General features: G+C 42.0%; 3 protein-coding genes across 14 annotated transcripts in view; 1 reads left to right on the top strand and 2 right to left on the bottom strand.

Moving 5' to 3' along the window:
- Positions 1-41,252, bottom strand: part of LOC125016161 (DNA-binding protein SATB1) — a 99,752-nt gene extending 58,500 nt beyond the window's left edge. For 6 of the 10 annotated variants that reach the window (XM_047598400.1, XM_047598405.1, XM_047598408.1 and 3 more), the window contains exon 1: positions 3,086-3,515. The gene's annotated coding sequence lies outside the window, so the exon portion shown is untranslated. The other 4 variants (XM_047598401.1, XM_047598410.1, XM_047598406.1 and 1 more) reach the window with 4 other exon arrangements.
- Positions 41,253-47,365: 6,113 nt separating this feature from the next.
- Positions 47,366-52,458, bottom strand: efhb (EF-hand domain family, member B). The gene is made up of 13 exons (XM_047599250.1): positions 52,271-52,458; positions 52,045-52,104; positions 51,811-51,954; positions 51,487-51,658; positions 51,227-51,337; positions 50,972-51,101; positions 50,775-50,855; positions 50,618-50,685; positions 50,373-50,527; positions 49,793-50,000; positions 49,475-49,684; positions 48,858-49,039; positions 47,366-48,097 (listed from the first exon to the last, which is right to left on the bottom strand). Exons 1-13 carry the CDS (start codon positions 52,412-52,414, stop codon positions 47,951-47,953), a joined length of 1,812 nt encoding a protein of 603 aa, XP_047455206.1. The 5' UTR covers positions 52,415-52,458; the 3' UTR covers positions 47,366-47,950.
- A 392-nt stretch (positions 52,459-52,850) lies between these two features.
- Positions 52,851-61,601, top strand: rab5ab (RAB5A, member RAS oncogene family, b). 3 transcript variants are annotated; one of them, XM_047599253.1, is made up of 7 exons: positions 52,851-53,019; positions 54,084-54,086; positions 55,234-55,462; positions 56,522-56,673; positions 57,640-57,762; positions 58,044-58,137; positions 59,903-61,601. In XM_047599253.1, exons 3-7 carry the CDS (start codon positions 55,297-55,299, stop codon positions 60,016-60,018), a joined length of 651 nt encoding a protein of 216 aa, XP_047455209.1. In that variant the 5' UTR covers positions 52,851-53,019; positions 54,084-54,086; positions 55,234-55,296; the 3' UTR covers positions 60,019-61,601. The 3 variants fall into 3 exon arrangements, with proteins under 3 accessions (XP_047455209.1, XP_047455207.1, XP_047455208.1); XM_047599251.1 differs by lacking the exon at positions 54,084-54,086; XM_047599252.1 differs by lacking the exon at positions 54,084-54,086 and having other exon boundaries at positions 52,851-53,023.
- The last annotated feature ends 10,488 nt before the right edge of the window (positions 61,602-72,089 follow it).

Genomic DNA, 72,089 nt, shown 5'->3' with positions numbered 1-72,089 from the left:
ATGGTTTTAGCCGAGATATCAGCCTCAGCAGAGTGAAGCAAAGCACAGCCCGGGCTCTAGACTCCCAGCTAAAACACTCAGCAGCGGGGAGTTTCTTTCTTTTTTTTTTTAGGTTTTCGAAGCTGCAGCGAACACGTGCAGGTTTTTATTTTCCGGCGACAACTTCTTTCCCATTTTCTTTTTTTTTTTTATTTCACCGACGATTTCATAATTCAATTTCGTGGGGCAAGTGATGAGGCGTCCTATGATATCGTTTCAGACAAGGCACAAGAGCACAAGGCGAAAACAACAACCCACAAATAAATAAATGAATAAAGAAATAAAAAAAAGAGAAATCCCCCAACCTGTGCTCCCTCCCCACGTGAAGGCTAATTGGTCTCCCGGGGTCGAAGGGCAAACTTCGCCGTCTGACAACCTGCCCTCCGGAGCCCGTTAGAGGCGACGCCAACGTGCAGCCGGCGAATTACGCCGGAGCAGCGCGGCCTACGCCTGAGGAGACGCGAAAGGTTCGAGCCGCGGTAGGCGCAGAACTTAGAAAGAAGCAGAGTTAGCGTCGATGGCACATACCTCACGGCCTGGAGTGTCAACTGAAAGGAGCTGCTGCGCCGGAGTGGGATTTAAAAGTAGAAGACAGCGAGGGAGCCCACGCCGTTAGGGAGCATTACGAGACGATTTCCTGCTATTACACTACTACAGTACAGTAAATGCAGCATGCACTAGTTTCGATTAGTTGTAATGAAAACAAAACTAAGCTGTACAAAGGAGGGGGGGGTGCAGGGAGGGGGGGGACGTATAACAAGGTTAAAACCTGCAAGTTAAAAGAAGCAAGGTAGAAACACACGTAGGTGATTTCCCAGATCACTTCCTAATTGTAAATCACAGAAGGGTTATTGTAAGAAGACAACGCGACACATTCAGAGGATTTCATTACGTGCCAATAAGCTGCGACAGATGTTGAGGCTTTTTACTGCTGGATCCGTGTGACCTGGCAGTCGGATGAATTTGGAGCGCCGCTCTCTTGATTTTTTTTTTTTTTTTTTTTTTTTTTTTTAAACCATTCCTGCCAAACAAGTTTACGCGGAGGGATTTTGCCAAACATATCGGCACGCCGCTCTGGATTTCGTGTGCCACTTTTATCGCCCGCAAAACCCGTCGAGACGCGGGTTCTAGTGAAGGGCTCGCAGCCGAGGAGTAATACCGAGAAGTCTCATTTCAACGATCGCAAACTGCCGCGCTGACTCTCAGGACTTTTACAAGAAGTGACACATGGCAGCCTGAGACAGGAAAGCGGCTGTGACTGAGTGTGTGTCACTGCTGTCAAAGGCACTGACCAGATAAGCCACAGCACCTTGAGCTGCCACAGATCTGCAGAGATAAAAGGAGAACAATCGCCAGTGTTCTGCCGTAACCTGTTTAGTTGTTTGTTTTTTTTTGTTGTGTTTTTTTTTTTTTTTTTTCCCATGGTGCAGTGGTGCCACGCTTGACCTCGTAAGGGTATGCGACTGAGCAAAAGCACACAACACAAGCGAGACAATAAACCTGCAACACCGGGAGGCTATTTCACAATAAGTGGCCTCTAATTATCACGTCTCTGAAACTTCCTCTGCAGATTCTATCGAGATTTTTCTCTGCACTGGAGGATTTTTACTGTTTTTTTTTTTTGGTTGTTTTTTTTCATTTTTTTGACACCCGGCCTCGGGGCTAAATTAGCAAAAGAGCGAACTAGCCTCTGTGCCTCTTTCTCCGAGTGTATTTGTGCTGATATCTATCTAAAAATAATCTTCAGAGTGAAAGCCACTGGCCTCGCTTCTCTGTGAAGTGTCAGCTATTTTCTAAAGGAGCAGAGAGTGAAACCTTTAAAAACCTGTAAACCACAGAACATCAGTGCCTACGCACTTTTAAGATGGCAATACATCTTCTCATAACTGCTCTCTATTCTCTCACACACCGCACACACACAGGCAGACACGCACACAAACAGGTCTGCTTGTTGCTGAAATTACTTTATCAGCACTGTGACAAAAGCCATAAGGCAAACCCAGCAGCGTTACTCCACCACCACCACCACCTCTGTATCATCACATCTACCTGACTGCCTCACACCAAGTCAGGCAGAAAGAAAGTGATAAATTCATTAACTGTTTGTTTCCCTCCGAGTCCATCACACCTTCTTCTTTTTTTTATTTTATTTCGTTGGACTGCGTGCATCTTTAAGATCTCTCAGAGTTACATTACCTGCTACAGCAATAAAATAAAAAAAAGAGTGTTGCAGCAAGTTGACACCTAATTAAATAGTAATATGGGGAGAATAAATGAAGTGGCTCTAATGGCCTAATAAAAAGTAGTAAAAGTGGATGGACACTTGTGCTGCAGCCTTTCCTAACAGACATGTCAGCTGTTTGGGAACAAGTGGGACTCCTCACTAGAGGGAGGAATGAAGTAAAAGGCCTCTTGCAAGCAAAGTGAAACATTTAGAAGGAGGAAATAGAAAATAATAATAAAAAAATTATAGGAATAATAATAATAAAAGAAGGAAAGCTAAGGTCAGGAGCAGCCAGGATGAGGATGATGGCTGCATCACTTCTTCTCCTCCTCCTCCTACTCCTTCCTCCTGCTCCTGCTGCTGCTCCTACGCGCTGAATAAGTTGTTAAATGAATTAAAGGAGAGGGATGCACTTAACCCCGCGAATATCACGAGTGCTTCGCTTATTTGTGCAGAGATGACACGGGCCCATTTCAGATAAAACTCCGCTCCCGATGCGTTCACATTCGGCTCTTTACGCGAAGCATTCACGTCCCCCTGTTTTATTTATTTTATCCCACCCTCCCTCGCGCCCCTATATGAAATATTAAATCCCCCGCAGCCACTTTTTGGTACCGTGCGGGTTTTAAGTGGAGATAAAGGTCCGTGAATTGCTTTTAATTCATTTAAAACGCCAGTTGTTCGTCCCCACAATTCCACGGAAGGCGCGCCACCTTTTTACGAGACGTGTAAGAAGAAATGTTGCCACACATGCATGGACACTGAAAACAGAGACATGTGACAGAGTGACAGCAGAGACAGATGGATGAGGGTAGACCGTACCTTTAAAGTCAGCAGTCGCCCGACCTCTTGTTTTCCATCAAAAGTTGAACAACCTCTTGTCAGTGCTCCACGGAGAGAGATCCAAAAATAGGCAACTGCTCTGTGGGAGGGAGGAAAAAACTGTTGTTTTTTTTAACAAAAACAAAAGTCCTGCAGATGAGGAGGAGGGTGTCGTCTCGGAGAAACCGCACCGGCGGAGGCTGAAGTGAAGTTTTGAGGAGCGCACACGGCGGATGGAGCGCAGAGACGCGAGCAACCGTGCGCTGCGGGCAGCGGGGGTGAAGTAGAGGAGAGGAGAGTGGCGGCATGTGAGGAGGGCTGCTTTGAGAGGGTGGCAGGTAAATGAACCGCCCCTCCCCGTTTCTGATGCTCAAATCGATGATTTGCCAGCTGTGGCGCAGCTTGTCTCATTGCCCCACTTTGGTTTTTACAGCCGCTCCTCTCCGACGCGCTGCTCTCCGGGGACAGAGAGAGAGAGAGTGTGTGAGAGAGAGAGAGAGAGAGAGAGAAGGGGGAGGGGGGGAGGAAGAGAGAGAGAAGTCACAGCCAGGAGAGCTCTCGCACTCATTCATTTTCATATTTACACGCCACATGTTTGCATGTCAAGAAGAAGGAAAAAAAAGGGGAGAAAAGTCTGGGAAATAGTCGCCTGCGCGCAGTTGCGTGAGTTCTGCTCCGAATAGCGTCAAAGCGCGTTGTTTTAAAGAGCGGAGGGCAACCTGCCAGCTCTCCTCCGCGCCGCACACCTGAGCGGAATATGAAAGCACAACAGCCCGGTATAGTCTGCCATACATCACATGCTCTCAGCGACGTAGAAAGGGCTCTTTATTAGAGCAGATGGGTCGATTGGTTTGGAAGCAGAGGCGCGCAAAAAAGAAAGAAAGAAAGAAAAAACAAACAAACAAAAAAATCCAGAGGAAAAAAGTTTTCGAGATTAATCAAGTTTGAAGGAGGCTCGTTTCTGCACGTCTGTTCTTGTGCTGTGTTTGCCGGAAGCTATCCTTTTTCCCCTCCCCAATTAATTTCGCCAATTTAAACAAAACCTTTTAGTGGAAAAATAATTATTATTCGGACAATTTTCTTTTTTAACGCTGCACCAGGCTCACTTTTATTTTATCAGCGCAAGCTGTTGCTTTTCTGTTCTATTAACTTTCACACACATGCTTCATCTTCACATTTAAGAATCCAACACGGGCCTTTGCAATAATAAGAAATTAAATACAAAAAAAAGAAAAAGAAAATGCGTTACAGGAATGCAAATTTGTAGAAACAATAATAATAATTACTCGCAGAGAAGAATAATTTGTTTTGAGTTTTTTTTTATTTTGTGTTTCTTTTCTTGGACATTAGTTTTTAAGAGCACAGCCTCAAGCTGAATCAGACGAGGCACAGAGGACAGTGGCAGATAAGGGAGGAGGAAAAGCTTTTAAAATATATTTGGATTTTAATTGATTTTCAGCTGTGTGGTTTATAAATAAAACAAAAAGAACAGAATATATATATGTATATATATATATGTGTGTATGTGTGTGTGAGGCTTTATTTTAACCACCAAAGTCTGAAATTAGACAAGAAAAAATCTCAAGGTAAAGAGTAAATTTAATTAAATAGTCTTAATGAAGAACTAATTTGGTTATTCTTGCTTTTATATTAATGTTTCCTAAAAATAGATTTTCAAATCAGAAAAAAAATAGATTCCTGCATTAATGAATTTCTTATGGTTGACTTCATCCTTCTGTGCCCATCATGTGTGAGCTGCTTACATCCATGTGTACAGTGTGTGTGTGTGTGTGCATCAGATTGTGGTTTTGCATGCACATTTTTATTTGTGTCATGTGTTTGAACTCTTTGTGCACCTCCACACACATTTTGTGGTGTGCACACGCTCGGCTCTGTGCGTGGAAGTGATTGACAGTTTGCATCTGCACACAGGCTAACTGCTCTGCACTGGCAGGTGTGCAGGAGCCCACAGGTAATGCAGCTGTTTGCTTACGACTCCAATGTGTTTCTTTCTTTCTTTCTCTTTTTTTTTTTTTTTTTTTTTTTTTGCCGGGTTTAGCAGAACGCAACACACTGATCCATTTACATTTACACTTAATTTACACATCCCATTGAAAATAGAATTAAAAAAAAAGAGCCAAAAGACATTTGCAACAGAAGGCGGTGAGAGCCGGAGAAAAGGTTTTGGTGTGTAAAATGAAAAAAAAAAAAAGGGAAAGAATTATTCGGCTTGTCCACATAGAGAGTGTTTTTATTTTCTTTTTATCAGACACAGAAGGAACGGAGCTCTTATTGTAAGCTGATATGGACAAATACTTCTCAGAAAAGTTCATTTGTTGTGGTTTTGGGACTCCACAAAAGTTTCATTATGAAGTATCTGAAATCTGCATTTGAAAAAGAAGTAAAGGGGGGGGGGTGAGACAGAAAAAAAAAAAATCACACACACTCACAATCTCTGCAGATGATTCACGGCGTGCTCTCTCCCGGGAGACTGAATGGGAATTGAAAAGTTCCAGTAAAAGAGATTCAAATTTGCTTTCTGCATAATTATAAATTCATGCTAAGTTGGGGATGTTTTCATCATTACGGACACAACAGCTGGTGATTTCAAATGCAGCCTCTGTTCTATCCAGCTCCCTCCCAGATCCCACAGAACCACATGTGCTGCGATGGCTGCTTCCGCCACAAGGGGGACCAGTGAGTCTCAACTTAAAGTGGGAAGAGAGAGGAGAGGAGAGGAAGAGGAGGAGGAGGAGGAGGAAGAGGGCAGCTCATGATGACCCCTCTCTCTGTAAAAGACTCCCTTTATTCACCGATCAGCCACAACATTAAAACCACTAAGAGGAGAAGTAAAAAAACATCGACCATCTTGCAGCAATTCAGTGTTCGGCTGGGAAACTTTTGGACCTGGAATTCATTGGTGTGGATGTTACTCAGACATGTAGAACCCACCTAGACCAAACATCCTGTTCCAGACACCACAGGACCCCCTCAGAAGACCCACGTCCATTTTATCTGATGAGTCACAGCTGTTTTGGAGGCAACGAGGGAGACCTACAACAATATTAGGAAGGTGGTCATAATGTTGTGCCTGATCGGTGTACACGGTGCCGCGTTGACAGCCATGCCATGTTAATATTTCTGTTTCGAAAAGCAGCAAACCTTGACCTCTTCACTCGAGCGCAGAGAACGTTATTAGTGCGGCGGTGGCGTGTGAGAGCTGTGGATTCGATCCAAACCCTTAATGCAGGTTGTTAATGTGCAGCTACGTCGCCGGAGCGTTTGAGAGGCCACGTAAGAAGAGGACCAAACGTCTGTGAAGTGTAAACAAATCAAAGCAAGACCTTGAGCCGAGACATTTCAAATCGTCTGCACTCTTCTTTTTCTCTCGCTCTCTCTCTGAAAACAATAAACAGCACTTGGAAAATTACAAGGGTTATACACCCCAGAATTAATCTTTCCAACCCATAACTAAATAGAGAGACACTGTTGCCTCTCCATCAAGTGGGTATATTTTAATTACAGGCTATTGACTACTGAAAGTAATTTGTCTCAGAAAGATGCCCAAGAGCTAAAAGACAGACGTCTCGTCTAAATCTGGAATGCTCAGCCTCTTTTCTTCTCTTTTCTTTTTTTTCTCTTGCTCTGGTTTTGTGGTTAGCCTTGCAACTTTCTTCTGTAGCTTTTTTATAATTGCTCACCTTTTAAAGATTAACAAGGATTCCTGCAGTCTAACGCTTCTGGCTTTACCCAGGTTAACCGCTGGATTTCCAGATTTATTATTTATTTATTTTTTTTCTCTCTGCCGCTTCCTTCTGCTCCGCAAGTACTTCACAGTTCTCACCACTCTCGGATGAGACGCTATTAATCGTCATTTGCGTGCCGCCAAGGAGGACAGCGGAGAGATGAGAGCCAATCAGAACAATAAAAGCCGACCCCACGGCGGCGCCTCTAAAGCGCGCACACCCCCAGCTGTTAATGGGATGTCAGTCAGCTGGGCGAAAGGAAACAGCCCCGAAGAGTAATTACTGTCTGGTGTGAACTCTCCCATCAGCTGTGGCGGCTTAATGTCACTTAGTACATTACTGCATGCGGAGAGAGTCAGCTGAACATGGGTGGCAGGTGCCCAGATGTTACAGGACTCGGAAAAGTTTCTGCAGATATGCTGATTTGTTTCCGCATCACCCTCCGGAATCACCTGTCAGTCATACACTGAACCAAACCACATCAAACCTGGATTACCTCCAGATTCTTAATAATGCCCTAGGGTTAGGGTTAGGTTAGGGGTTAGGGAAACATACCTGCAACATTCGGTTTATTCGGTTCATTTGGATTATTGTTTTCTTTCCTATTCAATCTGGTCAAAAACAATTAAGCTCGTATCATCACCGTCCATAAACCACATCACCAAGTCCTTTAGCAGATCCAATAAAATCCCGTACAACAAGTACAAGGAGAGTTCCTTAAGCAGGACTCGGAAAGTTTCTCCAGATATACTAATTTGTTTTTGCTTCGCCTTCCGGATCACCTGTCAGTCATACAGTGAATCAAACTGAACACCACTGGTATTCCTGGCCATTCTTGACCATGGCCTTGTGACATCACGCATACTAGACTACTGTTCTTTTTCCTATTCAATCTGGTCCAAAACGCTGCAGCTCGTATCATCCAAATCTGTCATCTGTCATCCGTCCAAATCACCCCAAACCTTCAGCAGGTCTACCAGTATCCTTATAAAATCCAGTATTGAGTTTGAGATCCTGCCATCATGTAACGTCAACGCTCTTTACAAGCAAGCTGCCCAGATGTTACAGGACTCGGAAAGTTTCTCCAGATGTACTGATTTCAGTCATACAGTGAATCAAACCTGGATTACCTCTAGATCCTTAATAATACTGTCAGAAAGATGTCTGCAACATTCGGTTAATGTACCTCCCTAGCACACAGCACCACCAATATTCTTGTCTATGTCCTCGTCAAATCACGCATAGACTACTGTCCTTTTTCCAACCCTCCAAATGTCTCCTTGAAATTACACCCAGTCCAAAATACTGCAGCTCGTATCATCACCGTCCATAAACCACATCACCCCGAGTCCTTCAGATCCTGCTAAGTAACTTCAACGGAAAGTTTCTCCAGATAAACTGATTTGTTTCTGCATCGTCCTATTTTTTGTCCACGTCCTCGTCACATCAGGCAAGCTCCATCAGATCTGCCTGAACTTCTCCGGTTGCTCCCAACTTATTGCACCACCTGCCCGACTGTCCACCACTGGTGTCAAAGCGTTCAGTAGCCCAGCTTCCAGCCCCTGACATCCGAAACTCAGACTCTCTAGCAACCTTCAAATCCACAGTCAAATGACATTTGTTCAAAACCGCGTACTCCATTTAATTTGCGTTCCTGTTATAGATAGCATTGCTGTTTTTCATAAGGTGCTTTGAACTGCATCCACAAATACAAATGTATTATTATTACCACTTTTTACTCCACCTGAGAAACTATCAACTCAATCAGTCAAGCGTCATGAATACAATTCGTTTGATCATCTAAAACCAAGAACCACATTGGAGACAAACTTACTAGGAACCATCTGATCTTTCTTGGTTGGTTTATGATTTTTCTCTTAATCTTAAACCAACAAGTCCTTTGAATTAAATGATAAAATACACTTTAAACATCAGGTAATGGTTAAAAGAAACATATCGACCATTTGCAGGGAACAGGAAGTCTGATGTTTTGTGGACCCATCCATTCACCCCAACAGCAGCAGACCACATAAAATAAATGGCCAAAGAAAGTGAAGCCACCACGAAAGTGCTTTAAACAGTTTCTAATGGCTATGAGAGACTCTCTGTTCTTCTTCTCTTGATTTATTGCCTCTGTGTATGTTTTCAGGCTCCAGTTTCAAGTCTGATTCACTGTACGCAATTCTACAGTTTGTTACGCATGTGGTCGCACGCGTTATAAACTTCACAGGGCTACTTTCGGATTCACAAATGCTACAAGGGCGGGCTGTGGGTTTGCCAGTTCTCAGTCAGATCCACCCTCACTCCATCTTGTTGCCCAAATGTGGTCATATCTGACGCCCCCAAAAAAGACGGTGACCGGTTAAATGTAAAACTTGCTGCTTCAAAACTGCAAAATTGGGCCTAGTGACTGAGTAATAGTGTCGCCCGACTTCCTAGCATGTCTGTGTCATAATTACCACAAGGTTCGTCACGGCTTCATTTTTCAAGGAAAGAAAGTCTCTCCTTTGATGATTATCATCTGCATCTTATCCCAACCTATTTTATATGTTTCTGTGACTGGTCTAGTTCAGATGTGGTTAAAAAAGGAGTCGTCGGTCTTTAAAAAAAATAAAGTCAATTGAATCAATGGTTCCCAACAATTGGTGCATAGTTGAAGCCACTTGTTTCATACTTTAAAATGTCTCACAGTGGTTGGCAGCGCCGTTGGAGACTTCCCACGTGGTTTCGAGTCGCTTACTCTTCAACAACATTCAGCATTTTACAAGTAAGTAAAAAATTCCTCTTTCTTCGGTCGGATTTCTTCCGTCAGATTTATGTGGTGCTCTTTTATGGGGGCCAGACCCTTAGGTTTGGAACCACAGACATAGGTTTGGTCAAACTGACGCTAATATCCCAGAGATAAGGGCAGCTCCATCTTGTGAGTTTCTATCCAGATTCCCATATCCAGCCAATGTATCGATGCCCCGTCTACACTTTCCTCTAGACTCACTGGTGTTTGGTTAATACTACACTCTACTGTACCTCCACTAGTTACAAAGAAATGTTGGATTATACCCTGCACCTATTTTATTTTAAAGCAAGCCTCTCATAAAAAACTAACTTCTGGTCCAGACATTTTCCCCCCGCAGAGCTTACACTGGAGTGTTGCTTAGGCTAGCTATTTAATTACACTGATTCACTTACAACCTCACAAAAGAAAAAAAACTACAAAGATCCATCAGATTCTTGAGGTTGACACCGCTCAAAGCACAACTACTCATTTGTTAGCTTTTAATCAGATAAGCAGTTATTTTGATGTTACTACTTCTTGTCCTACTTTCACGTTCCTATAGCGACCGCATCACGGAACAGTTGTCAGTGGCAACTGTCAATCATCAAGATGTCGCATCCTGTTTTTATAGTGTCAAATAACTAATTAAAACAAAACTTCATCAGCATTATATTAACTAACTAAAGTTTTAGTTTGGCCCAAAGACCATCCACTAACATGGAGGGGGGTGGAACTTATGACCTATAGTGCAGCCTGTCACCAGGGGGAGCTCTACTTGCTTTAGCTTCACTTTTGAGGAGCTGTCATAGTGTCCACTTTTCTTACAGTCTGAACTACCAAACGAAACATTACTGCATTAAAGCTAATTGCATGTGTCTACACCAATAAAATGCATGCTTGCATATGTATGTAGTAAGTATTAATAATGCAGTTTCTTATAAGTCACTCACAGGGATGATTTTGTGTAGTATTTATTAAAAAATGTAAAATTAGCAAATGTTTCTTTTTGCAGGACTTTTAGTTTCATTAATGCAGAGTCCAGAGACTCGAGAACTTTTTTCCACGGATGCTTAAGTGGTGCATATGTGCTGCTGACATTATGTGTTTGGAGTGAATTTTAAACAAAGTGCTTCTAATGCCGCCTGAAATTTAAAACGACTACAGTCCGTTTGTCAGGGGAGCGAGCCGACAGACGATGTTAATAACTTCTGGTAAAGAGTTAATTAAACCGACAATATGTCGCAATAAAGCAGACATCTCTATACTGTATATGCTAATATCTTAAAGATTATTTACCATAAAGGACATTAGACTCTCAAGTTTTACTGCCGTGGCGTCAGAAAGGCGAGAGCTTGTTGATGATGTTACAAGTGAAGGTTTATGTTAAACAGCGACATGCAGCCTTTAACCTGCAGCTTGTGCGTGTCAGACTTGCAAACACGACCGTGGATGGCGGGCACGTCCACGGGCTCAGAGCTGTGGGAGCTGCAGCGACTACCAGGCCTCTGTGTTTGACATGCATCTCAACGCAGTGCCACCGTCACAGCGAGACACCCTATCTCCTGGAGAGTCTATTAGCCGTGCTTAATTAAACAAATGTGATTAGACTGATCCAAACTCACACAACTGAATCCCCGGTAAGGAGTGAACCACGAGAGGCGGCTGCGGAGAGAAAGTCGAGTCACGCATGGCTTGGCTTTATTAATAGCGCCTATTAGACACTAAACCGCGCCGCGGTGAGCTGCAGCCGCTAATGTGTGTGAGTGATGTGCAGCGACGTTTCAGGTCCACTTCTTAAGTTTGTCAATCATAGTTTAGTGCTGACTGTCAGGAGAAAATGAAAGTTGGAGAGTCAGGATAAGGTGATAACTGATAACAGGTCGATTACTGGTAATTTAGTGCGAAACATGTGGGTGGGATTTAGTTACGGCTGTCTGTGGTAACCAGGTGGAAAGCAACAGGGAAATTCTCTCAAACCTGTAAAAGATGAATCACTGACAGAAACAGAAAGATGAGAGAGAAACTAATATTTACGGGGGATTTTAACTCTGACTCATTTCATGTGTAAACTGATTCTGTCAAAAAAATATTACTTGCCACTCAGTTGTACTTTGGTTTTGAGGAAAAGGAGCAGCAGAAAGTTTGAGAAACTAAGTTAAAGTCTGAACTCTTCCTGGCCTCTGCGTCTCCTGAATTTGATTGTGCACTCATTACTCAATCACAGACAACCTAGACATCTAGGACAGGGCTGTTTGAGACAATGGTCCGTCTATGTCTGGACGAACTGATGAGCCACTGCAGGTAATGCGGCTCTGATACGCTACTGGGTCAGTGCCAATTCAAACTAATGAGGCCTTCAATAGGTTCTTAAAAAAATAAAATAAAAAGTTCAGGTAACAGTTCAGCTTCGAGTTTGGTTCAATGAAATCATCCACTGAGACGCTGTTAATTTGAAAACTGATGAGTCCTGTTATTTTACGTTAAATATATATATATATATATATACGGCTGTTGACATTCACTTTCAAAATGATTCTTTCAAAACCACAAATGTCCTGTCAAGTTATGTGCAGTACGGTTACCAGCAGCTACTACTGGAACTGTACTGTAATGCAATTTACTGTATGCAAAACTATATGGGTGTAGTTTACTGTGTTCTAACTGTATTTTATATTAATCTGTAGTGCACTGTAATTTAAATATAGTAGATACATATTACATAATAGTCACTATTACGAGTTCAGAATGACATTAGTTTAGAATAGAATTAAACACTAATACTAGCTTGTAATGCAGAGCTATGAGAAATTAAATAAAACTTTTGAGCATATATGTGCTATAATGCCCAAAAACAAACAAAAAACCTTCTAGTTAAGCTTTTCGATGCTAATTTAAAGTAGAGACAGAATACTTTCACATTTTATGAAATATGACTTATGACCAGACACAGGTTTTCTCATAAGAAACTAAATTTGGTTTGGTTTATTATTCTTAATGTTTGTAATAAAGTAATAAAGGTAAGCTAGCTATTCAATTAACTAGAAATCCACAGTGCATCATCAATCCTGTGTCAATCCTGTTATATGACAGCCCGGTCACAGCAAAGTAATAAGTCAAAATATACGGTAAATTCTGCATTACAGTGATTGTACTGTAGCTTTATACAGTGGAATTACTAACAAATCCACAGCAACATTTAACAGTGCACATCTGCTTAAAGTCCCTAAATCTGTTTAAGTGCGTCCACTTTTAAATCAAAGATCTCAGTGTGCATCAGTGACTGTCCTGTAATAATTTAACATGCTTAGAATCGGATTTCTCCACATGCAGTGTGAACGCAACAGTCGCCATGAAAGAGATCGGAAGATTAATCAGTATGTATGTATGTGCATCCCACACATGCATTACCCGCCTATATTAACACAATCCATCATTGTTATGCTACATAAACACCATTACAGACCACTTTCATATTGTAATATACATTACGAATATTACTATTACCATTATATCCATCCTAGTCTTCATGATTATTATTAGAATTAATATAACAATCCATAAAGTATTAAATTAGCAATGTTCTTTATTTTCTATTTTGTGCATTTTTCCTTTTCTCTTTGCGCCTATGTTTCGTAAATGTTCTGCACCAGTTGCTTTGTCCTGGTTCAGTCAATTCAAATCCAATTCAATTTTTAGTCGCTGCCCTTAAAGCAATAAACAAAAAAACATGATGCCAAAAGTGAAAGGAAAAACTACGACTAATTTTACTAGCTAACTAGTGTATAAAACCCAGCCTAGCACTACATCAATTACCACGTTTCCCAGGATCATAAATGTGGTAATTGTGTTTCTCTTTCTGAGAAGATCATTTCTTTTCAAATGAAAAATATAATTCAGAGCCTTCACTGTGCTGAAGTTCCTCCGAGCGCTGCGGCATTTATTTATCTCGATCTCGACTCTTGACACACATTTAGCTAGAGGTTTACCTGCACTCTGCATGCGAGGGTTTTTTTTTTTGGACATTCTGTAAATTACAGCAACAGAAAATAAAAGAGTTATACTTAACTGCGCGCACACCAGTCTCACATTATGCCACAGACGACCACAACTAAATACTCGCATCAACGTGTGGGAAATACAACCTGTCATTTTGTACGCAAAGAGCCTCTGAAAACAATCAGATCACTAATGGGCAGGTTTTTATTTGAGTTGAGGAATAACACATTCACTATAGCAACCAAACCAACTCTGTTTCAACATAAACAGAACGTATGTGGACACCGATCAGCCACAACATTAAAACCTCCTCCGAAATATTGCCTCCCTTGCGCCTCCACGACAGTTGTGACTCATCAGAGAAAAGACATGGGCCTTTTTTTTTGGGGGGGGGGGGCATTTACACATGTAGACATGTAGCACCCCCACCCCATGGCAGCAGGATGCAACCTGACACAGGTACACACATAAAAAAAAACATGAAAAACAACACAAAGTGTTGACCTGGCCTCCAAATTCACTAGATCCCAAACTGATCAAGTATCTGTGGGATGAATCACAGAGGCCCCTCCCCTCAAAGGACCCCCCCCCCTCCCGCTAACAACATCCTGTTGCCAGACCCCCTCTATTCCCTGATGGACGATGTGGTAGAACATTTCTGATAAAAACATCAAGAGCTGGAAACCTTTGCTGCCTCCCGTCGTGTTTTTTTTTTTTTCCCTCCTTTCAAAGTAAAGATTAACAGCATCGATAAAGATGCAAGGAGGAGGGATGGAGGATGTATCTACACTACTTTGTTTTGTTCAAGAAGCGTGTCATGTATCCCACATAATTATACGGGGCAGGTAGGCATGATGTAACCATGGCAACATACTGTATCCAGGCACAAACGCACACCTGTGTTGATGTGAAACGAAGAGTTTATGGCATGTGTGTGTATGTGTGTGTGTTTGCGAGAGGGAGGTGTGTGTGTTTGCGGGTGTGCGGACTGAACTAAAGCTGAAGTTTAAGCTTCACGGGAGAAAACCGAAGACCTTCTGTCAGCGTGGAGACGCGCTGTATGTTTTCTGTGAAGGTTTAAATTATACAAACAATTTTCCCTCTAATGCGCGTTGACTCCATTATCACAGGCACATTCTGTTGTTGTGCTTGCAGGGATTTAACTGCATGACCGAAAGCTTTTTTGTGTTTTGGTTTTCCGATGCCGTTTAATGATTTTAAAAGAGGAAACGCCGAATCCACGTGAGAACATTCGGAAAAACTATCTCCTCGCCTGAATTGGCTTTGGGGGAACTCTTCCTCCGGTTGTTTTCATTAACGTGGAACACAGAGGCTGGTTGCGTTTTGTCTTTCAAGGGGGCTATATCTGTACTCAACCATTTATCCAGGCCCGCAACGCCGTTCCGTACCGCATCCATCACATCACCATTAAGAATTGGAATGCCTTTAAGCCTCTTATGCACATTTCCCTTTTAGCCAGCGTGGCTTTTTAGATACCACTGCAACCAGGGGTAACTCTAATTCTGCATAATTTGTTAGCAAAGCTTAGCTAACCTATTTGTCTTCTCGGTGTCTGTTGCTGGGGAAGAATTTGCGCTAAACTTGATTGTTTAGAAGTTATAATGGCACCTGTGCACTGCGCTTAGAGGCTAAAACCGGATAAGGTGTGAAAAATCTTAAAAACGACAAAGGAAGTCCGCGCAAAAGACCCTGAATCAATGACGAGCACTGACTTTAAGGGTCAATTCACATACGTTATGTGTCTTTTAAGGTTATTAGAGTCAACCCTGTAACAATGGAGGTAAATGGAATTTGGTTGAGGAGCTTAGGGCGGCGAACATTAAAGATGTAGCAGCAACATCTCTGATGTCATTTAATGCTTTTAGAGAAAATCTCCATTTGGTTACATGGGGTTTGTAAATCTAAAAGAAATTACGGTGAGTAAAATGGAAGCAGGTGAAATATTCGGACCTTAAACATTTAACTGAGGCCCAGCTCCGAAATAAGATGAAAAACAACATCATAAAAACTTGAATTTTTGTACTTTTCTTCTACATTATTCGGCTAAATAGTGATTTTGATTCTTGCCTGGTAAATGGCAACGTCTTTCAAACTCCAAGGCCCCAAATAACAGATTTTCCGGTAGTTATTTTCTAAAACTTTGATATTCTGGCAGCCCCCCCTCAAAAAAAAATCTGGATTTTTATGTATAAAATCTTTGCAACAACAACAAAAAAAAAAACCCTTTAAGGGACTCGCCCAGAATAACGTCAGCGCAGTCGGGGTGCTTTATTTCCCTGTGCATAGCGGCACTGCTCCATTTTTAAGTGTACACTGAAGTGTCACCAGATCATCCATCAGTCCAGAGACGTCTCCAAACGCTGCCATGCATCACTCGGTTCCTAACAATCACTCATACGGTGAACCTCTAATCCAGCTCGCGCTCTCCGGTTGCCTTTGACAGCAGCTTAGCCACCCTGCCATCCAGCGCAACACAGCGGGTGTAGAGAAGCCCTCAGGGGTGAAATATACTACGCCTCTCCACCACCACCTCCTCCTCTCCGGTTGCCCCCGGTGACAGTGACAGAAGTCTGTAATTGCCACCTCGTCAGACGGCTTCATTAAGACGAGCATTGTCTGCGCAGCTGAACGGCGGCGGATGGGGAAGAGAGGAGCGCGAGCTGAGGAGAGCGCAGAGCCCACAATGCAATTACTGCATCGCCCGTGACAGGTGGGGCCTCCAATCCTCTGCGTCGGTGGGGCCCTGATGCATGTTGGGGAGCCGCGGCGGGCTCGCATCATTTTTCACCCACCCCCCCACCGTCATTAGTTGGTAATGATTGGATTATTTTGCAGATGAATCGCTGTATATGTCTTGCTCACAAACATTTCCTGGCCATATTAATCAAAGCCATCATGGCGGTGTAGTCAGAGCGAATTAAAAAAACAACACGTCTAGATTAAAAATTACAGTAATCCTTCATCAGTGTGCTTTTAACCCTTTCATTAGAGGTGTGTGGCGTCTTTAATGAATGTCTTTGGCTTTGTGACAGTCATTATAAATTGAAAAAGAAGAAAAAAAAAACATATTGCCGATAACGTTTAAGCTTCATAAACCATTGGGAGTTGATGCAGCAAAATAATAAACAACAAAAGCTCTGTATCTCTGACAACTACTCACGTCAACACAACCCAGTGGTCGACTGACGCGTAATGAGGATCACGTGACCAGCGTTAGTTGCCGAACTAGCCCTTAAATAACTGATTGTCTTTTTCAGACAGCGGGCTGTGTCTTTATCATCACAAAAAGCACCCTGAACGTAGTTTTCCAAATCTCATTAATCACCAGTTACGTTCGCAGGAATATTCATGAAGGTTGTAAAGTCATACTGTGTCGCAGATGGCTTGTTATCTTAAAAGTTTTTCCCATCTATTTACATTTAAATCACAGTGATGAGGTGCTCTGTGAAAAGCAAACACAAAGCAGTGTTCCTCAGCCTTGGGACGGTGGGGAGGCCCAGGCAAAGGACTACAAGTCGGAACGCACACAATCGCGACCAGACCCCATTCCCCAAGGTTATTTTAGAAAAACCTGAGGCCTCTCTTTCTCAAAAGGCCCCAAACAATCACTTGGTTCGCCAGTCCTGACGGTGCACCGTCTGCAGACAGACGTAAAGGAATAAAGTTTGCTTGAGAAGCATAAGTCTTGACTTCCATAGTTACAGAGGTAACCAAGATGTAGTTGAGTCTTTCACTTCACAGTTCAAGGAATTCTCAAAATGCAAAGCAAAAGTTTGGAGTTGTTGGAGTTCATGATCCCAACAACTAAATGTTATTCTCCTCCTGAACTCCAAGAGGTTACAATACTTTGAGATGTACACTTTGTGCAATATTAGTATGTCCTCATGTGCAATATAACAACGTCACTCTTAATTTAATCCATGATTCACATTATTTATTGCTGTACTAAATCTGATATTTTACATATTTTATTACCTCTTATTACCACTCTGCACACACTCTTTTGTGCACCCTCCTTTGTGTATTTCTTGCTCTTTAAATTTATGTATTGCTGATTCTGAACTAAAATGTGTGTCTGGTTGGTGTAAACCTTTGATAATCGGTTCAGTAGAAGAATATCAGCTCATAATAATGATATTAACAGCTGATCTGACTGGAATAAATAAACTCTACGTGATCTACGTGAGGTAAATGTCAGAGATGAGATGAAGAGTTTCCAGGAGGGACGGAAACACGTAGACAAACATTGGATATGTTGGTCATCTTCTTCTTCTACTTCATCCATTGACAGGCCACTTTATTCTGAGTCTGTTTCGGGGCATGTAAACGCACATCTGGTCAGACTGTTTTTATTTATATTATTGGCATCTCCGATCAGAATGACTTCATCTGAAAACAGACGTAGCAACGTAACGCCACTAGACGCGAGAAGAAAGAAATGTGTTTTATAGTGATATAAGTGAATGAGCCTTCAATGTCTTCGTAGAATCTTTTGATTCTAACCGAGGATACCTTCTTATGAGCCGGGGTAATGTGTGACAGCTGCAGCCTGACTCACTCTTGTTCAGTCCACCCCCAGCGAAAACACATTCCTTTCATCCATCGAAATTCCACATGATTGAAATTGCCCTCGGTGGAAACATATCATAGCCATCCACAGCTCTTGGATGGCTCCCATTGGGCGGTTCGGTCCATGCCAAGCGTCTGGGTTGGCCGAGAGCCTCCAGGGAGGCCGGGGCTTATGTCTCCATGGGCCAGTAAGCCTAGAGGCCCCGTAGCCCTGGGAAATGTAGCAAATCACGGGTGCACCTTGGCAATGATGCCCCTCCACCCTCCCCTTAGCCTTAGGACTGTCACAGTCAAAAAAGAAGGCTAATATTGGCCAACTGTGCAGCGAGTGGGTTTGGGGTGTTGGGGAAGCGTGTCTGTAGGTTCATCTGGATTGGCGTCGATAAGGATGTGCGCTCTTCGTCCTCTGCCTATCACTACCCCGCACAGGGTGGGAGTCGAGTGTGACGCGTTTATGTTTGTGTGTGCTTGTGTGTGTGTGTGTGTGTGTGTGCAGCGGTGGCACAGTGATGAGGAACTGGCAGACCATCTCCAGAATGCCAGCAGTGACTGATGCCACACCAGACATTCCTTTCAGAGGAGGCTGCAGCGTGGTCAGCGCCATGCCAGCTTCCGCGGGCCCTAAGGACACCAAAACACCCCTCCCCTTCCGTCCTTTAAGCAAAGGCCGTGGCAAAAGAGCGATGGCACGAGCTTCCAACGAAGTGCATGGAGCCGCGCGAACTGTGGAACAAACAGGGAAGATGTGCTTGCTCTCAACTTTTATGTATAAATGTTTTACTGAGCTTTTATCCGACTTTGATAAGACAAATTATATCCATTTTAAGAAAGGTATATTCTCTCTCTATATATACACACCTCTAACTTACTATTGTTGACTCCAATTCCTCCTGTCTTTGTGTAACGATGCTACTGGATAATGAATCTCCCACAGGTTAAACACGCCAACCAGGTAGAACATTATGACCTCCTTCCTAATACTGTGTAGGTTTCCTTTGTGCCTCCAAAACACTCATCGGAGAACAGACGTTTTAAGGAATTTTTAAAGGGAGAAGGGTCCTGTGGTGTCCGGAAACAGAATTTTGTTTGTGGGGGTCTTTGAGGTGAGGGGCCTCTGTGGATTATTCGTTATCAGGGATGTAGTGAAGTTGGAGGCCAGGTCAACAAAGTGCAACCTGCTGGGGAGTGTCATTGCTCTGGGGTTTATGGTCTGGTCTAAGTGGGGGCTACATGTCTAAATAACATCCACATGAATGAATGTCATACCCTAAAGTTTCCCAGCAGAACACTGGGTCATCAGAAGATGGTCAATGTTATTTATTTCTCCTGTTAGGGGTCATAATGTTGTGGCTGACTGGTGTAAAGTATCTATCTATCTGTATTCCAAGAATCAAGGCTTTTTTCTTGAATTTGTGATGTATTCTTATAACTTGAGCTTCTTTAGGAGCTGCATCTGTGTTAAGTAGCTCCATGTTACCAGATACTGGTTGAAAAATGTGGATTAGTTCGTTTGATTTAGTTTTATGATAAATGTAGCTAAGTAAAAGATGCTAACGCTAAGAGCTTTACAGAGAAGCAACGTTAGCCATACACTACTGTAACATTAGAAGGATGACGAGGAGTGATCACCTATATTCTGTTTATTAATTTATTGTTATTTATCGTTGTAACTGAAATAGTTACCGTCAGTTGTAACTACGACAACACAACAACATCCACAAACTTCATCGAGAACGTAACTGAAGAAGTAACTTGAGGTGTGACTTCATCCATAAATACAGCATAAATTAATATTAGCCGACACTAAATGTGAACCACGACACCAGATTTCTGTGCATCAGGATTCCAGATGTTTCCATCCATTTACTTCTCTTTTCTTTTGGCAGATTTCTGTAAAAATATAAAATATATCTCTGACTGCTTCTTAAATCTGGTGGTTCAGTCAATCACAAAACAGCTCTTCGTTTACAATTTAGACGCTATTAAAGTCTATGATTCAAACTAACGCTGCTAATCTCCATGATCAACTGTCACTTTTTGCCGTAGCCATGGAGACGTCAGCTGTGACGTCATGTTCATACCCTCTGTACCACATCACCAATGGCCGACAGTCAACGGAGGTGCTACCTTCAGGTTTATGCTTTCTGTGGGAAATTTGACTCTTTGAACGCTACATATAGACGTACACTTATCTCTATGAATCACTTGTCTGCATCACACTTTTATTTTCTTTTACACATCAGCTTTCCTTATCATTTATTGTGTCTCTGTGAACTCTCCTGCATGACCGATCACGTTCAGAAAGTGTGAAGCAGGGAGAATCATCTAATAAGCGCGATCAATCGATCGGGAGGCTAATGGAATTAGACGTCAGGAAGGGAAAAACATGGGGCTGAGCTTGTTTCACTCTGGGCCAGTTACTGCTGACAGTCCGGAGATGAAGTCAATGAATTGCGTGTTGTTAAGGGACTAATTTGCCTTCTGGATCAATTTATTATGCCACCAAGCTGGTAACGGCATCAGTGCCTGCGATTCTGTTTTTGGATTGTCCGTACGCAGAGGCGCAGCTCCTTGGGCCCCCAGGACAATGGGGCCTCCCCCTCCCTTCCCCATGTGACACTAAATCACCCCTTTTCAGACTTTGCCTTAACATCCAGTCTAATAGCGAACGGCTACTTCTAAGTACCTGTGTTCACACCTGCCGTGTGAAAGCATCTGCACATGTGTGACCTCAGGTTTGTCCTCAGTAAAAAAAAAAGAATATTTTCAACATCATTTGTAGAATATCACAACAGCTGCCGACTCTAATGGATCTCCACGGCTGCATCGGAGCCACGAACAGCTGTTTGTCGTGCGTGTGTGCGTCATGACTTGGGGGAGATGACACATATTGTGGAGCTGGCTGTGACAGCTTTCCGACACACTGAAATCACACCAGTTATTATTTATTTATCCGAATCTGCCCCGACGTTAGTTACTTAGGAGACCTGGAAATTATAACTCGAGTCTCGACGACATTACGCGCCGTACTCTCACCAATGCGATGTCTGCGGCGGTGTCTCAGGTAATAAGGTCAATAAACGCACAAATTATGCACCTTATTACTGTTTACGGATTGTTTTCTACTTTTTTAAACGTTTTTTTTTTAAGTATTTGTGCCTCAAGCGTTTCTATCTTAGCTATTTGCAATGAAATTTTGTTCATGTGTGCACCTTATTTTTCGAATGACAAATACAGATCTATCTATCTATCTATCTATCCATCTATCTATCTATCTATAGGCTGCTCTCATTGGTAACCTCTCCGCCTTTTCCATTTTGTGTACGGACTTTTAACGTTGATGTGTGTTAGGACTTTTTTTTGTGTGTAAGATTTTTACTTGTCACATCCATTTATCATGGTGTATTGTCTGTATGTTTTTTATTATTTAGCAACTGTGCTAACTCTGGCATATTTACATTGATGCTTTTGCTGATATGTTAATTAATGTGCATTGTCCTAATCAAATAACTAAATAAAAATAAACCTGCCAGTGTGTTTTATGATGGTATCACATGCAGCGTACTCAAATTCAGAAATGTTACTTATTTTTCTGAATGAATGAGTTAAACCATAAGTATTCACCCTTAAGGGTTCGTGACCCCTGGAGGTAAATTTCTTTAACATACCAACCTGCTACTGAGGACAAAATAGATGGAGGAATGAGGTCAAAAAGCGTCTCAGACCACCCCCACATGTGCTTTGACATCAGATCACTCAACTGTAGCATCGACGCGTCCTGGGTGTGTTCACACCTGTATTTCAAGCTCGTCGCTTGCCGATCTGATCCCCGGGGACGGATGTTTCACGCAACAGCACCACCCCGTCAACTCGTTAGCCGAGCTACGGGGCTAAACACATAAATCAGTAGTTAAAGTATTAACACTTGGTTAGAAAACACACGTGGTGTCTGATGTTTCTACAGTTTTACCTGTTGTTTTACACGACACCAGAGAGGGAAAATAAACTCATTTAGACAATATGCCTTTCTGTAATGTTGCTTCTGTCTGAATGTCCAGATACACTCGAGAGGGAACTTCTTTAAATTTGGCAGAGATGGTCACTTGCATTGAAGGAGGAACTGATTTCAGTTTGGTGTTTAGAGGACAAAGATCAAACTAGCCTCACGAAACCTTAACTAAAGTATCTCAGACAACACCTGAATGGAACATACATGTATTAATCAGGAAAAAAAAGAAACATCTCCTTGGATTATATTTTATAGTGCATAATACAGTTGTCTGTCAGTGTTAAGTATCTGTCCAAAGATGGCAGGTTTAATCTTTATTGCTGCATATACTACAATATTCTGTCAGTCCCAACACTTATTTTATTTGAAGTTTATTCAAAACGGAGATACAGAGTCCCCAAAACAAGATTAAACAGACGAGGAACTCTTTAACCCTCAGCCTGTCACGTGTTATATGTGTTAATATAACCCGAGGTCTGAGGTTAGATTTTGTCCACAGTCTGATATGTGTGTGTGATGTTTGTCTGCCATCGTATTGTGTCACGTTCTTTTGTTACGAGAAACAAGCGTCTTGGATGCAAGACGATAAAGTTATCAATCAATCAATGATCAGAAGTCTCAAACGTTTTAAAGCCACTCATTAACGTATCCAAAAAGCGTCTAAAAAAAAAAAAAAAAGCAGCTGGACTTGTTGAGGTTTGAGAAGATGTTTCACCTCTCGTCCGAGCAGCTTGTTCAGGTCTGGGGGACTGGGAAAGACGTATCTGCGACTTGACTAGCTGGCGTAGGCGTGCAGCCACAGGCAGTAATAGCATGGTGCAAACTCTCTAAAACTCACCGGCAATAATTTGTTTTCCCAACAACACGTAGCCGCTTCCTGCCAGTAGGTTTCCAGCTAGTTCGCTCTAAATTGCTGTATTTCGGGGGGGAAGTCCGTCGTATTACGCGGGGCTTATGGCTTTAGTGGGTTTCAGTAATTTGCAGCTTACATGTTCACTGAAAACAGTCGTGTGGCTTCACTTCGTCCACTATTCTTCTGACACGTCTAGGATAAATCGTCATCCTCTTTCATACGAGCTTTGGCTCTTTCCAGAGGAAAAAAACTAAACGGCACAAGCTATCCTGAGCCGCCCGGCGCTCCTTCCCGTCAGACAAGCCTCTCCATCTCCTTTCACAGATTACTGCAGAGGTTAGAGGGGTATTCAATCGCCGGAGCCCCTCGCGCTCCACCAGGGCTTAAGTGATGACACAGAATGATTATAGCACAGTTAAATACCTGGTCTAATGAGCCAATTAGCCCTATTGACATCCGTGGCTGTCTCGGAGGTGGAGCGAGCAGCACGTACATGCTCCTTAATCAGAACCGATAACACCATTTAGCCTTCAAACGCTAATCCTGACTCGCGGGCTCTCTCTGGAATCCACTGTGATTTCTCTGTACTCACGCTGAGAAACTTCACGCCTGATTCATTTTCAATTCCACCCTTCCTGCACAGTTGTAACTTCGCTGTGGTTTTACAACCATTCTGACTGGTGAGTTTTGATATGATTTTTTTTTTTTTTTTTTTTTTTTTGGCAATGGATGATTTTCTTGCTCAATATCTCTTAAATCAATTTCTGCAGAGGAGATCCCCTACCGCGGATGTATATATGAAAAAAATATATCATTTAATGAGCAGACAGACAGTGGAAAACCCTTCCTCTGTCGATTTCCGTTTGATGGTCTACAAAAAACGAAACTGAGAAAAGTGATAACAGGCGCTTCAGGTAAATATGGGGCATTTCATTAAAACACGTGCCACAACAAAAAGACTGAAACACAGTTTTAGCCACGGCTGCTCGGTGAGTCATAAACTGGAGTGAATGTCTTGATATTATTCAAGTTACTGTAAAAATTATGCCTCCTCAGTCTTTCAACACCGTGAGAATATCTCGGCACATGCATGTGAAACCGTTTTCTTTTCTCGGTGTCGCCTTTGTTGCACAGGTTTATTTTAAAGGGTGAAAAAAAAGTTTGACCAGAAACAGGAGGGCAGAAAAAAAAAAAAAAAAGTCCTGTACCAGCTTCCAGGTCGCTCACTATAAAAGTTTTAAACCTAAAAAGATTTAAATGTCACATTCGAGGAAACGTGCAGGTTTTATATATCACACACAGACAGGATGCAAAGGCTGAGTAAACTACAGTTTGATACGGAATAAACACAACAGCTTCTTGTGTGTGTGTGTGTTTGTGGTTGAAGTGAAGCGAGAGAAGAAGAACAACAACTGAGGTGAGAGTCTGCTCTGTCTGAGTGTGCGTCTGTGTGTGTGTGTGTCGGCTCAGCTTCACTTCAGAGTAGCAAACATCAAGGTCAGTTACACAAACGCACACAATGAATATGTTATCACACAAGGGCAGACACGTACACACACATACGCACAATTAGGTCATTTTTACTTGCCACATGCACACACACACACACACATGAATGCGCACACATACATACAGTTCCATCTGCCTCCAAATGAAACACAACTCTCACTACTGCACACCTACACACACGCTCTGTACACAAAACAAATGACCTTTAAATCATCCCACACCTTCTCTGTGCATCATTCCGTCTCCGCCGCCGTCTCTCAGTCTTTCACACAATATGTATGTCGTGCCTCAACGTCCTCCAGTTAAAATAAAACTAGTTCACTCTGCAAAGAGTCATTTCTGAATGAAAAACGAACTAATAATTAAATAACTTTTAATTAATTAATGTCGTCTAAAACGTGTCTTTTGTTTTTTCCAAAAGATGCACGAAACGTAAAACTACGCCATCGTTTTGCAAAGCATCAAAACACTTCTCTTTACTTATTATTTTTTCCCAATAATTCACACACTTTCCAGAAATTATTAACTTTAGAAACTGTTCACGCTTCATGAGAGCGAACTGCAGTTTAAAAAAAAAAATGGAGCATCCAAGTGTCCTTACTTTCCTCTTTTCAAAGATGCACAAAATACCAATTAAACACTATATCCTTAACATAGATAAAGTACTTTTTTAAATAAAAATGTTCAAATACTAAAATATGACTAATAAGTCTGAGGCGGCTACAAGTCAAAGCCTTTGTTTGATTAAAGTGTGACTAGTTGGACGGAAGGAAGAAAACTTGCAGCTGTGCAATGCATTGTGGGTAGTAGTTTCCTCTCCTTTATGTTTATTGTGAACAACGTCCTCACTCTCCTAAACAAGGCAGCCCTGAACTTCAATCACAAGTGACGACGTGAACGATTAAAAAAAAAAAAAAAAAAAAAAAAACGGCTGACCTAAAAACATCAGCGTTTTTCAGCCGACTTCACGACTTTTTTCGAGAAACGTTCTCTACTTTCGAAAACGTTTGCTGTTCTTGAAACTGGTGCCGACATGTCTCATGTCATCTCAGAAATGCCTTCAATTTCCTTCCAACAACCATTCACTTTTACAAAAAAATGTCGCTTTTAAAATAAATGTAAAGTCCTTTAAACGGTGCACACACGTTCCAAAAAGGCCTCTTAAAAAGATCCTCACACTACGTCGGACCATGTTGCAGTTTCAAGAATGTCTTTGCTTGTTCACAATTTCCAAAATAGGTTCTCTACCTTTAAAAAACATCTACACTTCTTACAACTGCATACGACACTTTGCAGGTAGTTTAGTTTACTTTCACACGTCTCTGAAACTGTAGTGAAGTTTTGAAAATATCTTCCCTTTCCAAGGATGTTCACACTTTGCAGAAACGTTTTCACTTTCCAAAAATGCCTTCGAATCTGAAAAAGAGTCACATTTAAAACTAATTTGCAAGTAGCTGAGAAAAAGCGCAGCCTTTTCAAAAAAAATGTCCTCACGTGGGGCCAGAATGTCCCCTTCTCTTAAATATGTTCCCACTCTTTTGACAGCTTTCAAAACCATCTGAACTTCCTGAAACTGTAGTGAAGTCATGAAACTGTCTTTCCCGTTACAAGAAAGTCCACACTTCGCGCAAACATTTTCACTTTCCAAAACGCATTCAATTCCAAAAATAAAGTGTCGTTTACCAAAAGAATCTACTCTATTTCAGGTCACAGACACGTCCTGGAGACATGTCGTTGCTTCTCAATGCCTAATGCAGATTTGTTCCCTCGCAAAGATTTCACCACTGGTCTACGATACAGTTTACGACTTTCAACAACATCTTGTCTGAGACAGTGCTGAAAACGAGGCCCAGAAATGTCCTCCTCTCTGAACACTAGCTGCACTACTTCGCCCTCTTGTCACCGTTTCTCTACAGTTTCCGACTTTCAGCAATGTCAAAACGTCCTCCCATTGTCCAGAGTGTCCTCTCAAAAATATCCTTTCTTTTTGGAGATTCTCTTCTTTCAAAGACGTCTGAACTTCCTGAAACTGTCCTCAACTTTTCCAAAAACTTCCTCCCCTCCAAAGTATTTTCACTTTTCAAAATCTCACCCAAAGACGGAAGTTCAAGAGCACGCATGCCCGCCTGAACCGAGGTTCTATCCTTAATAAAAAATAAATAAAAAATCATGTTTCATCATGTTTCCTGAGTCTCTCTGGCCCCGATCCGTTCGTCATGTAAATCTGGAGTCCAGATGGTGACGGAAAGGAGGGAGACATCAGACTGTCGTCCCTAAAGAAGAGATCCGCGGAGCCGCACCGTCGCCGTGAATCTCTTATTCCGCCACCGTCCCCGTGGACCGGCACAAGTGTCTACCGGGCCACGTCTGCCTGCCTCTCCAAGTGGCCACGGGGGACGCCCAATTAGCCGTTCCCATGGAGAGGCGCCGTGGCCCTAATAAGAGACGGAGGGAGAAGGAGAATCAATTAAACCTGCGCTGACCCCCCGAAACAACACGAGGGGATTCGTCTCCACGCAACCTTTAAAACGAGACGGCGACACGACGGTGGGAATTTAAGCCTCCTCCGCTGAATCTGACAGAATTTGAGAGCGTGGGAGAGAAATGACAAAACAAAGATCGGGTAATGGAGACATGACTGTGTGAGAAGATGGCATCAAAAACCTCTGACCCCAAAGTTTAAAGGTCTGTCACAAGGACAAAATGTCCTCAGTGCCTCTTATATTGGTCCTCGCAAGTATATAGACACCATTTAAGTTGTTCAACAAGGCATTTTTTTTTTTAATTTTCAAAATGTCCCAAAATGACTTCGGTGTCCCTAAAAGATGCATAAAAATGGCAGCGTTTCCAGGAATATTTTCACTTTTCTTTTCAGTTAAGCACACACTTTCCAAAAAGATTTTTTCTTCACAACGTCCACAATTTGTGAAACCGTTTTGCAGTTTTGAAAACGTTTTCTATGTGTCATTGTTGTCCTTATTGTCCTCTTTTCAAAGACGTCAGTAGTGCACGCTCTTTCCAAACGTTCTCTTCTTTCTGAGAAATGTTGAAGTGCCTTTTTTTTTCTCAAAGATGTCCAAGAAAAGATGCAGAAAATGTCAAGCAAAAGCTCTCTTTTAAATATGCGCACACTTTCCAAAAGTTATTTCGTTTAAAGCTTGTCTGCACTTTTCGGTGACTGTGCTGCAGTTTTGAAAAAGTTTTGCAAGTGTTCTTGTTTTCCTTTTTGCAGAGATGATCAAAAACGACAATATTTTACCCAAAATGCATTCGCTTTCCTAAACACTGACATTTTACAAGTGAAATGCTGTTAAATTATAACCTAAACATATTATTTGATAAATTACTTAAACATTTTTGGCTTCTTCCACATGTGTAATTATTTTTAAATCCTGGTTGAATTTTAAATATGGACAATAGCAAAGTCTTTGAGACGGTTATCTGCTGCAGACGTGACTTGTGGCTACGAGTCGAAGCTTTTGTTTTCCGTAAGCAAACAAAAAAAAAATTCAAAAACCACTGGACAGAAGGAAGTTGACGCATGAGAGAAAATTCGCAGCTATGCAATGCATTGTGGGTAGCTTCCTCTCATTTATGTTCTGGGAGTCGTCGAACAAAGATGCGGAGCGGAGCGGCGGAGGCAGCTCAGGAGGGAGGAGAGGATAATGAAAAGTTTGATTATCCGAGTTGCACTCTGTTTTCAACAGTAATTCATACCAGAAATTAAATTCTGCGTACAGTTCTCCTAATTTGACTTTAATTAAACAATACTCTATAAATGGCACTTTCAATGACCAAATGTTCCCATGTAGCCGAGCAGGGGTCCCGAGCCGCTTCAGCCTGATATAAAGTTGGTCTCGTGGGGGTGGACTAGAGTCTGATATGCAGGAATGACAGCTGATGACTTCAAAAAGTTAATTAACTTTTCAATTAGGACTGCATCTGACACTGCCGCTGTATCTGCTACGGAGCAGCCAGACTGCTGTTTGGGGAGAAACGGGCTCGTGTGATAGACTGATGCTCTTGAATAATGGTTTTTAATGTGAGCGTGTGGCGTTAAAAAGGAGAGCACGGTGGCTCTGGTTTCATTTTGGTTTTTTAAAACGGGCTGTTTTTGTGTTTGGGGACGAGGGTCGGAGAGTTTTTGTGGAATTAATACGTCATTTGTTGCTGCAGTTGATTTGATACTTGATTAAATTTGAATATTTATTGTTAAATTGGGAAAAAAATATTAATACTGCACTTTTAAAAATTGTGTGAAAACAATGTGAATTTGTGCTAATGTCACTGAATCTTCATTATCATCGTCGCTTCATTGGAAACAGTCATTGGATTTAGTTCAATAAACATTTTTCGTTCAATTTTGATAATATTTATTCATTATTATCAACTATCACTCATGAATCACACGTCTATAATCTTATGTAATAATGAGATATGAGCACATCACTGTTTGTTGCTACACACCTGTACAAGGTCAGCTTAATTTAATATCACCGCAAAAAAAGCGCTTTTAAGGACTGAATGATAAATTACTATACAAAAAACGATGAGTTTAAACTACAGCGACACGTGGGATGGAAGAAATATAGTGAGTGGGTCAAGAAGTAATTAAAAGGTAATTGTTAACTGAAAGAAAAAGCTCTTTCTGGATTTCTCACAGGGCTTTTAGCTGAATCTCACAGCATTCAACAGCTACATCTAATAGATGAATACATGTTCAGTGTCTATATACAATATGAAGGCGTATTTTATATGTACGTACAAGTTCTAATTGGTGATAAGAACATTACATTGAATTTATGTGTGTGTCTGTACGATCTTTATCTGTCTTTGTGTGAGAACATGCCTTTAAACTCAGCATGCATTCTGAGGAGGCTCATCATCCCTCTTTCCTCGCGGAGAACCAGCAATTTGTGCATCCTCCACGATATTAGATCAAATGTTCTCACCCTTTCGCCTGCAGCCGCTCCCTTCTTGAATGCAATTTTTTCAATTAGCGCGCGAATCCTCAATTTTCGGCTAATACCGAGGCGTGCGCCTGGTCCTAATTGAAGTGGCGGTGTGCACCGACGTGGGGACAATGCGCTAACGTGGAGCCACTCATTAGCCAGCCACTGCCTTACACCTGGGGTTCATTCAGAGCACAGGTCAGAGGCCACGGGAATTTGTATGATAATTATTGACAAGCAGATGTTATAAAATCATTTATGGTAATGCAATCATAATAAATGGGCTTTGTGCAGCCGGGCAGACGAGTGGTGGAGGAGGAGGAGGGAGGAGGAGAAAGTTTATCAGAGGAGAATTTACACCGGGCTGCTGTGAGTGCTAGAGTCAAACAAACAAAATGTATAGAAGACTGTATGAATGGTGAAATGCTTGTAAATTAAAACGGGTACGATAATAAACTGCCACCGTTTTGGTGCAGACTCGTCCAGATTCATTCTGCTCGAGGAGCTGGGTGTGATGCTATGTTGCCAAAATAGAATCTCCTTGTGTCTGCAGACCCACAGCCCCACTTTAAATGTGGGCTAAGGTATTTCACCGCGCATCCGACTGCTTTAGATCACAATGCCGCCATTTAATTATAAAAATAACCTCCATCCCCAGCGCGAGGCGGCTCCTCACAAAAAAAATATTAGGAACTAAAAAAGGGGGGAAGCTAGGTGTCTTTACATATATTGTCATTCGCTATAAGACACCCTATCTGTCTCTCGAAATGTGTCAGGAATTACCACCAATTCCAAAAACATGCATTAGCCCCCACCTTAGGTGCAACGGTTCTTTTTACAGCGGGCAAATATCGCAGCGGAACACGGCTGTGCGAGGCAGCTAACCTGGCAGCTGGCGGAGAATAACCCAGCGCAGGAAGAAAGCAACCATGTTATCATGCACACACATGTGGCCTGGGTAAAGATTAAGCCGTATTCATCCCTGGCTGCCTCGCTTCTCTCCTGCCTCAGTCCATCACAAGATATGGCAAGCGTTCAGCCAGGAAGCCAGGAGAGGTGCCACGGATTTCACGGCGTTCCCAAATCAGGCCGTCTGGAGACTCGGGCGAGGTGGCTCTGCCGCTCCGCACCTCGCCTCGGCTTTTCCCACAGATCATAAGCTCTGCACTGATGCCGGGGGTTTGGAATTTTTTCGCTGGATGGGAGTGTCATCGCTAACAGAGGCGCCCCTCCACCCACCATAACCCCCCCACCACACCACCACCACCCCTCAACACACACACACACACACACACACACACACACAGCCTCAATACAATCCCCTGTTGTGTGCATGGAATTGGGAATCATCTGCTGATTCATGCTTTCTGAGGGCTATTGTTTGGCGCCGTGTTAATATTTTCTGGGAGTTTTTTTTTTTTTTTTTGTGGAGGGAAGGGAAGGGGGTTGGGGGGGTCGAGGGGGGGTTGGATTTAGACGAATGAAAGACAGAGTGTAAGAAAAGAAAATGATCATTTAGCATGGAGAAGTGAGGGATCATTGCATGTCCCTGCTGACATGTACATTATCACTGAAAGGGCCCGGGGGCTCAGAGTGCTGTTGGCCTTGACTTGGGAGAGAGGCTTACACCCCGAGAGCTACTTAGAGGCCTCTCGGTGCTAAGCCGCTAATAATTCCTGTGCAGTCCCCTTAAAAAAAAAAAAAAAGAGAGAGAGAGAGAAACACAAAGGGGGCAACAAAGTGATGAATGCAGGTTGTATGGTAATGCAACGGGACGTCTGGACAATGGACTTTCACAGTGAGACCGGCCAGAACGACGGGGTCAACAATGGTAATGATGAAAAGCATGAAGTAACATGAGGGCTGCAGCTAATAATTACCTCAAATAATTGATTCATGTCAGAAAATGCATGGACACCGATATATATATTTTAACCAACTACCCAAAACCGTTATCATGCATGAATAAGAAAAGGAAGCAGTAATATTTTCCACATGACTAAGGCGGTGATTTGATCATGAAACTGTTGCCGATTTCCTGTTGATCAGTCAAAGAAACTGAAACGTGGAGCACAGATTTTGTTTGCTAGTATGTTCAGTGTGTTTTCCCTCCAAACCCCCACACAGTAAGTAATGAATGGCAGTATGAGGGAATAATATAATATTAGTAGTGAATCTGTGTTAAGAATTTCTTTCGCTTTATATAAGATTGCAACAGAGTATGATATTTTCTTTTTAATAATAAATTAAGTAATTAAATATGCGTTTTCCAACATAATTTATGGTCAATGATGACTCTCATGAATTTATTCTTATATCATCTATAATAATTTGAACCTTATTATTAGCTTTTCAAAGAAATTTCCAAATATTATATATTTAGCTTTATTTACATTTACACGTTTCAAAATATCTAATTCCGTTTCCAAAGTATCAAGAAGCAGGTCAACCAGAAGAAAACAAGTTAGTATCATCTGCGACTAAGATAAAAATTTAACAAATTTAACACATTACAGATATAATTTATGTACAATATGAACAATTATGGACCCAGTACTGATCCTTGCGGAACCCCACATTCAACTTGTAGCAAGTCAGACTTGTTGTTATTAATCCGTTTTAGTGCCATCCCTCTTATTCTGTATTTTTCTAACTTGTTTATTATAAATGTTTGGTCAGTTGTGTCGAATGCTAAACTGCAAAATCAATTGTATCGAATGCTACATGTTTAAAATATAAAGGTAGAAGCCAGAGGTCTACATATTAGCAGCATGCACAAAATAATATCAACATCGGTGTAGAACTGCCACTTGAATTTTTGCTCATTTTCACCAGCTGTTGTGTGGTAAAAAAAATAAATAAATAAATAAAATCTCTTTTGCCATTCGAGGCACACTCCTCATTGAGGGTGTTTGTCACACACAAAAAAAAATAAAAATAAATAAATAAAATAAACCCGAGGCTGGTTTTGCTCTTTGCACAGTAATCATAGGCTGTTAAAGCAGAGGGAACAACATTTATTGGCGTGAATTTATGCGCCGGGCTGCGGTGATAAAGTCTCATTGTGTGGTCCAAAACTTTTTAATGAAAACAAAAGGCGCCGCGCGTCGCCTTGAGAGCGCTACGAAGTGAAGCCAGGTAATGACAATGGTGTATCCAGGCATAAACGATTAGCGTGCCCATCTGAATATTCAAGGTGATGCCCGAGCCATTTGTGTTGTACTTCCTACATCCTCGCTTCAGCACACACGGATGGGGGGGCGGCGGCGAAGCCAAAGTGGTTTCCCTGTGTCAGTAATTTTTTATTTTCGAAAAAGCCACCGGTGCAATGTATTAGTCATAATTTATGTTTATCATCCCTTGTACCCTGACCGACTTCAACAAACCGTTTAACGCTCCGAGCATATGTGCATATGGCTGCTTTAATAGTTATTCTGCATGGAGGAGCGCTTTAAAGACTCTAAATCACTTCTTTGGACAAACACTAATGAATTATGTCACCACAAGTAAAATTCAAAAGTGCAGCGGTAATTATTGGGAGTCTGTGGAGATTTTAATTATCAGAAGTGGGCTCCTTTAAAGTGTAACTAACAGGATATCAGTCATAGGCTCCTCTGACGGAAGGAAGGAAGGAAAGAAAGAAGAAGAAAGAAAGAGTGTGAACAAGACGGCCATGTCCAAAATGAGGCGCTGAAGGTGTAAAGTAAAAATGAAAGCGCAAAAACTTTTGAAGCAGAGATTCAACGTGTGAGATTTTGTAAAGTAGCTCCCAAATGTGTTTTTAGTTTGGGTTTTATTCATTGATCTGTTTATGAGGTGACATGTGTTGCTGATCATGAAAGAATTAAAAGCTCCAAGGACTTAATTCCCCCAAGATGAGCACTAGTGTGAGTGTCCTCTCCTGCAGACGTCTCTCATCATATTCATGCCGGTTTTAAGCAGCTTCTCTTAGACGTGTGGAAATAGTAGTAGTGTTTTTTCTCCCTAATGCATTCAATTCTGCTGTAATTTAATCTCCTAATTTATTATTTTTTCTGTCGTTCTGTCTTTACTGATATTTTCTGTAAGTTTGTTTATGAATCCGGAGACGGCTCCAGCTTTGAAGGCTGTCCTCATCGCGCTGTGTGTATTTCTGTCTGAATATGTAAGCAGGGCCATTATAAATGTCCTGAAATCTGATTTATTCTGGTAAAAATATCCTCATTCCAAATCATTAAAAAAAAAAAAAAAATGGCAACAAGCTGTGGGGTAGATTTTTTTTTTTTCACCCCTCTCTCGCACAAAAAATAGCAGAAATATGGCGTGTGAGAAATGTGCAAGGTGGCCGTCTTACAGAAGGTGTAGAGGTGGGATAAATTTAATTACAGCTTCAAATATTCATTTGGCAAATATATCAAGGTTGGAAACACAGGCCCAGAAATGGCAAGCCAGCCTGGCAGGCGCTCACAATAGTGGATGGCAAATGACGGTAATCCATGAAAAGAGACCAGACATTTATAGAATTTATAGAGAAGGACTCGACCATTCCAGATCTCTGATGTTTGTGGGATTTGCTCGCTGGCGTGTTAAACGTCGGGGGGGAAATATAGAAAATATTCCAAACCTGTTCCTCTTTGCACTACTTTGCTTGTTAAATTGATTTAGGTTAATTATTGAGACACATTTTGAAACCTTCTTTTCCATCAGACGCACGCCTGAGTTCATCTTCGCCGTTTGAAGAGAGAACGCGAGAGACGAGCCGCGTTCGTTTTTTCGGCCTAATGAAGACGGCGCCGACGCTTTCAAGGAGCAGTCGGTGCTTTCGGTTAAGAGAAAGGAGCCGCGCGTCTCTGCGAGTCTTTTGTTCCTCGGTCTCAGACGGTCACTCGACGCGTTCGCAGTAGCAGGAAGCGAGGCATGTGAGCCTCCTGCTCTCTGATCTGACACGCTTGCCGTCTCGTCTCCAGCTGTGCAACGAGTTGTAGCGGCAGCACCAGCGAGGCGTCGTGCACAGGTGAAGGTACACTAGGGCACTTCCTCTTCCTGTGACAGCGAGTGAAGGCGGCCTACTTTGCCTCCGTTATCTCACTTTGCCCTGCGCCGGGTTGATTTAATCAGCGAGCTGGAGGAGGGGTTGCGGAGGGGTGCACGGGGGTTGAGGAGGGGAGTTAAGGAGGGAGGATGCCCGCCTCACCTTCCCGAGGCCTGGAACTGGAGGAGAGCACGGGGGCGGTAAGTGGTTCTCCGAAGACCACACAGTCACAGAGAGTCCCTGCGCCGGTGCCAAACAACCACCGCCGCCCCCCTCACCCCCTTCATCATCTGCTCCTTCCACCCACAATCAGATTAGAGCAGCTCAAGCCTCACCCTCCTCACCCTCCTCACCTCCACCTCCAGGGGGCTCCTTCTGCAGCGTGGCTCCAAGCAGGAGTGGCTTTCAGGTGGAGGACACTGGGCTCTGGTTTGGTTGAGCTCTAATAAATAAAAAAAATAAAAAAATAAAAAAAACCCCAGTGCAAAATAGAAAAACTGTTAACAGAGCCGGAAACTGACAGTGACCTACATTATCAAACCACAAGACATCTCCAGCTCACATCTTTGCTGCATGCAACACTGTAATTTCATGTTAAAGCCACACAGAGAGAGCACTGCATACTTCAGTGCTGGGAAATCGAGTGAAACAACAACTATCTTTTATATTTAAGGGCAAGATAATAAAATAAATCAACACGCGTCATGTACAAGAATCTTATCACACATAAGAAGAACTGACTCACGATGAGTCGCTGCAAAGACAAACAAAAAAAACTGTCCAAAACAAGCTGCCTTGAGTCCTTGTTGCTGTAGTAATTAAGACGAGAGGAAAGGAAGAGACGATGGGAGAATCTGTTAGAGAACATCAGAGTGAGTCAGAACGTCAGACTGGAAACTACACTTCAGTTTTGTTTCCGACAAACAGTTCAGCTTTAAAAGAAAAGATGACCGACGTGTCTCCTCACTGAAACCGTGACGACAAACGTCCCCTCGTCACTTTTACCCAAACAACATCTCAAACATCCGTCGCCACCGTCTGACCAACGATGCATCATGAAATGCAGATTTTATTTTAAACGTTTTACGTCGGCATAGTTTTTGCAAAGCTCAGACCAGTGACGCAGATTGACGACGACGGCGCGGATGAACTTGGTCAGAAGAGCTGGAGGATCTGTTCAGCTGCGCTTACGTGTGATAAATCAGAATCAGAATCAAAATCACGATACGTATTTGATCCTTCGAGGGAATTGTTTTTTGCAGTTTTGTCGCAGTTGCTCCCTTTTAAGTGAAAGTTGCATGGAGATAGAGTAAAATATATTAAAATATATATATATGAAATGTAAGATGCAGATAAAAAAAAATGAAAGATATGCTACAGATAAAGTGTTATTGCACAAGAACTAGATAATGGAAAAAAAATATTTTGCACTTTTGCACTGCAGAAGATTATTGCTCCTAGATTATTATGATGCAAAAAGTATTTACAAAAAGTAGAGGATGGTTACATTAAATTAACACTCAGCAGGAGGAGTTATAGAGTTGGAAATGACGTCCTGTGTTGTTCCATGATGCCTCTGGGTTGAATGAGTCTGTTGCTGAAGACGCTCCTCAGACGGAGGATAAACTGGGAGAACTGTCTCTGCCAACATCAATATCAGTGATGGAAGAACAGGGGTGAGCGCTGAGGCAGAACACCACTGACAGACAGAGATCAGAGAAACAGAAGATGTGTTGGACGTCTGATTGACGGGCGATTCACAATTCAATATGGAGCCGTGTTCAAAAAAAAAAAAAAAGACGAAGCAGGTGACCACGGAATCGCAGGTTCAACTCTAACTTTTTCGTCAAACGTCTGCTCTGCAGCTCCGCCGCCGCTCTCCGCTGCCTCTGAAATCAAAGAAAGAAGTGAACGAATGTGTCTGCGGACATGAGCCAAATCATCAAAACGGCCTTCGAGGCTCCCCAGGCCGCCGTGTGGAGGTATGGGAGACGCTGGCAGCGAGAGGAGGACGGGCGGAGTACAGAGAAGTGGTGGCGGTGGTGGAGGAGGTGGTGGAGGTGGTGGGGGTACAAATGAAGGAGGGAAGGATGGATGGATGGATGTAGGAGGAGGAAGAGGAGGGAGGGCTGATAAAGCCTGATCTGTGCCACGGGGCATTTATGGCTGTCGGGGAGGCAGGGGGACGGGGATAGGGGGAAAACGGGTGGGAGGAGGCATTGTCTGCTGTGTCCGTGCGTTTATAGGATTGAGCTCAAGTTTCCTTTGTGTTTCCATTTTGTTGAGGGATTATGTTCTTTGAGAGAGTTGTGCAAGCAGGCAGGCACACAGAGTGGAGGCGGAGAGAAGGGAGAGGATGGGTGAGGTGGAGGGGGGGGGGGGGGGGGGGGGGGGGGGGGGGGCGAGGAAGGAGGGAGGATGTCTTTGTTCAGAGCGTTGATCATGAACAAGACAGATAGCAGAGGGAGTGTGTCTGCAGGAGTGCGTGCAAGTATCTGTGAGCACGCTTTAATGCCACAGAGTGTGTGTGTGTGTGTGTGTGTGTGTGTGTGTGTGTTTTGCGCGTGTTGGAAAGTGCAAAGCAAGATGTCAGGACATGTAACCAGCCATGTAACAATTTAAAATCAATTTGCCTCCCAAGAAGGAGCCGCTCTGCGAGACGTTCTCCCCCCTCCGAGCGTTTCACAGGACTTTTCATTCCATCTGAACAGATATCAGTTACATAATCGCTTCTTTCTTCTCTCGGCCCCGGACGCCCGGCTGCAAAAACTTTGCTCCGCGTTTCCGCGGCGTGAGTCTCCTGTGATTGCTGGTGACATTTGCAGAGTCACTGATCAAACGGGGCTCGGGTGTAATGAAGACACAGCGAGATGAGGGCGAGGGGAGGGGGAGGTGGAGGTGGAGGTCGGTTTCTTCTGGTGAACTTTGTGAACCCAAAGCAACAGTTTTGCATTCGACTCCTTCGCCTCAAGACACGCGACCAGAGTCGCACCTTAAACCAGTTCTCTCCCATTAACCCGCCAGTGACAGACGAGAGTCTGCTGAGTTCCACCTTTTTTTGTCCAAAGACTCAAAAAGAAAAAGTGGAAGTATTTAATCTGAAAGTTTTGCAGAAAGGAGAAAACAAAACCCTGGAGTCTTTACGTTGTCCCGGCCCCTCTGGGTAACCACACGGCCCATTGTGTTTTCCACAACTTGTTAAAACACCACATGGTACATTTGCATAGGATAACCAACATATAGCGAATCATTTGCATGCCTGAAAGTGCACTTGAGTAACCGTAATTACACGTGACACCAATTACTCTGTTACTTTGTATTAAATTATAATGGAAAATTCCACTAGAGAATTGGAGCCTAATTGCATCTTAATTTGCATAATTTTGCATATTAATCACATCTCAGATGAATAATAAATTTCAGCCGATTTTTTTAATTTATGCAAGGATGCAAAAACAAGTTGAAAAATAATATGCGAGTGAATGAGGGGAAAAAAATAAAATAATCAGGAACTATTACTTGGAGCATTTGCGCTAATTTCTCTCATTAGCCGACGTTCAAGTCAAAGGTATCGGTACTCTTGATCAACAAGCAGCGACTTTTGAAATTGAGAGATCGTCAAATTGTCGGCAGAGAAGATTACAAGAAGAAGAACAAAAAAGGAAAGAGGTGGAGAAACATGAATTTGGGAAATCTTCTTACAATTCAATTTCACCCAAAAACTTTGCAGCTCCGTTTGAGGCTCTTCCCACTGCAGGCGTGCCAAACCCATTCCACAATGATAATTCAAATCACTGTCTGCCGTCCCCCCTTTTCTTTCTTTCTCTCTCTCTTGTCTCTTCTTCTTTTCTTTTTTTTTTCTCTCTCTGGTCAACACCTGTGCCTGCTATTGTGCGTGGCTCCCTGCCAGCGCACACAAAATCCAATACCTGTGGCCCAGATTGAATTCAAATTTACAAAAACAACACATTTCCAGATTTAACGCGGCGTCAGTCTCCGGCACAAAGTCGCCCAGAGTTGCTCCGGAGGAAGATAAATAGGGAGGAAACTGAAATTTGGGTCATCTAGTGACCCGCCGACACGAGTTGTGTTCGGGTTTTGTTGCTGTGAGCAGATTTCTACAATTGTAGTTAAATTTTTAGGAGGAAATTGGGTAAAAATTAACACCGATCCCTACAGATAGTTTTCACAATTAATGTAAAATGAAATGTAAATTCTTTTCTTAAATGACTTTACAGCTTTACAGAACCCAAAGACTGAGGGAAAAGTCACGGTGACGGGGACATTTTCTTCCATTTATGGGAGTTTTTGACGTGTGTAAATTAAACTCATGATTAAATCATATCAAATAATATCAGCAGACTATAATTAAAGCACACTGTATGCACTGTAGTTGCTGATGCAGCCGTAATTATATGCAGCAAAAATATGTTTCTGCTTTTTTTCGGGAAGTTTCAGTTCTACTTAAACGGCAAACGGAGCGACTTAAAAAAATCAATGACATTCAAACCTCCTCCTCTTCATCATCGTCAATCATTCCTCACACGTTAGCGGAGCTAAACCGGTCTCCATGTTTAATCCGCGCTCCGCCGGTGACCTGCCTCACAGCTCCACGTCTTCATCCCCGTTAGAGGACGTGGAGCCGGAGCTCAGCCGTGGAGAACAGTGCCTTTCAGTGGCGCAACGGAGGAACGGCCGCTCACGGCTCATCTCGACGGTCCCGAATCACACGAGTGTCCGACGTTACAAGACGAAACAATAAATCAGCTTAAATAGATTCAGAGACAAATATCACAAGGCCACAGAGAAGACTTTGGAAATAAATAAACCGGCCGGGTACAATTTAAATTCCCCTCACTTTGAATTAATCTAGCAAAATTAATTCACCAAAACAAAGTCACATTTAAAAGATACTCCGGAGAATATCAGGATGAGAATAAAATGTCTCCAACAATCTCTCATTAGGTTGTTTAATTCCATAAATCACCAGGAGCAACACATTAGTAAAAACAGTGTAGAAAATGCAATAAAAGGTTTTAGGACTTTTCCAGTCCATTAATATTATGAACAACTACAAGGGCCCCATTTCCTACGGACACTAGAAGTTTCACTAAACCGCCTTTACTCAAGTGTGTGCATGTCACTGCTCTTTTTTTTTTATTTGCAGATTCTCCAACAATTAATCCCAACCAGAGAGGAGTTGTTAATATGTCGTGCCATTTGACTCACAGCTGTAAACGGGGGAAAAAAAAAAAAAGAAGAGAGAAATACGACTGACATGGACTGACATGCATAATAACCGTGATTCATCCCAGAAAGGTTTCCGTGTCTGAGCGCAAATAAAAATAACCGCGGTTCATGCGTGGTTAATTATTGACAAATAAAATTAGCTCGGGTGGTGGACAGGGACAGAGATAGATGGAGAATGCTGACCCACAATCACAGAGGCCATCGGGGACTTAATCATGTTTTGTACCAATGATCACATTTCACATTTGCGATTAAAATCGCTTTGGACACCTGTGCAGAAAACAAAGGCCGGGCTAAAACCCCGTGGCCCTCAACAACAACCGCTCCTGCTCTTCTTCTTAATTAATGTGGTTGGGGCCACTTTTGATATGTCACGCAACTTTTGATTTGATTTTAGAGTCAGAGTTACAGATAAGTTACAGTCAGGCTCTTTGTTGAGATGATTAGGGACATAGTAATGCATTAAATCAATGGAAGCACCTCTTAAAGATAGAAACACGAGTTCGTGAGTGATGTGGAGGGGCTTTCCTGGCGTTTTAAATGTCTGTTTCTTTTTTTATTGTTTTATTAATGCATTCGTGCACAGACAGACAAGCATAAAGTTTGTTTTCCAGTTCCCTCAGACTTCACGACCCACCGACACTCACGGGACATGAGGCGGATAAATGAGTATTTGTCTCCCTCTACTGGATCCTGTCGGTAAAGACACTTTGCTGCCTTTAGGTGCAGCCTGTGAGAGCTCAGAATAACAACGCCATACCTTGCAGGACGCGTGCATGAGATTAAAATTAAAACATATGGGCCGGATGTGAATAATAAGGTGCGATATTAAAGTGTTGCATGAAAATATTTTGCACGGTTGACGAGCAGATTAAAACATACAGACCCAGGTATATCGAGCTGGGACAAGGACAACTGAACTTGTAGAGTTTCTTGGAGACGTGTAAAAAAAATAATTAATATAATCAAACAGAAAGAAGATGCTACTTGTATGATCCTCAAGAACCTCTACAAGTCCAGTTGCTCGTGTTTTTAAATTATTTTTGGTCGTATTTTGCTTCGAAATTGAATTTGCGCAATCTTTCTAGAAAGCTGTAGATAGAACTGTGTGCCACGTGTTTATTCTTCTATCGTGTTAAAGAACAGTGCCCACGTAGAGCAGCTGCATAGTTTATCCTCCTAAAGTATACGTGGAAGATGGCAAACCTGCAGAAAAGTTCTGAGTGTGGCTGCTTTTCCAACAGCACTTGAAAGCAGCAGCAATAGTGTTTGTGTGTGCGTCGGATTGTGGGTTCAACATGGAGTGAGTTGCGTTGGTTACCATAGTCTTGGTTGGATTAAAGGAGGCTTCTTCTGTCCCGGTTTCTGTCCTGCCACGCCGCAGCCCGGAGCTCGGCGGCCTCGGAGCTCGAATACCCGGGATCCAGGAAGAGTGGCTCGACCTGCGGTGAGCAGACAAGCCGTGGGTTGGAGTGTGTCCGTGGGAGCGCGCGCGCGTCCTGCGTGGAGCCAGGTTCCTGTTCAACCCGATCACATGGATCCGGTCTAAACTTATAATGTGAAGTTTGACAGAGGCACCAACAGACCTGTTTACCAGCTACTACTCTCAACCTGTCAGAGTATTAGTAATGATTAATCATCTCCAGAATACAGTGTTTCTGTACAGTTATAATATAAAATGGTTTGAAACATTTAAACCAGGGGTCTTCAACATTTTTCAGGCCAAGGACCCGAAACTAATGGAGAGATTAAGTAGGGACCCCCTACCTTAGATCTACTATATGTGTCTTATATTAAACTCGGCCTAGTCATATGTATAAATATACATTATTATTAATATGCATTAAATATTAAAATATTCAAATAATACACAGGTCTAAACATTAAGTTCATGTCTTGAATTGGACGGACTGACGAGTTAAGATCAGAAGCTACAAGTTGGAGCTTGAGGTTGTTTGTGAGGAAGTTGTAACATTGATATTTGATTTGTGGTGCTCACAACACAACTTATAGTGAAGTCTGGTCTGAACACACAAACACAACTGTTCCTGGGATGCGCGCAAAACATTTTATTAACATATATATTTATTTTTATTGAGGCTCTGCTGATTTATTTGCAGGCAAATAAACCCCTCAGGCTCCTCACTGATGTTCAGAGGCAGCATCTAAAAGCAGTTTAGTGGAATTAGTTTCCACATTCTCACTAAACACCAGCAAGTTAGACCTTAAATGTACTTTTATATCTAATTGATGTGTATCGTGTGTGTCAAAGGTTATTAAGCTGCCCATGTTCTCTCCGTAACCACAGGCCTCTAAAGGCCTCTGATCTCTCTCTTTTTCCTCAGAAAGGTTAAATGTTCTCTGTTAATATCATGCGATTGTAGCTCCTGTCATCCCGCGAAGGTCAACCGTCTTCAAAGTGGCCTTTACTGAAGATCGTGGCTGAGACTGCAACTCCTGCAACTCATGCATAATCACTAAGAAAACATCCCAAACATGTATGCATCCCAAAGTATGGCTTAGAATCAAATCTGCCTCCATTCAGCTCTGACATGATCACATAAAACCCAAACAGTCTTTCTTTGTTTAAAGCAAATTTTTCATCGCTCATTTGCTCAAATACATTATGTGCCAAAATCCTTCTTTACTTTACTTTACTCCCGTATAGAGAATGCCAGGAGTGCAATTAAAAGATACAAATATTTACTTTGAGAGATAATTATATGTTGGCAAAAGCTCAAAGTTACCTGCAGGCGTGCGGCGTGCCTGTTTCTGTCGGGGTGGGGAACAGGAGCCGCAGCTGACGGTGGCGAGTTTAATGTTGTCCAAACATAAGCAAATAGAGAATCACTGTGGGGAAATGTTGAGAGTTCATCTGATATTTTATGCCTCGTTTGGTGATGACAAGGAATTATTTCACTGGAGAATGTGCTTTAACGTAAGAAGCATTAATAGAAATAATTAACAGTAAAGCAGAGAAAAAGGAGAAAAGCAGCTTCTTCTACACAGGTTGTGTTCAGGCGCGACACGGTGTGTTGGTCATTTGCATTTTGGCAACGCTTCGAAACCTAACGTACGATTACAACAGTCACCTTTTTAAAACAGAGGAAAGTCACAAAGCACTTTGAAGTCTGAGCTGAATGCTGTCAGATTAACGGAAACCCTGCAGGAGCTCAAGGACAAACGTGCAACCAGGAAAAATGTGGTGTATAATTCAACATTTTCTCTCATTCGCACATGATTTATTAAAACATCAAATATCCCGAATCGTGAGTAGGTGTTGTTTACTTAATGAAATAATAAACTGTCTTTGATTTATTCTCAGTGCATGGATGAAATCATGTCATCACACATACAGAAGATCTCTAATCAAATATCACATCTGTAGATGCTCATTTAACACAAGGAATAAACTAATACAGTTCAGAATAAAACATAGATTACACTATTTGAAATTTAAAGTTAATAAGATGGTTCCTACTTTATCAGTTCTGTGCAATAAATGTAAGAACCAATGTCCCAATTCATTCATATTCAAAGACATTTAATAGACAATGGGAACGCTGTCCCCTGGTGGCCATTCTGGGGTCTGCTGGCGACGCCGCTCAGTGCCCTAATAGCACAAATCTGCCCGTACATCTGGGTGTTATTTTAGTAGAAGTCTGATACCGTTACCTACATTTGAGATGTGGCTGAGGGACATCAGTGAGACACTTTGTCTGGAGGAACTTAGACACAAAAATACAGGCAGAATAGAAACTTTTGATAGAATGTAGGAGCCAGTGTTGAGACACCTGAAGGGTCTGAATGAACAAAATGCTGCAGTATGAATGACTGATTGTTAAAGACCAGCATGAGGCCATATCAGCCATATTAAGGCCTCTTCCATCCAGCACAAGCTCACACTTTCCTTAGTGGTGAGATCACCCTGTGTGTGCAGATGTCTTATTGCTATTGCTTCTTATACTGCTATGTTTTTATATTATAAAACCTGAAAATTCATCATCTGCAACAAGTATTTTATGTTATAATTTGCAATAAAAGTAAAATAGTAAGCAATGTAAAGCTGTAAAGAACACAATGTGTCTGAGAGGAGCTATCGACTACTTGTTAAAAAGTAAAGAATCCGTTTTGATTGTTGTGCGACTTTCTAGAAGCAAGAGTTTTACGCTTTAAACGGAAAAAGAGGGAATCATTTCACACCCGGCGCTAACGGCCCAAGCCTCTTTGTGTTCCCAGTCAGAAATCCAGTTAGCTGTTGGACCGCTCTGTGTGGCTATTCTACCTAATACCTCCGCTATCTGGTTAGCCAGATTCTCCGTCCTATTGTTTCACGTCTTAGAATCCCCTCTGAGAAAGCCTGTTACACCTCAATTGTTATCCTGCGCGCTAGCCGACAGACAGTTCGGTGGGATAAGGAAGCCGCGCTCTGAATCCTCACCTCGTTATTTTTCAAGGTGACGGGAAGGAGTTTGGATGTCAGTGTAAGGACTTGTACTTGTGCGACTCATTTACGAGGCTCCACTGAATTTTCAGGACGAGTCAAGTCTTCGGTGCTGTTCGTGTTTAAAACGGGAGTGAACTGTTCCCGTTAGCATGTCGGCCAGGCCTGCATCCTGACTCTACTGTCTGTCTCTAAGGAACCAGCTGGGTGATTTAAATTAGATTTGCTGTTTGGCATCAGGACACAACAAGAAGCCACTGATCTGTGGATTTACTTTCCTGTGGAGGACGACATTGAAAGTGTGCAGGACTCAGAACTTTAGATGATGTTATGAATCAAACTGCTTGTGCTACTTGAGGTTTCAATCAACTAAATTGGGTTTTGTTATGTTTTTTTTTTTTTTTTTTTGCATGGCCAAAAGAAATGGTAGTGACTGGTAGAGTTGATTGGCATGACTCAAACGCAAGAGTTTTTTTTCCTGCAAGGAAACATCGCTACGTTTCCTACCACTCGGAGGTTCGATGGAACGATACGACTACAATACGAACAAGCTCCATCCAGGAAACATCCAATAGTTAATATGAGATAGTTACAGAAGCAACCAGAAGCTCGAACGTCCCCTAGAGACGGACGATTAGAGAAATGACTGATCGTTTCGTGCCACTGTCACCTTAGTGCTGGCTCTGGAGGTTTCAGGCCGGGTTCTGTTGAGCATCTTGAGACGGTTTGTAAACCAGATGACAGTAAAAAGTAAATAACATTTACCATCTTGTGACAAATCAATGTTCTGCTGGGAAACATCTGAGCATCTGGACCACTGGCATTCATTTAGTATGGATGTTGCTTGACATGTAGCACCCACCTAGACCAGACCAGGCGCCCCCAACCCATGGCAATGATGCTCCTTGATGGCAGCAGTCACACAAAAACGGTTTAGGAATTTAAAAAATCAAGAAGAACAGCACAAGGTGTTGACCTGGCCTCCAAATTCACTAGATCCCAAACTGATCTAGTATCTGTGGGATGATCCACAGAGGCCCCTCAAAGCGTAGGACCCCACTAACAACGTTGTGTTACCAGACACCATGGGACACCCTCAGAAGGGAATATTACGAAGGTGGTCATAATGTTATGCCTGTAAAAAGCAACATTCAATGAGATAATCTATTTTCTCCAGCAGAAGGGAGATATGTTCTAGTATATCACCGACTTCTCAAGTCTCCCACTACACCCGATGAAAATAGTCATATATGTAGCTTTGCATCGCTTCAGGCGAGAATAATTAATTATGCCAGAAAATTCTCCAACTCAGCTGTTGTTTTGTGCCGATGGTCACTGCCAGAAACGTGCCACTCGTCAAAGACGTCACAGCTGACAGGCCCGCGAATGCCGCGTGTCGCCTCACTCTGTTAAGGCTTTGCCGCGACATTATTAATGTTGACAACGTATCCTGACAAACCGAGAGGATCCTGTCATTAGCGGCCGCTAATTCATGCGTAATGAAATGCGACGAGGATTATTCTAATTTTCCTGCACATTAATGTACGGGGGGTCCGTGGAAGTTTGCGTGGGTTTTTTTTTTTATTTTTGTTGGTTCCTGCCGAGCATGTCGCCGAGTCGTAATGAGATTAAAGGAGTGCGGTTAGCTTAGCATATGTCAATATGCTCGTGGATATGGTGGGAGCACATTAAACAATTTGCCACGCATGTGCATCACTCAGTTTAATGGAAATTAGCAGGAAAAAAAACAAAAAAAAAACAAGTGGCGAATATACAAAAGCTAATGTTTTTATTAGATATTTTAGTGTTTTGTTGCTGTTCTGACTTGGATCAGGCGCGGCCGCATGCCAGCGCGTTTCATTAATCTGGTTAGCAAAACAGATCACAAACAATCCCTCACGCCTTCTCGAGTCTACATGTGTGTTTGTTTGCATGCGTCTCGTCTCCAAGATGCCAGAATTGTATTGTGCTATCTCCATCTGACTCATTTTAAGGTCGATTAATAGAATTATGATAGAAAAATAAGCTTGGGAAATCACATCCAATACTCTGACAGAGCAAATGATAAGAGACGCACCTCTTTATGTTCACTCTGGTCTGATTTGTTTGTGTGTTTGTTTTTAAAGTCAGAGCGATGAATTAAAGATTTAACACCGTTTCACAGCAGCTTAAGGGCACCAACAAAAGGAGGCATGCTGCTTCCAAACAAGACGGATGAAATGTTTACATGGCAAATGAGCTGTTTCTGAAAAAGAAAAGATTCGCTATAAACAGACACAATGGCGAAATAATAATAATCATGATAATTAAATGCTTTATTGTGAATTTGCGGTGCGATTAATATAACGAGTAATGAATACTAATGATGATAGCAACATGCACACAGAGCGAAGTCGTTGGTAACACAAAGCCAAAACAAAATAAACAACATTCTCAACAGTGAATATCTGCTGCTTTTCCCAGACTTGAAAATAGAGCATTAAATGAGACTTCTGTTCCTTCGTGTATCTTTGCACTTGACCAACTTGATACTTGAACACATACAGTAATTCAATGCACTGAAAAATAAACAGCAGGAGCCATGTGTCTCTTTTCGAATGGGCGCTCAGGATCTGCTTACTGGCTTCCAGCAAATTCTTAAAATATCAGCAAAGACAGCACTCTAAAAAAGACTTCATTTACAAATTAGGTCAAGTGTTTTTTGGAGTGGGTTCTTCTCATAATTACTGCATTGGAATAAAAGTCAGAGCTTCACACCATCTCAGCTCCAGTCCACATCGAATCAGCACAGTCTTCTCCCAAACTGAAAACTAGCCGGACCCTAGAACAGCCACAGACCACCTCAGGACCTCCTGTTCCTCCAAATCAGCAAAGTCAGGAGGAACGCTGATTAGCCAGTACATTATGACCACCTTCCTAATCTGCCTTGTGCCTCCAAAACGGTTGTGGCTCATCAGAGAATGGACATGGGCCTTCTGAGGTGTCATTAGTGGGGACGTCCTGGGGGATTCAGTTTGGAATCTGGTGAATTTGGAAGCCAGGTCAACACCTTATTCCTAAACCGTTTTTGTGTGAATCCTCCTGGGGATTTCTGCTGCCATCAAGGAGTGTCATTGCTCTGGGGTGGGGGTGCCTGGTCTGGTCTAGGTGGGTGCTACATGTCTAAGTAACATCCATATTAATGGATGCCAGGTCCAAAAGTTTCCCAGCAGAACATTGTGTCACAAGATAGTTGATGTTATTTATAGCTCCTGTCAGCGGTCATAATGTTGTGGCTGATGATAAATCATGTGCACATTGTGTTGTCCTCAGTAGTTAGGTCACCTAGCAGATCAAATACTGGCACAGATAAGACTCACATTTAGCATACTGCTTCCTTCTATTAATGCTGAGATATGCAAAGCTCCAGCTGAAAAAAACCGAATCTGTTCATTCAGCAGTCGACTCCCACGTTCATGTAAATGAGAAATAAACACGACGGGGCCGTATTGCTCCACTGAAATAAGTGTCAGCAAACAAATTTATTTTGGGAATTTCTTTTTACTTCATGATGAGATTATTGAGGACGGTTATGTGAAAAAAACAGAGATTCTTGCATTATGTTTTAAAAAAAAATGTCACTACAGGGGTTGAATTCTGTCTCTTTTGGTTTGTAAAAATGATTTCTAATCAAACGAAACATTTTATAACCTACAGAGCAGAATCTGATAGAAAAACTCACTGCAAAGAGTGTCACATCGCTTTGATTTCCTCGAGTACGTTACGGAACAGCTCGACACAAACCTCTCCGCTCGGGTTCTTCGTGGATGCCAACTTCCAGGCCTCCTCAAACGTCTCCTCAGAAATATTCACACCAACGTTCCTGAAAATCTCTGCGATCTGTGATAAAGACGATGAAAGGTGTCAGCATTATAGCAGGTGTCATATTATATACTATATGTAATGAAGAACTTGAGGGAAATTAATGAAACTGTTTTGTCAGGACATTATGAAACAGAAAAGTCAATATTTGAGTTTAGTGAGGTCAAAATGAACTTGAGCTTTCACGATCAAATTCGAATCAGTTCATCCTGAGTCTAAGTGAACGTTTGAGACAAATTTTAAGAAATCCCCTCAAGGTGTTACTAGGATACTGAAATAAAACTTTATGTTGTTTGTGTCTTTTATCTCATGCAATGAAGCAACACTGCATCAACAAGAGGCTAGAGAAGAGAAAGAAGAACGTATTTTATATGAAACAGATGAACAAGTTCAGTTAGATGTTTAAAATCACAGATTCTTAAGTGCAAAAAGATCATCGATAAATAGAAGAAAATATGAGTTAGACATGAAAAGATCACAAAGAAGCTCAGAGTGTTTGTCATGCAAATGCTCATATGGTCATGCAATATGTTCATATTTGTCTCCAGCAGCCTTAGTTTTCTGCAGACATGGGCTTTGCTGTGATGGTATCTGATTATGCAATGGCAAAGATGTGTGTGGCAATGGACAGAAGAGTAATATGTCTGCAGGACTATTATGTACAGAGACGTATTGTCTTTCTTTGTATCGGTTGAATCACGCCCGGTTAAGAAATCCAGTTTTCACGCTACCAGATTCATATCCTGTCACCGTCGCTGACCTCACGCGTGAGACGCACCTCTTTTTTGGTGCGAGGACAGAAGAAGTGTTCCTCGTGAAGCCCTCGGAGGGCGTGAACTGACGGATGCAGAAGATCTGCAGCTGTGGGTGTGTCGCCGTAGTTATTAGTGTCACTGACTCTCTTGATGCGTGGAGCTGGAAGGTCGCAGCGAACAGACGGGATCCCGTACGTCCGACCGTCTATGCAAACAGAGATGGAAGGAGATCGGAGTCTATCACAAGTCCTCTAAGTTAAATAACCACTGTCTAATGTCTTTAATGCAAAATATGTTATAGATAAAGGAAATTTAGATGTTACATTACAACTTGCTTTTGTGATTCCCGTGGAGAAAAGAGATCAGGAAGAGATTCAGGTTTCAGGGGGTGTATCTACATGGAGCTGTCATTACCTGTTTACTCTGTTACTGTACAGTAATAAATACTTAGTTTCCAAATAAATTACTGTATGTACACCCTCATAAATCCCATCTGTTTATTAAACAGGTAATCAAAATGTCAAAAAGTGAGGCTACACTAATGTTGACTTTTATTTTTTTCAGTCCTCAGACCCCATTCGGCCCCATGTGATATTGTGCATGCTGTTATAGTAGTATGTATATTTTTATTCTCACTTACTTTGTGTGCACAGACCATCGCTGACAGCCCCGATGAGAGAGGAGGACGTCCTGAAGTGATCTGGGGCTGCTTTCGGCCGCCTCAGGGTCCTGACGGTCTTCAGGGAGCTGCCTGGCTCCATGGGCTCCAGGTCCTCGGGCTCAATCAAGGCCCCAGCGGGAGGAAGCTGCACTGATTCCATGTTGACAGGAGCTGAGTTGGTGTGACGCTCTACAGGCGATAAAGGAGAATTAGCCATCAATGCCTGACCAGACCAGAAGCCATAAAAATGTTAATGTGAGTCAAAGCAGTTCCACCAGCCCGCACACTTTAACTGACCGTTTATCATAATGCGTTGTTCTCGGCTGTTAATGGGCATCTTGTCCTTCCAGTTGAGGAAGTTTGCAAACTCCACAAAGTTAATGTGTCCATCCTTGTCCGTGTCACAGTAATCCATCAGGTCGTCCAGGACCGGCCCGCTCACGTCCAGCTGGAACTGACGGCACACTGCCTGCAGGTCCTCTCTGTCAATCACTCCCTTACCTTTCTAGAGATTTACACAAACAAATACACATCAGCATTTTCAGAAAGCACAGTATGTGAGATAATGTGAAAGGAGAATTGTAGAAGCTCTGCTGTTTTACGACCACGTTCACGCCCTTTGCCTCATCTTCAGTCCTGCAACTGGTCTTATTAACGTCATGCGTAACAGTTCAGCAAACACAGGTATGACTAATACTGTGGGGAAAGGTGTGTCCTCTGAGTGCTCTGTTATAATCGTGCCATGTTGACTTTGTACATGAACACATTCCAACAGTAAGAGTCACCATTTTTTCACCTTGCAACAAATCTGATGAGTCATTTTGTCCGTGGATTAAAAGCACACGTCACTCTGTCTGAAGCGACTGCAGGTTCACACCTTGTCATAATGTCTGAAGGCCTTCAACAAGGAGGGGAAGTTGTGGAAGTTGGCCTTCTTCAGGTGGTGTCTCACTGCGTTGACCAGGCTGCGGTGTCTGTCTCGGCCTCTCACGTACTGCCCTGGCTCCGTCGAGTGGATTATATCCCCAACACCTGTGGAAGAAGCAGAAAAAAATATTATTTATTAGTTTTGGATGTGATATATCTTATAACATGGAGATACGTTTTAAGCATAAACTCTACCAAATTCATCCGCTGACAAAAGAATTCCATATGTGACATCAGGTGGAGCGTGAAATGTGTTTCTTCTCCTGTAAGGATGTGTTTAAGGAAAAATTCAAGTTAATGATTAGTTAGAAAAGTTAGTTCACAGCATTGGTTTGGAGTGACACAAACTTACAGGTTGTTGGTGTTGCCAATTAGTTGCGCCATCTTTTCCTTGTTCCCAGATCTCTTCCAAACAGTCTTTGGATTGTAAAACCTTTGGCAAAATAATGAGCGGAACTTTATGTATGAATCCATTTACCTAATAAAATACACACTGGGGTAAATACGTATGGAATTAAAAAGTTATCAGTCAGATCTGTTCCCTCTTACTTCCGGGTCTCCCCTTGCCAGTGAAGAGTCTTTCCGAGGTTTCGTCCATCATTGAAATGAGGTGTGAGGATCCCAAACCTGCTGTCTTTACTGTAGTGACACCAGTCATACTTCCTATCAATTTGTTCACCTGGAATAGAGCAAGAAAATAACACTGTAGTGAAACGCAGCATTACACTTCCAAGCAATAAATGAAAAAGAATTACAATGCTAAGAACCTTATGCATTATCTATAATAATTTCCATTCTACTTACCAACAAAATAGTCATTGTGGCTGCGGACATAGATTTCATGTCCTTCCTGAGCTTCCTTCTCTAGCTCCTCTGCAGTTTTGGACGGGTTAATAAGCTCACGCACACCTGAATCTATAGAAAAGCAGCATTTAACGCAAACAATTCTTGTTCTTTATTAACTAAAACTATATATTTAGATGTATCAGTAAATAGGCATAAATAGGGGGCACACTACAGACTATATAGCTTGTCAGATGTATCATAATGATGTGTACACATACCTTTAATTGTTTTCACACCAAATGTAGTTTTGTCATTGTACCAGGTGGGAAGTTGTTGATCATATGACCGGCCCAGTGGCGCTTTCTTACTTGAAGCGTACACAGATTCACTGAGATCTTGCAACCTCTGTTGGAACAGGGTCTTTTGGGGAGGATTTAGGAGGCTTCCACCCTGTACAAGTAAAAATAATTCATACATTTCGATATTCTGATTCTGAGGTTAAAGAAATGATTCATGGCGAATGTGCTGCGTCTTGTGCCAAACTAAAAATGCATGAGCTTCTGGCATTCAAGAATGTGAATACTTTGTCCGGGGGAACTCACAGTGAGGGATGACTTTGTGCTCACACCGTGAACAAGAGCGCTGGCAACATCTGGGTCCTTTGCTTTCCCCTGGTGCAGTCTGATGGCTCCTGGTCCAGGCTGGTTGCTATCGCGGAATTTTCTTACAACAGGAGGAGTCGGAGGCTGAAAAATAGAAATTTAGATAGACAGATAGATTTAGATTCAGATATTAAAGATTCAGCACATAGCACATAACATTAAACATGGACTTACACTTGTCACTTCTTGTAAGCAGGATTTAGCCCTGTCTCCTATAGGTATTAGTTTCCCGGCCTGGGGTTAAATGAAAAAAACACACAAATAATAAAATAAAATGAAAAACACAGCATTCAATGTACAATATCTACCAAGTTAAATGTTAAACAAAAATTGTTAAAAAAATAAAATAGCATTAAGCTACCACAACGTTAGCAAGCTAGTTATCCCAAAGTTGTCTTACCCTCGGTATGTTTTGGCTTCCATCTGCACTTTTAACTTTAAAAGATCTAATTCCGTCAGTCGTATCCATCTCGAACAAGCACAGGAAAACGACTGGTATGCTTAATATGTCTAAAAGTTGTCTATTTGGGGAAAGTTTTAACATTAAATAAGTTTTTAGAGAGAGAAATTCCTGTATGCGCCAATGAGTTGCGCACCTGTTTGAGTCCCGTTGCCTAGCAACACCGGGCAAGCGCTGAATGTAAAAATACATTTATTTTCTATTTATTTTTTTTTTCCCCAATTGAATATACATTTGTGCGAGTATATACATATATGTATGACTGTATACATTTGCAGTAAATAAAAAAATGTCAAAATAATTCTCCAACTCGAACGAACGTCTAATTTATGCAGATTAGATCTTCGTTTATCTTTTTTTTTTGTAGTCTGTAGTTTTTTTGGGGGGGTAGGGAGAAACACACTTTCATTTCCAATAATTTAGGAATAAATCCTACCGTGTGATTGGTCCGACGCATTGATACGCAGGCGGATTGTCAATTCCAGTCATACGATCTGTCATCGTCCTCCGTACAATGCGAAAAGGGAAGTTGAAAGAAGTGGGAGAGGGAGATCGCAGACGGAGTCTTATGAAATCTAACGTTACGGCAGCTGGCTGGATGCTCGACACACTGTGGAAGAGACACTGAAGTGCTACTAATATTGTCCTGGAGACAACATTCGCATTAACTAGGTCCCTCTTTTTTTTTGGTAGGTGAGTAGCTAATTTTAGCTGGACCTAGCTAACAGCTATCCGGAGGGGCTCCTCCCGATGCGGCCGCAGCTAAACAACATTTGCTAGCCTGCTGCTAGTCTAGTGCTAGCATGGTAATAGCCTGGTGCTAGCCTATCTCATTATCTGACTAGCTACTGTTAGCTGGCCAAATAACGAGCCCGGTGCTAGGTCTGTGTTACCCCGGTGTTAGCCTGGTGGTGCTAGCCTGCTGGTTGTCTGCCTATTTATCTGGCTAGCTACTGTTAGCTAGCCGACACTGGTTAGGGCCGTACCAGCTAGCATAGCAAGCTAACGTTACACAGCTGGTAAATCCGAACGAGTTGTGATATATTTACACTAACGTGTAAACTATAAACTATATTCAACATAACTCACAAACGCGACTCTAAATAGTCCACTGGTTCACTAATTTACCGTCATGTAGCTACCGTCGGCTAGCTGTCATTAGCTGTACACACCCAAACCTGCATCATCTTGAGTTTTGGCATTCTCAAACGTCACATAAAACTCAGATGTAGTGTAAACAGTTATTGTTGTGTACATCGCGGTCTCGAATTGAAACATTATAGATCTGGGTTAATCGTGCTTCATCACATGGCGGAGATTGTTTCTGGACTAAACGCGTTTGGAACTTAGAAGCTAACTCTGCTAATTCGAGTCAGTCGGCAACAACATAACAGGTTATTTGTGGTTATCTGTGTGTCGTAACACGATTTCGACAATGTTGACGGCAATTATTTTGGGAATTCGTCAGTGTGTGTTCACTCTGTTGGTTGAAAGAAGACCATGTTACACTGACACTGATCTGTTGTTGTTGTCGTGGTGGTGGTGATTGTTGTTGCTGTCTGCTTATTAGCATTGATTACGCTTTTCGCCTTTCAACTACAGACACTGAAAACTGCAACGTAACCTTGAAGAGTTTTTCTCACACATGTCCTCAGGCTTTTGTCACAATCCCCTTTGTAACACCGTGCATCACACAGCCACCCACACAAGTTCACAAGTTGCCAGTGGTTTGTTGTTTTCACAGTCACACCAGTTGGTCAACTTGTATTTTTGTGGTTGTAGTTAAACTAGTCCGGGTCAAGTACTGTGCAATTTAAATTTTAAATCAGCCAACAAAAATAAAAGGCACATGTTTGAGTTTTCTTCAGTTCTAAATGACTGATGGAGGGTGGTTTGACTGGGAGTACCTGTGTGCAGTGCTCACCTTAAACTTATATGACCCAGGGCCACAAGCAACTAGACACTCACTTGCGATTAAACAAAGCGTTCAGATATGCCTGAACGATCGACGTGAACCCCGACACAGTTCGTCTCGTCATCTGTCACCAAAAACTTTCACACCTCAAAACTTTTTGGCAAACACAGGATATCACTGACATTGAAAAATGCCTCTAATCGCATGTCAGTATTCCTTTCTGCTTCTAGTCATTCAGTTTCTGATGGGTAACACCCACAGAAGTGCTTATTTAAACCCCTGCTCCTCACCAGTCCTTTAGAACTGAAGAAGGTTGAAACGTCGTCAAGAAACTGTACAAGTCTACTTGACATTCTTTTGTGGTTTTTGGATAAATCATGACCTGGGAATGAGAACCTGTTGTCACGTGAGTTTCAGGTGGGCACCACCCACAGAAACTTAAACTCTCCACTTGTCACTTAGAATATGAAACCAGAAGTTTAAAATCTCTTGATTTTTTTTTTTTTTTAATCTTTTGCCAAAGTACTGGGCATACTGTCAAGCAGAAAATGAACTTTCACCATCTGCCAAATACTAGTTTCTTTTTGCCAAGCCTGTTGTCACAGCTAGTGGCTATGACAAACAACAGACTATTGTCTGGAGTGGTAATGGGAACCTTTAACCCGTCATCAGTTTCCCTTCATACTCGTCATCTGTGACATTTTGATCTCCGCTGTAAAGTTGTGCTTAAAATTCTAGTTTCCATGATGCTCTTAGCATTTTAATCTGGGATTTCTATCATGCAGCTATAATATTGAACTGATGTTGTGTTTCAGGAAATTTAAATGGTTGATGGTTTTAGAAAAGGGGTGTAGATCGAGAAGCTTCATAATTTCATTGCCAATCGACAAACAAGGTTTAATTATCTAGTAAACACTTCAAACATTTGACGTTTTATTAAATTATATTCCAGTAATAACCGAGTCTCCTTCTTTCTTCTTCTGCTCAGGTATTTTGTGCAGTTTTTCCACAGTCCACCAGCCTCCAGGTGAAGAGACCACAACAGTGTGACATGGCAAGTAGAGGCGGAGCCACACGACCCAACGGGCCAAACGCAGGCAACAAGATTTGCCAGTTCAAACTTGTGCTTTTAGGAGAGTCAGCGGTGGGAAAGTCGAGTCTTGTCCTTCGGTTCGTCAAGGGTCAGTTTCACGAATTCCAAGAGAGCACAATCGGAGGTAGGTATCTTCATAAGTCTGCGTTGTAGCCTCTTATTCTGTGAGCAGACCTGTATGGAGGGATTGATTAGCCTGGAATACTCAGGCAGACCCAGTTTTAATCAGAATATGAGTCTGATAACACAGTATTTAGATTTCATTATGGGCCATATTTCAACCGACGAAGAGAAAGAAATAGCTCTGCATGCAACTGGACAGAGCCTGATCAGAGCCATTTTTGAACAAATTAAACTCTGGAATTAAAGTGTAAAGCTTTCCAAAACTTTTTTTTTTAAATTTTTTTCCCCTAACAGAAGGACTCCAGATCAGCTTTTCCCCTCAAAAATGTACCGACTGGGGAACGTTTGCTTCCAGGCTAGTGATTGATAATAACGACAATAAATTACATTCTTGTCACAGCAAAGCATCACACAGTGAAAAAAATACAGCATTGCTGTGTCATTGTCAAATAGTTGTCATGACAGATAACAAAATGTGAAGATAAAAATCATCGTTCGTGGATTTGAAGTGTACAGAATGTTCCTAAGAGCATGAAAACAGGAGTTGGTTAAGATCTTTAATAGTAACAGAGAAGTTAAGAGATGATTAGAAGTTCCCTCGTAGTTCCTGGTGTTTATCCTCTGTAATCTTTACCCTTATTACCCCGCGGCAAATGTGTTCCTTACTGGAAACTGTTTTGGTGGAAACACATTCCAACCATTCCATTCAGAGTCACCTTAGGACCAAATGAGAAGACAAGTAAAACCCTTGATTTCACAGATTTATCTTTTTTTTTCTTTTTTTCAATCTCTTGTCAGGTAATTGCGACAGAAACAAGACAAAGTTAGAATTATAGTTTACATTATACTAACATATTGTTGCTCTTAGCGAGGCTGTTAGTAGTAGGAGTAAGTAAACGTTTTAAAAGTTTGATATTAACCAGGGGCCTATTTCTCAGATTTGGAGTAAGTGCACCAGATTGCAGCACTGGGACCATGACACCTTCACAGAAACACATTTTGTGCAGCTCAGTTTGTCATTGCTTCATTTGCTTTGTGCCCCCCCCCCCACCCCCTGCAGCTGCCTTCCTGACTCAGACAGTATGTTTGGACGACACAACAGTCAAGTTTGAAATCTGGGACACAGCCGGCCAGGAGCGCTACCACAGTCTGGCCCCCATGTACTACAGAGGAGCCCAGGCGGCCATCGTGGTCTACGATATCACAAATGAGGTGAGCCAGGTTTTCAGTCACTGCCTCTTTTTCACTCCGCCTCACTAGCTCGCACCACGTCGTCACTGAGAGATGAAGACGCAGAGAGAGGGGGTTTCCGTCCTAGAGCGACTCGGTAGCAGTGGAGCTAAAAACAGAAACGTGTTCTGGTATCCTGACACATTAAGAGATGAGTCAGCACTCAAACAACACTGTGTTTTGTTAAGGGTTTATAGATAGATAAGAGGCTACACATCAAAAGTGTCTCAGATTACAAACAGGAAGTAGTGACGTTAACATGTTCACCCGGACACATACTAGTTATTAAATTCAGTCACACAGGATGATATGTGATATATGATATATGATATACACACACACACACACACACACACAGTGAATACTATACTGTTCAAGTTCATCGTATATATCTGCTTCTGCCCTTTATTCTTTCTTTAAAGTCTTTTATTCTGGGAGTCTAATTTATGTTGTACAGTTTCCTGTTTTTCACCATTTTATTTTTCATGCTTATTTAAGTAATTTGTCTTGTACCATTGTGCAAAGTGATGGAGTCAAATTCCTTGGCCAGTAAAGCTGATTCTGATTCTGATGAAGTTACAGTTTAATGTCAACATTATCATCAGCTCTGAGCTTTACTCTCTCGCAGAGCCAGCGAAACATTTAACAAAATATATATAAATACTGTTTGTACTACAGGTTTTGATGTTTTAAATGCAAGATAACTCAGAGTAACATGACACTGCTGCAAATATGTAGAAAAGCACAATGCTGCTGCACCAGAGGACGTTTTTATACACTTTTAACGGTTCTCTTTGGCCTCCATCTAAAGATTAACCGTTCATCCTTATGGGAAGGTTGGCCTGTTATCCTCATCATTCCATCACATGACTTCTATTGTTATTTGGACTCACCCTGTACCCCCCCACCCCCCCCCACCCCCCTCTCTGTCTCTTTTCTGTTTGCCAGGAGTCATTTGTACGGGCAAAGAATTGGGTTAAAGAGCTTCAGAGACAAGCCAGTCCAAATATTGTAATAGCCCTGGCTGGGAACAAGGCGGACCTCGCAAACAAGAGAGCGCTGGACTTCCAGGTTTGTCTTCTTTTAAATAACGAAAATAAATGAATAAATAAAGTTGAGGATGTGGGCAGAAACCATCTGAAATGCGTTAGGCTGTGTGTCTGTTGAGGAGAGCAAAAAACAAATTCCTAGAGTGGTTGTTTTTTTTGAGAATATCCTCCTCTGTGGGATCAGACTGCTCGGAGCATGATGCCTACTTCCTCCGGTTTATTTGTTTTTGTCCGTTCAGACTGGGAATTACTCGGTACTTTGTTTCGTGGAATGATTTCCTGATGTCGGTTTAACTTCCGCAGGATGCACAGTCGTACGCAGACGACAACAGCCTGCTCTTCATGGAAACCTCGGCAAAGACTTCTATGAACGTGAATGAGATTTTCATGGCCATTGGTGAGTGACTCGGCCGGAGTAACACATGTATTATTCTTTATATTATTGCACCGTATCTTCTCTGCTGACGTGTCCTTGAGCTTCTGATACGAGACGCCTCCTGCAGTCTGAATTTCATTGAGAGTCGATGATAACATGAGTAGTTTCGGTATCTGTATTCAGGTGATTGTCTGTCACTGTCTACGTTTGCATTGACAACTTTACTTGAGGTGCATGCACAAGAAAATTAAGTGAAAACAAAAAAAGTTCAAAATTTTAAAATTAAATTACAGTAATAGTCTACACCAGTCAGCCACAACATTATGACCGACTGTCAGTCGAAGTAAATAACTTCTTGTGGCAATTCACTGCTCTGCTGGGAAACTTCTGGACCTGGTATTAATTGATGTGGGTGGAGACCAAATGACACTGCATGTTAGCACCAGGATGCAGCCTGAACCAGACACACACACAAAAAAACATGAGGAACAGCACAAGGTGTTGACCTGACCTCCAGATTCACTAGATCCCAAACAGTTCAAGTATCTGTGGGATGATCCACTGAGGCCCCTCCACTCTAAGGCTCCCACCAACAACACTGTATTGCCACAGGACGTCCTCAGAAGGCCCATGTCCATTCTCTGATGAGTCACAACAGTTTTGGAGGCAACAAGGGAGACCTACACAATATCAGGAAGGTCATAATGGAACAGAAACAATGTTCCCAGTGTTCAGTTTGTCCACCAGAGAGCGCAGCGCTGCCTTAATTCTTCATGGCAAACTTTCCTCAGAGGTTTTGGTCCATATTGACATGATGGCATCACACAGTTGAACTCCCGTTCCACCACATCCCAAAGGTTCCTCTATCTATTGGATTGAGATGTGGTGACTGTGGAGGCCGTTGGAGTACAGAGAACTCATCGTCAAGTTCAAGAAACCAGTTTGAGACCAGTTATCCTGCTGGAAGTAGCCGTCAGAAGATGATTCACTGTGGTCATAAAGGGATGGACATGGTCAGCAACAATACCTTCACACCATTACACTACCACCACCAGCCTGAACCGTTGATACAAGGCAGGATGGATCCACAGTTTCATGTTGTTTAGGTCAAATTCTGACCCTGACATCTGAATGTTCAGACCAGGCAACGTTTTTCCAGTCCTCTATTGTCCAGTGTTGGTGAGTCTGTGTGAACTGTAGTCTCAGTTTCCTGTTCTTAGCTGACAGGAGTGGCCCCCGGTGTGGTCTTCTGCTGCTGTAGCCCATCTTCTTCAAGGTTGGACGTGTTGTGCGTTCAGAGATGGTATTCTGCTCAGTCCTTGGTTGGAACCAATGGTTGTTTGAGTTCCTGTTGCCTTTCTATCATCTCCAACCAGTCTGCCCATTCTCCTCTGACCTCTGACCTCTCACATCAACAAGGACCATCCTCTGTTAAACCCTAGAGATGGTTGTGTGTGAAAATCCCAGTAGATCAGCAGTTTCTGAAATACTCAGCCCAACAACCACGTTCAAAGTCACTTAAATCCCCTTTCTTCCTCATTCTGATGCTCGGTTTGAACTTCGGGAAGTTGTCTTGATCTCCTCTACACAACTAAATGCATTGAATTACAGTCATGTGATTGGCTATTTTGTGAAATTGAAATTGAATAGGTGTTCCTAATATAGTGGGAAGTGGGTTTGATTTAAAATGTTAAAGTTAATCGTTCAGGCCTAGTCGTCAGCTTACGAATCAGGTTACGAATCTGTTCTGATCCACGACTGATCCCGTTCCCTTTGCCTCCTGCAGCAAAGAAACTTCCCAAGAACGAGCCTCAGGCGGCCGGAGCCAGCAGCGGACGGAACCGAGGAGTGGACCTGACGGAGACGGCTCAGTCCACCAGCCGCCCCTGCTGCAGTAACTAACTCGGCTCTTTACCACCCACATCCGCCCCACCCACCCACCCACCCAGCCTCTCTGCTCCCTCCACCCCTCTCCACCCCAACAACACCTGGACATCGGGCTCCTTGGCTTCCCAGACGTCAGACCTGACCTTCAACCTCACTCCCCTGGAATAGCTAAAAGACTCTGTATAGCTGCATTTCTAATACCTTTTTTTTTTTTTTTTTTTTTTGTTGATGTTCTCTTTTTTTTTTTTAACTTTTTTTAAGAAGTGTATATCGGTATAATGGATGCATGTATCACTACAACGCCTAAAAAAAACAAAAAAACAAACAAAAAACACATTTTTATCTCATTCAGTTTGGAGACTAACCTTTGATTTAAGGACGAGCGAGCGAGCGAGAAAAACCTCTGAACGTGCGATTATGTTTGATTTGCCGATGAGACGACGACGACGTAGCCTCGCCTCACTGTCACTGTCCCGGGGCTAAAGGGGGGAGGGAAAGGGAAAGGGGGGAGTCGACTGGACGTCTCGTCTGTAACGGTCTTTTTCAGTTGTGAGCTCACGATTGGAAACAAAAAGGAAAAACTTCTCCCGCCTCCAGACGCCTGGTTTCTCCCTCCTTCACATCTGCTACACACACACACACACACACACACACACACACACACACACACAAGAAGACACGAGTTGTTCACCTGAGGCTCCTGATGGAAAATGGCGACAAAGGGAGCGACACTCTGTCATGTCCCGGGAGTTATTTGTAAATTAGGCTTTGCTCTATTTTAGAAGACAAGAACGCTCTCAGGTTGTCGTCGACAGAAGTTAATTTGTAAAAAAAAAAAAAAAAAAATAATAAAAACTGTCCAACATCCTGCTTCGTTCTTCGCCGTTCAGGCGGCCGCTAGAAATTTGGACTGCTGCCCACTGTCACAAGTCTGTAGAGGGGGGGGGGGGGGGAGATAATAATAATGATAAAAATAATAATAATAATAAAAAGAATATACTCTAATGTTGTCATAGGGTGCAATGTTGTCGTCTTCTTCCTTTAGAGCAGCCTGCAGAGCCCCCGAGCTCACTGGGAAGTTTGTCCAGAGATTCCGAACAATTGTACAGTTCAATAGAGGTCTTTTCTTTTTTATTTTTTTTTAGTTTTCTTTCTAGACCTTGTCACAAACTGGTCAAAGCCGTGGTGGTCTTTTTAGGTATATGTAGTGTTATTAACAAAATCCCTCTCTGGTGTCTTGTTACCTTTTTTTTTTTGTTTTTTTGTTTTTTTTTCTCAGAAATGATCCGTGTTCGTTGTTTTTTTTTTTTTAACGGATCTTTTATTGCATTGCACAGTGTTGATCATGTTTTAATTATTGATGACTGCCCTTCTTTCTTTCGATTTTATATGACGGACTGTATTGGACTTGCTAACCTCCGGCTATGAGCAGGTAGCATAATTAACCCTAACTGGTGGTCTCTCTCTTTCTCTCTCTCTACTCTCTCTCTACTCTATCTCTTACAGCTCAATGAATTTTAATGATGTAAAACAGCATTACTAGTGACGGGCTGATCAGTTTTGAGTGTCTATACAACTTAATAAATCCAATAAAGAGGTCTCTCGTACGCCTTTTTGCTCTCGGTCGCACGTTTTGAATTTTGAAACGGCCTCGAAACACAACCGTGTTGTTACTCATTGACTGAACGACCTCTCAGATCTAATGTCTGCGCAGGTGTTTTAAGGAACCGAAGACGTCGGTTTTGATTTCCCGACGCCGTTTGTGAAGCGGTAACCGTGCATCCACGCTAATGTGCTCATTTTTAGCAGGTCTGCACGTTTAAGAAATCAAATTTTGGGCCGAGGTTGATGGGAATGAGTTTTGGTTTGGATGAAAATGTGAATGAGTTCAATTTTATTTCGTTTTTATAGTTAAAAATCATCACGGTATCATCTGAATTGCATATAATTTTACACATTTTAGCTCTATATGTATATATATATATATATATATCAATGCAAATCTTATGAATATGTTCAATTCTTTTTCGAAAAACTAAGCTGTTGCATCAGCCACATCATTATGACCACTGACAGATTTGATTCATCTTTGCTACAAGAAGAAGCTCGGCCTCTAACTTGAAGTGCACATTCAAAAGGAACCAAATAATAGGGACCAAGCTATGACCATTGTATTAATTAAGCGTTTTACAGTAATAGTCTACGTGAATCAGCCATAACATTATGACCACTTGACTACAGGAGAAGTAAATAGCATCTTGTTGTGCTGGGAAAGTGGGAGGCAAAAGGGAGACCTACACAATTAGGAAGGTGGTCATAATGTTATGCCTGATCGGTGAATATGAGTGTATTTGTGCCTTGAGTACATTAAACAACAGGTGCAGCTCCTTTGGTCTTTGTTTGGCTCCACAGTTAAAGGTCAGGGCTGAGAGAATCAAGCTGAATCACATATTTATATATATTTTATTTGCTTTCCTCGCTTCCTTCTCTCTCGCTTTAAAGAAGCATTTCTCTTAGACCACTCCAACACATAATTGAACTTCTTCCTTCAATAAATAAAGGATGAACCGTATTATTTTAACCGGACAGAGATTGCATTCAGAGACTCTGGCGGTTTGACAGCGGGAAACATCAAAAGCTGCAATCTCCCCTCAGAAAGACTGTAATCAAGACGCGAGGCTCATTTAAAGACTGACCTGTTCATCAAAGGGCTGTGATTTAACTGTGGCTCAAGTGTTCAGACAGCTCCTCCACTGAAGGAAGCGCGGCGCGGCCAACTGACCCGACGGGGAAGGAAATCTTTTAGTTTATTTCTAATTTTATGATTGTTCATGAATAGATAGGTTGGATTCTCAGACAATCAACAAAAGATTTAATATAACGCGGTGAGATCCAAAAAGATACTGAAGATTGGTGGAGACGTTCAGATGGAAAAAGCAGCGGCGTCCGTTCTGTGGCTGTTGATTTTGATCTTATCTCCACATCAGGCTTCATCAGCAGTTTGTCGCGTTGTCATGGAATTATTTTCCTTTTTTTTTTCTGGGGACTTTCCATCTGCTGATGAACGAGTGATATGAGAAACAAACTCAAGATGTTTTGGGTTTTTTTTCCATACTTTTATTTATTTTTTTATTCACGACATGCTCTCTATGGGAGGATACACACACACACACACACACACACACACACACACACATACATATATATATATATATCATTGACTTGTGGGGTGGACTGACAGTTTTCTCCAGTTTGTGTAGTTAGGGAGGTAAGTGTTTGGTCATTTGTTTGGGTTTATTGGGTTATTGGATTATTTCAAGGCAGGATTGTTTCGTCCAAGATTTTGTACTGTAAAAGTTTTAAGTACTTATACATATAAACAGATACAGGAAACAAAAAAGAAAACCTAAACAGGATTCCAACTGAGGTAATAAAACACTATATTGCGACAAGTAGAGGGAATATTTGACTTAAATGCATGTACAAAAAAGTGAGTTTACTTCAAAAATAACATTATTATTTCCCTAATAACACAAACCAGTCTACAAAAGGCCACTAGCACTGATATGGTGTTAAAAAAAGGTGCAGGATCGTTAGTTCATCAGTCAGTAAAGAAGTCATCTGATCATGTCTTGCACCGTCGCTGTTCACCAGTCTAATAACCTGAGGAGGAAAAACTACAGAGGGCTGTTGGTCTTCTGCTCCATGAACTCACGAACTGACTGTATGAGAAATAAAAAGAGTAAGAATAACACCAGAGAAGAGCCTTCCTTAAAAAAAAAACCCTCATTGTCCTCTGAGTGGAACTGAAAGCTGACGGATGGATGAGTTTTTGATTCAGCAGATAAAATATCCACTTCTCAGACTTCATCCTCCAGGACTCCATCTGTGAAGTGATAATGGTCGATCGCTTCTCTGCTCTGCTCGTCTGGACGTATCAAAGTCTTTACTCTTTCCCCGGCAACAAAAACCTCCTTGCAGGATGTGACTTTTCTCCAGCATCTTTGTAGTGAGTTTTTGGACATTTTAAATGTGGAAACCTGGCGCGTTAAAGTTTTGACACATTACAGGTTTCCATCATTCGAACCCAGATCTGGCTCCTCTACGCTCTCCTGCAGAGGTGGAGGCGGAGAACAGATCACCCTGTCCACAAATTCAGAAAAGTGGAACCTTTTCCTTCAGCGCTACAAGACTAGCCTTTAGAGTTTAGCATTGCACTATGAGTTGCACATTAATTATCACTGTTATCATCCGTAAACTAACGTCCGAGGAAACAAAGAGGTGGTTCTATCTAACTCATCATCTGTGATGACTCCTGTAAAATATAGCCAGTAGTTCACAAACATCTATATGGTACATGCAGTCTGATTATTTGATGACTCCGTTAAATAAAACACAGACACAGAGGATTAAATCTTGAACAGAACCATGAATACGTATCTATTTCTGAGCTGGTGTTTCGTGCTGTTGCCCTGTTACCTGCTGACTCGTTACTTATATGGCGCTTTACAACAACCCACAGGTTTACAGGTGAACCAAAGTGCTTTACAAGGGGTCATATAACAATTAAAACACACACCAGAAATAACAACATCACAATTTAGTTTAACATCCACTGGTTGCAGGATATGGAATTCACTTCCTGGAGGTCATTTAAAAATCTGTAAAAGAAATTATGGCTGTGTGGATGATCCATTACTGTCTGTTTTTATTTTATTTTTATTTTTTGTATCATTTTTGTGTGTTCTGCTTCTGTTTTCTGTCTTGATTTCTTTTCTTAAGTTATATTGTTATTTTGGGAGCCCTCTTCCTCCCTAGTTCCACTTAAAAACACTTAAAAAATTATAATAGTAATGATCAGTTGCTTATTATTTTACTTCCATTGTTATTCTTGTGCTTTAACGTATCTTAGAAGAAGCCAAATAAATGAAATGAAATGAAAGATCCAGGTGAAATTATAAGACACATGTCAGTGTGGACACTTAAACACAACAGAGACATCGTCACTATTGTATCTGACACTTTCAGGGAAAGTAAAATAAATGAAATAGTACTCAGTTTATGTTTATGTTTATGTTTAAACTGACCAAGACGTTCAGCTGCAGTGAAGCACTGATGCCTCACAGCCAGAAGGTTCTGGGTTCTAAACCACCGGCCGATGCATGTTCTCTCTGTGTCTGCGTGGGTTCTCTACAGGTTCTCCTGTTCCCTCCCAATAGAAACAAGCTACAACGTCCCTAATTAGCAATTTATTATTATTATTATTTTTTTGTAATTAATTCTGTTATAAGTCGTTACACACTGATGACTTTTTGTATTATACAGTGAAATAATCTTTATTCATATATGAGGACATTATTTTTTTTCTCAAAAAATACTTCCGATCAAAGATGCTTAATTTTTAATCCCAAATACCTTAGAGAAATACATAAAATGCATAGAAAACTTTTGTATCTGAAACTTTTATTTTTGTACCTAATGATCTGGTTTTCTTTGCTCCTTATAACTGGCAATAAACATGAACTGTAATTCGCCTGTTGTCCAGGTGGGGGCAGCAATGCACTGCACCCTCCTTTAGCTTTCACCATGAGTTCAACCATCTCTGGAAAAGAAAGGTTTGAAACAAGTAATATCCCTGATTTAATTCATCACCGGACTGATATCCACCCCCACAGCCGGGCAGACTCACCTCCACACAAACCGTTCTTTAGTTAATTTACTTGAACAATCATGCAGCCCTGGAAAAAATAAACCGGCAAGAGAGTCATTTTTCACAAGAGCTCTTTCTTTCTTTCTCTCTTTCTTTTGAGATGCATTTAGCTCTGAAGAAATTAAGTAGACTCCGTGTTCATATTGGGAGGCTCGGGGGGTCTCTGCATGCATCAGCTGCAGTGATAAACCAACGGTGGTAGACTATGAGCTGCCAGCAGAAAGAGAGGAGGAGAAAAAAAAGGAAAAAATATGGAGAAAAGCTGCTTGGTTCAGTGCCCAAGAAAAATCAGTCATCAAATTACTCATTGACCGTGTTTACAGGAGCAATAACATGACTCGTTTCCAGAAGCTTTGATCCTAAGTGATTATTGCTGTGGTGTGTTAACGCTGCACTTATCAGATATCACTTGTGCTGCCAGAGACTCCATGCCTTCCTGGGCCGTACAGCAGGGATGAAGGGGGGGCTGGGGGGGCTTTTCCCAGAGACAGCGTTCAGGAATGTGAACGCCTCGTAAACACTCTGTGTTTTTTATTACACCGATCATTACTGAGATTATCAAGGCAGAAATGTGAAGATGTTACGGCAGCTTTTATCTGTCAATAAAGCAAAATGTCAGCATCAAAGTCGCCGCTGTCACTCCATTGGCTTTGATACGCCGAGGCGAAGCAGCAAGGTCAGGCCCCCTGAAAGTCAACGGCTGTAGCCCCGCTGTGAGATCCGTAGCCGGCGGCGTGCGTCACCTGTCCTGCCTGTCACCTGCATCCCTGGGACGTTGCCACGGTGACAGCTTCATTACAGCGAATAGCTCCCGCGGCTGAAGGAGGAAAATATTTCCGATATGTTCCTTGTGATGTGGGGATGTGATCCAGTGAGGGCCAGGGGGGTGGGGGGTGGAGGGGGGTGGGTGGTGGTGGTGGTGGTGGTTGGGGTGGGGGGGGTCCTCTGCAAACTTTGCTCTCATCAGACTCCACAGACTCTGAGATATTTCATCCACGTACAACCTGCAGGCTACAGAGGGGACATGGAGGAACCAGGTGGGGGGGGGGGCGGGGGGACTGTTACCACAGCGACAAACCACAGCCGCCCTCGCCCTCACCAGCTCCTACGGTTTATCACTATGTAGGCGATGCTTATCTGATCCACCCGGCTCCTCTGCATCTTCCACCTTGACTGCAACAAACGGGACGTGTGGCGCGATGGTTGCATGAGGAAAAATACGCAGTCACGTGATGAGATAGATGAGAGGAGTTCAGTCGACAGAGAATAAATGATGATACAAATACAGGAATAGTTCAAAGGGGTAGAATTTTGTTTACTTTCTTCTAAGAGAAATAATGATTAGAACCCTGTAATCATTCTTTCTGTCTTTTGTATCTACAAACGGTTACATATTTTTATCCTTCGATACTTCATTCATTCATATTCATGGTTTTAACATATTTAAATTACTGTGCAGAAGTTTGGGGTAATAAATGTAAACTACAATCACTATTAATATTGTAAAAAAAAACAGCATTAAAGATAGTTCATAATGTCAGTTACAAAGATCTTAAAATCAAAAACATCAAAAGGTTCAAAAACATGTTTTTCACAGGTACAGGGAGGATGATGGGCTCTGACCATCACCAGGTGTTTTCACCAGATCATTTATTCACTTCTTTATTCACATTATTTATTTTCTTTTGTCTGTGAACAGGTACATGTGTAATTATGTATATTCATGAGGTGTTGGACAGACATTTGGATACATATAGTAATGTGTGGATTGAAATCAATTGACTATTTTGATTTGTAGTTTTTATTTTTCTGTCTTTTTTTTCTTATGTTTGAAAAAAACTTCATTCATTCATTCATGTCTTAAACACAAAAAATGAGTAGAGCTCAAAATGAACCCCAGTATAGACAGACAGACAGACAGACAGACAGACAGACAGACATACAGACAGACAGACAGACAGACAGACAGATAGATAGATAGATAGATAGATAGATAGATAGATAGATAGATAGATAGATAGATAGATAGATAGGACTCCCATGAATCCACTACTACCTCCTTAGTTATTCATGTATTAGAACCACCTTCTGTTCTCTACGCACTATAAGACATTACTTCTGACTTTCTTAAAGACAGTCAGGTGAGAACACCGACGCCTCTGTCTTAGATACCTTTAGCATATTAGCTTAGCTTAGCATAAATTACTGCAAACAGGAGGCCTGTCCTTGTCCAAGCTCGATAAATTCTGCCTCCCAGCGCCTCTCCAACGTTCAGAAATTAACAAGTTGTCTTGTTGCCTCACAGGTGGAAAAACATCAATTTGTGAACGTGCGCCAGGATATTTGTGGTTTTGCGCGCGCTGCACCGACTTCCTGGAGACTTGGCATCGTCGCTGTGACATTGCCAGGCAACCAGAGGAGAATCCGCGGAGACAGCTTAGCGGGCTGGCTGCCGGATGCACTCGTTCTGTATTTATTGGAAGTACATGAGAGCGGTGGTGTTTTTCTCATCTGCCCCTGCGACGAAACAAATAAGCCGCAAAATGTGGAACTTGTTCTGTTAAGTTCGCTTCGTGTCTCTATGTGTTTTTAAACTGGAGCAGGAGAGGTCAGACGTATGTCCAGTCGGGCCCCAGGGATGAACTTGTGAAGTGCACACGTGCGTATTTACTTCCTTGCATGACAACAGGCTCAGGTAAGTTCAGTGAATACACGACCAGTGCATCTGGCTTCTGCAGACTCCAGGCCCCAGCTGGACGGTGAGTTCAAAGCCTCCTGCACTTTTTTAACACCACATGGACGCGATTGGCCTTTCAGAAGCTGGTCTGCACTGTGCACAACTCTGTGCAATATCCAACAATCATTATCTGTTTGCAATTCAATACTTTTTGTATATATGCAAATACTTATTTAAATCTTTTACACAGTCTACCTTTATTCTTGTTATTTTTCTGCCTGTGTTGCAAACTGTAATTTCTCCCAATGTGGCACAAATAAAGGTTTAATTCTAATTCTATTGGTTCTGTGTAATGGAACTTTCCTCGTTGTGGTTTTTATGTTGTGTTTCCTGTTTTATTTTGTTAAGTTGTGTCTTGTGCCTCCTTGTCCCTTGATTGCTTATTGGTCTCACCTGTGTTGATTGACCTCATGCGTCTCACCTGTATCTCGTCAGCCCTGAGCCCATAGCTCTGCCTTTCCCTTTGTTCCATGTTGCCATGTCATGATTCTTTTTGATTTTTGGATTTTCCTGCCTTTTGTTGATCATTAAATACTTTTCTTATCGTCCTGCACCTGGATCCTCAGCTCAACACCTCCTTCCATCCTGACAGAACTCCTTTGTCGTGTTGTTGAGATTTCTTCTTCATTTCAATGTATGGACTTGTTTGCAACGTCCTCGTCTTAAAATGAAATTCAAGACCAAAGAAAGTGAACTCAGTTTCTAGTGTCTGGATGTTTTTATTTTATTTTATTTTTGCATGGAATGAAGCCCAGTTTTATTCCTTGGTGTTTTGTTTCTCGCTTTACTTCTTCCCTCCATTTTCACTGGTGGATTGGTTTCACCTGCGTCTCATTAACCCCTCAGGTCTGTGTCAGTGTAGAAATACACCAATCAGCCATAACATTATGACCACCGACGGGACAAGTAAATAACATTTAAACCATCTTGTGACAATTTAATGTTCTGCTGGGAAACTTCTAGACCTTGTATTCATTTGTGTGAATGTTCCTTAGACATGTGGCACCCACCTAGACCAGACCAGACACCCCCCCACCCCATAGCAATGACCCCGACTACACAGGTTACCCTCAGAAGGCCCATGTCCATTCTCTGACTGGTTTGAAGGCACAAATGAGACCTACACCATATTAGGAAGGTGGTTATAATGTTATGCCTGATCGGTATGTATGTATTTTTGTTGACAAGTGAAGTTGTTGTGGTTCTGTCTAGATGTGAAAACCTGTTCAAATCTTTCTCCCCTCACTGCGGCGTTATTGACTGGCCTTAAACAAAATCCCCAAAGTAGAAAATTATTATGAAGACCTTTTTTTAATTTTTTTATTATTAAATCATCCTCAGCTCTTCACGTAACACACTCGCCACCGAAGGGACACACTCGTCTGAAGTGTGATGAATGACCTCTGGACGTGGCGCCGACAGACCCAGAAGAAATAAAAGCTGAACTCGGAGCAGATCTCCACCAGCTCAGCCGGCTGAAATGAGCCCAGTGAGTCTGAGCGGCAGATAAAATCAGCCTCTAAGCTGAGCTTTCTTCACTCTGCGGGAAGGTTATTTTCAGAGATTGGGATCTTCCAGCCGGAGCCACCTTGCATAGTCCCGGAGCATCTTCCACCCACTGTAACCAGCTCCTTTTTCCCTCCACACAAGCGCAAATTAAACGTCTTCCACTTGCTTATTTAGCTCCTAGAGATGAAACGGAGCGGTATTTATACCTTCACAGAGGCTGAGCCAGTCATTGTCACGGAAGCTCTCCTTTTACTGCCCCCCCCCAACCCCCCTGTCCTTGAAATTTATAGCTCTCCTCAAAACGCCTTCATACCCGAACGCTCTGCAGGGCCGGACCGTGTGTTTATAGCCGCGTGTTATTCACCGGGGTCAAAGAGTCCGTTTCACTTGACTGACGTCTGTTTGAAGCAATAATTAATGGCTCAATAATTGATGCACCTGTCATTTAGGTGTGTGTGTGTGTGTGTGTGTGTGTGCAGGGGTTTAGGTCAACGCTTTCCACCGAGAGGTCGACCGAACGACCAGGAGCACGTTTCTCTGAAAACTTGACAAATACATAAATAAATAAATAAATAAGCACAGCTGGTGATAATTTGTAAGCATCTGGATTCCCTCAAGTCAGCTATCGATTAATAGACTGGAAATAAATAAATCACTAAACGCGCTGCACATTTTTAATTATTCTCTTCCTTCCTCTGTGATTTCTGTCATTTTATTCATAATTAATCAAACGATCGTTTCAGCTTTTAATAAAATCACTTTTCTTTCTCACATGATTTTAATTCTTATCACTTTTTACCCTTTTATCACATTTGATGATTTTAAATTTTCTTTATTCTATTTTATCACATTTGATTTTTATTTATGTTGTTAGAATTTCACATGGCATACTTTAATACCTTAATTCCACTATTTTAGATTATTTTAATATTCAGTAGTTAATTTATTTAGGAGTGTTTAGACGTATTTATTTATTTGTCTATTTTAATTTCTTACTGATTTAGTCTTTTAGTTCTGAGAAAAAAAGCCAGAACTCATTTTGTTTTTTTTCAGTGGCTCTAATCCTCTTCTGCTTTTGGCCTTTGCTTTCTCTTTTAAATGACTTTACTTCTTTAGGTTTTACCTGCTACCTTTATTTCTTACTTATCTCATTAAATTGGCTTTGAGTCGCTGTGAGTTGCATGTGATGATCATCTGATGGTGACACCACCTGTGTCTTTCAAACTTAATTCACACAGTTTATCAGATTCTTTCTGCCACAAACTTGTCTCAGAAGCTTTTAAAGGTTCTTGAATATTTAAATTCAACAGGAAAAAACATCCAAAACTGTCCTGTCAGAACTCAGACCCTTTTGGTTTCCTTGTATTTTCTCATTTTCCCTTTTCCCTGTGTGACCCGTGCTTCTTCTTGGTTACACTTCCTTCCCTGTCCAACAGGTTATTGCTATAAAGTGCTCACTAAACTCTTCCATTTAAAGTTGGAGGTAATTTAAACAGTAGCAGCTGAGAGTACATTCCTCACTCACCGTCCCCAGCAGGATCTGAGCAGCAGCCCCCTCAGGGATTCACTTCGGGCCGCCTTCATTTATCAGCGAGTGTGAAGCTGTCTGCAGTGTGTTGCCGTGGAGTAGATCTTCATGGTGCCTGGTGTTTTTTTTTTTTTGTTTTTTTTGCAGCCTGACTCATTTGTTGTGTGTGTGATCCACTTCACAGCCCGAAGCCTCGCGGATGCTCCCTAATGTCAGAGCGAGGCTTTAACGCTACATCAGAAACAAACACTTTGTGTGTGAGATGGATACTTTATTACTTTATTTGTCTCTTGGGGATTAATAAAGTATCGAGAAGCATCATCACACAGATGCTTAAAGGGTGAAGGATTAAGTGTAAGTGTGAGGAAGACATTTATAAGATATGCGACGATGTATGAATGTATGCACTGCACCAGAATATGAAAACATGTCATGCTAGATATACACTGATATGCCACAACATTATGACCACTTGCAGGAGAAGTAAATAACATTTAAACCATCTTGGGATAATTCAGCGTTCTGCAGGGAAACCTTTGGACCTGGCGTTCGTTCAAGTATCTGTAGGATGAGCCACAGAGATCCCTCCCCTCAAACAATAT

The sequence above is a fragment of the Mugil cephalus genome, chromosome 11 (genome assembly GCF_022458985.1).
Source record: "Mugil cephalus isolate CIBA_MC_2020 chromosome 11, CIBA_Mcephalus_1.1, whole genome shotgun sequence".
NCBI lineage: Eukaryota > Metazoa > Chordata > Actinopteri > Mugiliformes > Mugilidae > Mugil > Mugil cephalus.
Note: the sequence above shows the minus strand (reverse complement) of the source record. Positions and strands in the feature narration are given on the sequence as shown.

Excerpts from the sequence above, each read along its gene's own strand:
- rab5ab (XM_047599251.1), top strand. The coding sequence starts at position 55,297 with ATGGCAAGTAGAGGCGGAGCCACACGACCCAACGGGCCAAACGCAGGC. Across the intron at positions 55,463-56,521 it reads CCAAGAGAGCACAATCGGAG|CTGCCTTCCTGACTCAGACA; the intron begins GTAGGTATCTTC and ends CACCCCCTGCAG. Across the intron at positions 58,138-59,902 it reads TGAGATTTTCATGGCCATTG|CAAAGAAACTTCCCAAGAAC; the intron begins GTGAGTGACTCG and ends TGCCTCCTGCAG.
- efhb (XM_047599250.1), bottom strand. The coding sequence starts at position 52,414 with ATGTTAAAACTTTCCCCAAATAGACAACTTTTAGACATATTAAGCATA. Across the intron at positions 51,955-52,044 it reads GCTTACAAGAAGTGACAAGT|CCTCCGACTCCTCCTGTTGT; the intron begins GTAAGTCCATGT and ends TCTATTTTTCAG. Across the intron at positions 48,098-48,857 it reads GTCCTCGCACCAAAAAAGAG|ATCGCAGAGATTTTCAGGAA; the intron begins GTGCGTCTCACG and ends TCTTTATCACAG.